The 70,379-nt window shown below is 49.7% G+C and overlaps 1 protein-coding gene and 1 pseudogene across 1 annotated transcript; one reads left to right on the forward strand and one right to left on the reverse strand.

Annotated features, from left to right (window-relative positions):
• Nucleotides 1-19,986: 19,986 nt before the first annotated feature.
• On the forward strand, nt 19,987-25,054 carry LOC134413938 (serine/threonine-protein kinase PAK 1-like). The gene is made up of 4 exons (XM_063147958.1): nt 19,987-20,082; nt 20,528-20,724; nt 23,403-23,540; nt 24,891-25,054. Exons 2-4 carry the CDS (start codon nt 20,680-20,682, stop codon nt 24,981-24,983), a joined length of 276 nt encoding a protein of 91 aa, XP_063004028.1. The 5' UTR covers nt 19,987-20,082; nt 20,528-20,679; the 3' UTR covers nt 24,984-25,054.
• Nucleotides 25,055-28,811: 3,757 nt separating this feature from the next.
• Nucleotides 28,812-45,253, reverse strand: LOC134413920 (olfactory receptor 14J1-like; annotated as a pseudogene).
• Between the last annotated feature and the right edge of the window lie 25,126 nt (nt 45,254-70,379).

Below are 70,379 nucleotides of genomic sequence, written 5' to 3' on the forward strand. Positions count from 1 at the left end.
CGTGGCCTCCACTCTCCAGTTGGAACAGAAGGAAACACAGAGTTTGCTGTTGTGGGAGAGGAGCTTCTCTTTCCTGCCTGCTTTTCCCTCTGGGACAGGTTGGTGTGTGCTCATTTGATAAAGGCAGGTTTAAACTCTGAAGCAGTTGTGTTTCAAACTGCTCCCTTCTCCAGCTCTTCTGTGGGTATCCTTGGACAAAAGGCCTCTTGGTGGGAGCTCTCTGTGGCAGGTTAAGGAAGCAGGTTGATACTTCAGGGTTGTGACTGCTGAAAGCAGCTGGTTTCTGGGGGTGTCCAGAACTGGGAGTGGCTCCTTTTGCACCTGCCTGCAGAAAAGGAAGTTGCAAAGTGGGAATTTCATTTGTGGAGATGGCCACCAGGGGTGTTTGCCAAGAGATGGGCTGGCAGAGAGGCAGGTCTCATGCTAAACTGGCTGTGTGTTTGTTTTGATGGTGGAGAGGGTCAGAGATGCAGACACAGACACCAGCTGAAGGAATAATGTGATTTACTGTAATGCAAAAAGTGCAAAAAAGAGTCAGGAAAGGATAAGCTAAGCAATGGACCTCAGCATTATTACAAAAGGGTGCCTCTGGTGATTACAGAAGATCCATCACCAGGTACCCCAATGGTTTCCCCTTCATCCAGAGCTGCACATCAGCTGGGGGAAGCTGTCCCAGCCCACCCCTGCAGAACCACGGCCGGGAACCGGGAAATCCTGCGGTGCCTCCACCTTTGGCGGCCACGAGGCTCCTGAGAGCGCTGTGAGAGTAGCCCGGCTCCGACAGTGCTGGACGAGCAATGTGCCAGAGCTTCTGCTGGGGCACAGCTGGTGTCATTCTCCTCTTGGTTTTCTCCCCGAGCCTGCCCAGGGCTCAAGGAGGAACCAAGGGCAGGTGTGGCCATGTCCATTTTCCTCATGCAGAAAGGTGAAGACATGTTTCACCAGTGAATGGATGCAACAATCCTTTTGATAATAACACTTGGTTAAGGAGCAGATACATGGAACATTGGTTTGGGAAGGTCACCTAGAGGGCAGCTTTGGCTCAGGTCCTGTTGTTGAGGCTTCAGTCAGGGTCTGTTGTTCAGGCCTTAGCCCTTCAGTATTTTGTGGTGCAAATCACACCTGTGCAGAGCTGGAAAAAAACAAGTCTGTCTTTAGCACATTTGAGACAGGGTACAGGATCAGCCCTGCAAGGCCAGGCTGGGGCCAAGAGGAGAAGGCCAGCACCCTGCTTTGCCCACAAGCAGCCCTGCAGAGCAAGCAGCCCCTCCTGCCCAGGGGCTGAGGTGCCCGAAGCTGCCTCCCCGCTGTGCAGCTCTGCAGAGCCCGCGGGGCGCAGGGTCCTGGGCAGCCAGGGCAGCCCGGCTGCCTTGGGGCACAAGGAGTGGCCCAGAGAGAAGCTGCTGCCCTTTGCTTTGGAACTGTTCCTCAGAGTCTTGTCATTAATCCACAGTGTCTGATGTGTTTTCCTTTCCTCTCCCAAATTTAACACAGCTTTTTGAGAAAATTGACTGATGTAGCTGCTGGTGCTGGTGGTGGTGCTTTTGTCTGCAGGTGAGGGCAGGTGATTTGAACCAAGGACAGAGTCCATTGTCAACACCCCAGCTTTGCCAAGTCAAGAAAACCATTCACAATTGGGCTACCAGTGCTGAGCAGTTTCCCTAGGCTTTGGAAAGCTACCACCATAAGAAACCCAAGAGATTTTTTCTCCAGGAGGATACCAGCAGTAGCACGATGCCAATGTTTTCCACCCCTTTTCTGTGTCTTTTAAGAGTTCCTCAGTGCCCAGCAGGAATGAAATAACCTGTGATAATGTGGTTTGGGAGCTCTGTGTTGTTCATTGCCACATGAGTGTTCATGACAAGCTGGACACCCCACTCGTGGCTCTGTCGAGTTAAATTGATCCCAATTGTGTGCAAACAGCAGCCCTGAGATGCTGAGAAGAGCAAGCACAGTGGGTGGGTGTGCATGCACACACCCAGAGGCTGACTGCTGAGTGGGCTGAAGGTTTTGCACTCTGGTAAATCATCACACTCCGAAGCTGGAGAAAGAAAACAAATCTATATGAAATGAAGAGATATCAATCTATATGAAATGAAAAGATATCAAAATGAATGAAATAATACATATTAATTTATCATAGATGCAATTTAACACCTATATACTATTGCCAGCTGGGGGTCTGTGTACAAATCACGAACGGGCCGGGGCTGCTGAGGAACGCGCCTCGAGCTGTTTGTTTTCCAGCATCAGTCTCATTACATGGTTATGACCATGGGAAGATGCCAGCAGCTCACATCGCTGGCAGCAGGCAGTGAACTTAATGGTACAACTTACTTTAAAAGTTTTTTGACCAATCACACAAAGCAAAAGCATATTGACAGTAGTTCTATCCAATCACTACAAGCACACGTACCTTTTGTTAAAACACTGCTTGCTTATTTTGGATACAATACCTGCTTGTAAGCCTTAAAACACAATGGACAGAGCTCCATTTTTAAGCTTAGAAGTTCCTAATATCTTGCTAGAGATACTTTTTTGAAGCTTAGGGAGTCATTCTAGCCAAGCATTAATACATAGAGCATTGTTCTATTTGTCCTTATTTTTCTACTACTTATATAACTTTTCTGCTGACAAGTCTTATGGCTGCTGCTTAGCTCTAATTGCAGTTCTGCTGTCTCTGAGGCCTGCCTTTTGCAGCTTTCCCAAAACCCTCTGAATTGAAGGATTCCCACAATTCCCTCTCACAGTACAACTAAAAAGAAACCTTTGTAACCATGTTGTTTGTTAACTACCTTGCATTTCATACTTTTACTATAGCATACCTGCTTATTACTTGCTTAAACCATCCTTTTTGCTAGCATTAAGCCTTGCTATATTCCAAGACAGCAATTTTAATGCTGTGAAAGTCCAGTCAGTTCAAAGGGCATAAGTCATGTCTGACAGCAATTACAAGTCATTGTCCAAAAAAGTTTAGCCTGTTCCAAGGTCTTAATTCAAAACCTTCCTCCATGTCTATACCTTCACCTACCATCTCTGTGAGATTTCAAGAACTCTCTGTGAGTTCTTGAATCCATTTCCTCCCTCTCTCTTTTGTATGATAAAAACTTTTTGATAGTTTTGTCCATCATTTATTACACACACCAAAGTATGCAAGGTATTACTACTACTACTATCACTACCAAAACCCCAATACATATAGAGACCTATTCTACAAAGTTCCCTTGGCCAAGGTGCAAAGCTCCATCCTTGGAACAAATCATCTAACCATGACCCACCATCTTCTTTAACAGGACCTGTCAAATCTTTCAGCTTTTGTATGCTTTTGTGGATGGATTCAGTGAGTGATCAGACAGGTTAATGCAACACAATCCTTCAAATTCCTCACAGCGATGCCCATGTGCCTGTAAAAGAAAATCAATTGCTGCTCTGTTCTGTAAGGTTGCATGTCTGACAGAACTAACATCAGTCATCATGTCACTAATTTCAATGGAAGTAGCACTGTCTTCTTTCTTCAGCCAACACCCCAATCGGTGTAATGGTTTCAATCCCTCGCCCGAGGCAAGTTGATGGAGAAATAAATTCGATGTACCTCATTTTGCAGGGCCCTAGGGTCGGAAATTGCTATTACAGTTTTCTTTATAATGGGCACATCTTTTTTCTCTGTTTTCTCTTGATGGCTTATTTAACGCTAGGTGCTATCACAGTGAGTTGTCTGATGCTACATGGGCCACATTTAATTTTTGAGGGAATGTTCTGCCAGGCTCTATCTCCACAAATGAGCCAATATTCTGTTGCTAATTGGCTTGAGGACTCATCTCGGTCATCTAATCGTCAGCAGTTTCACCCTTAGGGGGCACTGGGGTAGTACAATTGCACCACAAACTGGAGTATCTGTCCTCAGGATGATGGGGAGTAACATTCAACTGTTGATCTCCCTGGTACTGAAACTCAGCACAAAATTCCATCACCAATGAACCAAGAATTCCAATTCTTGAGGTTCAGAAGGTGCTTTAAGATGATCAGGGGCCCAGTGATGCCAGCTGTTATGGGATTGGTCTCGTTGGCAGCCTCACACCAATATTTGTCACGATTGGGTATTGGTTACTCCTTGGCTGGCACAGGCACACCGACCAAATGGGCTGCAAAGGGTTTGTCTGGGCTCAAATTGGTCAAATGCATGGTGACTGAGCCTGCTGACTTGGCTAAAGCAAGGCAAACATTCAGTTTTGGTTGATCTACAGGCGTGTATGCATGCAAAAGCAAGCAAGCAAAACCAACAAGTGCCAGTATATCCTTTGATCAAACTCCGTGTTCCTGTTCAGCTGTTTTTTGGCAAAAGTTTCCTCATCTATTTCAGTTTTCAAGCAAATCTTCTAGCATTTGTTCAGGGACTGGCCAACTATAGGGCACTAAACTGTCCCTCTAACCTTCATTTTTTACAAATCTGGATATCTTAGAATTCTTTTGAACACAATGGACACCATGCTTTTGCTGAAAGAGCTCTATGATACAAACCATGTTCACAGTCCAAAAATCAACATCAAACTCCAGAATGGAAGCTTTCACACATTGAACAGGGAACGTCTGGCATGAACCGTCGCTTCTCCGTGCGGCTCATGTCTGCATGCTCATTTCCCTGCTGGTGGAATTGTCAGTGCACTCTCGTGTATGAGACGGTTTCACGTCCTTCACGGGGACCCACTTAGGTCCGACACCTTTGCAAATACAAGCATACCCTTTGCCCCAAGTGATTAGTGGAAATGGTCCTTCAATTTGTCCTAACTCAAGGTTTCTGATCAAAACTGCAGGATTTTCTTTCAATTTTTCCTGTGTGCTGTTTGAAAAGTGCCTAAAAATTGGAGGATTAGGTCCTGCAAATGCGCTATTCAAAACATAAAGACATATAAAGCTTTGCTCAGCCTCATCTGAGGTGTTGCTTGGGCCACTCCCCCTTTTGCTGATCTAGAATGGGATTTAGAGTGTAGTGCCTCCTTTCAACACTTGCCTGACCTGTGTGGGAATAGGGAATTCCAAAAATGTGGTGAACACCCCAGTCCATCAAAAATGTCACCAATTTTTGAGCTGTGTATGTGGGGCCATTTGTTGGTTTTCATCTCGTGGGGGATCAGTTTGGCGAGCTGTGGACCCAGTGACACTGACAAGGACAAAAGCAAAAGACGAGAGGCGCTCTCTCTTCCCAGGACCAAAGTCCCACAGCTTTAATGGAGAACAGCTCCAGGAGAGAAAGGGAGTATCCAGGGGAGGAAAGAAGATGTCCAGGGAAAGAAAGAGAGTGTCCTCCTCGTGGCAGGAAACTTTAAATGCTCGGAGAGGGGGGCAGTAGAAAGGAACTACCATAGTTTAACATAATAAATCACCACACTGTAGTTTTCTGCATAAATTGCTGCAGTTGTTGCAAACAAAATCCTAAAATCTCCCCAAACACAACCGTGCAGTCCCAAATGACCACAGTGTGGGAGAAAAACCACTCAACCCCCCTGTATTCCCAAGGACCAGGTGTCACAGGGAGTACCAATCCCTGCAACTAGAAAGTCCACACACACAGGCTCACCGGGAAGGGAATATCTCTTTATGAGGGGACAGAGAGCTCACTCTTCTCAACACAACACACACCATACACCACATTGGCATCCACCCACATCATCTTCCTCAAACATTCACACACTGAAAATACAACCACAATTACAACACACAGGAAAAACAGCAGCAATAAAACAGGATTTGCTCAATTCACCCCCAGAATTGCTATCAGGCCCTTATTGACACAGCAAATCCTTTCTGCCATCAGCCAGACCCAAGCCCAAACTGCACAGGCGTACGTTGTGCACAGGACATCTCTGTGTGACTTGTGAACAGCCCTTCCCCTGCATACGCCTTACGGGTTACTTTATACACAGTTAAACATTCCTTTCTCCACAGTGCCAGCAGTCTTGTCTGTCCCCCACGAGGAGCAGCTGAGAGCGGAGGTGCCTCCAGGAAAGGAATGTCCTGGCAGCGCCCAGAGACGTCCAGAGCCCGGTTGTTCTCGCTGGAGCAGGGAAGCATTCCTGCCACAGTCACCAAATGAGGTGTGGAATAAAACTCACCACAGTTAAAGGTAGAAGGTGGTGTGTTTATTACAGCCAGGCACAGGAGGAGTTGTCTCCTAAAGACGTGTGAAGAAGCACTGTCTCTCTACTGATCTAAAAAAATCTTACATATTCATATAATTCCCAAAACAACTAATACATATTCATTAGGTAACCCTACCTACCCCCTTTGTATTCAAATGTTTTATAACTGAGTCCAAAGTTCCTTCACATTTGCGGATTCTTTCACATCACATGGGTGAGTGGGTTTTCAAGTGGGGAATGGTCTCCTTCTGATGAAGGCCAAGACGTCTTCCTCAATTTGATCTCTTTACTTATGACCTGTTGGCAGGCTTTCGCACCCCTTGGCTATAGCTGAAGTTTTGGGTCCCAGGTGCAGGCTACGGTCCTCTTCTTTGTCACAAAGAAATCCGCATCCCATCCTGCTTCTTTAAACATAGTAAAGACAGGCAAGTGATATATTACCCTAGCCTAAACTACCTTATCTGATAAAAATTAATTATCCCTTATTATTTCTACTCTTCTTGCTATACTCTTTCCCCCTAACTAAATCTTGCTAAAATTTTAACTCTTCCAGTTCTTTTAAATCCTGGATTCATTGGCCTCATCTCACATGCCAGGCATGTGTGAGCCAATGCTGTAACTGGGAAATTCCACTCCTGAGCAGGAGATACCAGGCCTGGTTCTGAGCTGGAAGGGTGAGAAGGATGAGATGCACATGGTTTTGATCCAGGGGATGTCCTGAAAGTGCACTGCCTACCTGCCCCTGCTGCCGAGCACCATGCTCCACCTCCTTCTCCTGCTCAGCAAACTTTTAGGAATCCAGGGCTTGGTATGTATTATTTGCTAGTGCAACAAATAGAATGAATTTGCTTTGCAAGCCCAGTTTTGTCCTGGGTTATTTTGTGCATGGGTCTGTCTCCTCCTGAACCTGTGTCAAAGACCGGCAGGGACCTACAGGACACTCCTATACTCATGTCAGGAAATTCGGAGAAGTGATTTAAGTGTCAATAAGTATCAATCAGTAAATCAAATAATTTAGGGGAATGTGATGATGGTCACAAGGGTTGCAGGATGAAGAGAGAGGCGAGAATGTTGACCTCATGTTCAGAAGGCTTGATTTATTATTTTACGATATATATTACATTATAACTATACTAAAAGAAATAGAAAGAAAAGTTGTCAGAAGGCTAGCTAAGCTAAGAATATAAAAGGAATGAATACCAAAGGTCTGTCTCCTGGCAGAGAGCGAGACCCAGCTCTGCCATGAGTGGTCAGTAAATCCAAACATCCACAGGAGACCAATCATGCATCCACCTGTTACATTCCACAGCAGTAGATAACCATGGTTTACACTTTGTTGCTGAAACTTCTCAGCTTCAGCAGGAAAAATCCTAACGAAAGGATTTTAATGAAAAGATGTCTGTGATAGGGGAATATTTAGCCTGTGAGTTTCAGCAAAGTATTGAATATGTCTTCGATCGATGGACACAAACTAGTAAGTGAGATTGCTGGGTGTGCATGTATTAGGGAAGTGATTCCCCACACACCCAGTGCTGAGATCAAGGATTGCCTCTCTTCTAACCCTGAGCTGGCAGCAGGGATCGAGCCCTGCTTGGTAACGTTCATTTTGAAGACTTCTGTTGAGCAGATAAGAATGGTCAAAATGAAATCTTCACCAGCTGTTTCCCTTTGGTTTACCTGTTTGAGGGTTAAAATTGTGTGCTGCAGGTGTGCTGGGTGTGTGCAGAGCAGTGCAGCCCCAGAAACCCCTTGGCTTGCCCACAGGTTGTCATGCCTTGTTGCCAGGTGTGCCCAGCTGTGGCAGGAGAAGGAGCCCGCAGCGCAGTGGGCACCGTGCCCTGCCCAGCCGGGGCTCTCTGGCACAGAGCAGCAGCAGCGCCAGCACCGTTCAACCCGCTCCTGCCTTGGCTTCCCCTGGCACACAGAAGCCTCTGGAAATCAGCACCGCCAGTGGCGTTCCCAGCTTGGAGCAGCTGCTGCTGGCGGGCAGATGCTGCCAGTTCGACTGCTGCCAAAGGGGAAGAGAGGCAGAGATGTACACGCACTGGAGCCCTGGGCATGTCCAATAAAGGTGCAAATATGTGGGGAAATTTGTTAGGAAGAATTTCAGCTGTGATGCCAACAGTAGCTTCTCTCCTGGTTCTGTGTGTTCTAGACGAGTAATGCAATGGTTGGCTCTGACAATTATGAAGTAGATGTTACATGGATGTTCAAATGTGCAGTGATGGTATTGTAATATATCCTCCCATAGTCCTCTTTCCCATCCCCCTTGTAACAGCCTTGGTAGTCAGGGCATTTGGGGAGGGCTGGCTTGTGACCAGCAGGCAGGGTGTAACAACCTCCAGTCAGCATGCAAGAAAGTAATCTCCACCAATGGACAGCAGAGAAAAAGTTGACTGACAAAACTTTTGGAGGGGCTAAGGGTATAAAAGGCAGAGCATCCTTTTTGTAGATGAGCACATGGCTGCTAGTCACAGAGACTCCCAATGCTGCAATTTTTCCTTATTCAGTCCTTTGTTAAGGTTTACTAAGCCTTTAAAATTTTAAAAGTGAGAGTCATTTCTCACATGTGCAATGCTGTGGGCCATTATCTTGGTCTGGTTTCCTTTGCTTGGGTCCCATCTGAGTGCTCAGCTGGGGTACAGGCTGTAGGTGCTTGGGGCACTCCTGGGGTTCCTCTTGGATCCCTGAACAGGGTTTGGCCCATGAGGGGGTTTTGCGCTGCTTTGTGACACAGAAAAACTTCTCAGGCTCTTTTGTGTTTGCTGTAGGGAAGGTTGGTTATTGCTTTGCATAAACTCACAGACCAACATGGAGCGTTTGCTTTGTGATGTCAGGGCATGGTTGCCACCTTGTCGTCGTGACATCAGAAGGTTGCCTTGGTGCACAGAAGGCCTGAGTGTCAGAGCAGCCCTAGGCCTTGCTCAGTTGAGGAGAACTTTTCTGGTTGGGGTATTTGTCAGTGGGTAGCTGCCCACTGACAAGAGCCTTGTTTCTTCTATTTACCTAACTTTCAAAAATGACAATGTTTCACCATCTGGCCACAGCAGCTTTTGCTGCTTATGGCATTTCTTTTTCCGCGTATTACGTTACACACTTTGCATGTAAGTAGAGTTTTCCACTCTACTTAGGTTAGGGTGTATCCTTACCTGGCTTTTGTATGTCTTCTTGCTCTTTCTTGAGGGCTGAGTTTCTGATTTTGAAAGAGAAAGAGCATTAGGATGCCAGTGGTTTGGTAAAGCTCCTGTCAAGAGGTTCAGCTAAAAAGGGGGTGTCTGTAGCCACAGGGGCAGCATTTGCAAGGGAACCTGCTGGGCTTCCATTCCCTCCACGGGAGAGTCTGTGGCAGCAGAGTCTGTCATTTCCTCAGTTTGCTGGGACAAGCAGGACAACTTCCAAAATGCAGACTGGGAGGCCTTCTCAGAAGGCCTTCTAAGGACTTTGTAGTTCTCCCCAGAACTCAGGGAAAGCTTCCTTTGTTCCAAATTTTGTAATGAAAGGATTTGACTGTCTATTTTGACCCTTGACTGAGTGCTAAAAGAGTGATTCCCTTTGCAGTGAAGTGCAAACGCCAAAGCAGTGAGTGTCTGCTCCTGAGGCCTGGAGCTGCTGCTGTGCTCTTTCACAGCAGAACTGCCACAGCTCAGGGGGATTTGGGGCAAGTTTTCTGGGTGACTGTTTTCAGCAACTTAATGGGAATTAGTGCATGCAACTTCTTTTTTTAAAAAAGTACCTGAAAGACAAGAGAACAATAGCTGCTTTATCTGCTGGACAGAACAGAAGCACTGAATGTTGAAGAACAATTTGCATTTTCTTGATCATGTTTGTATTCATTTACTGGCTAAACTGGCCAAAGTGTAGGCACAACCAAGATTATTGTCCTGATCTCTTGCTGGCTGTGTGAAGGAACTATGTCATGCGGAGGGATGTTGATAAAGAGAAATACTCTCTGTTTGGGTTGACTTCTTCTCTTCTGTGGGATTCAGCAGCCCAGGCAGTTTTCTCACAGCACTCGTTCATTTTCCGTTGCCCACTACAGGTCACCTGAAGCGTGTATTCAGTGGTGCCGATCCTGAGGTGAGTGAGAAAGGAACATTTCATGTTCCTGGTGCTTAAGAATTGTAGAGCAAGCTGTGAGCTTGGCCTGTGGCAGTAGAGTGTAGAGGGCCAGCTGGGTAGGCTGAAAGAAAATCCATTTCCATGTCTGCAGCAGCAATAACAAAGGCATCGCTGGTTATTTCCCAATTTTCCATTTCAGAACTTTCAAGGAATGAAAAGCTCATTTTGCAGAGAGAATGTTGCTTCTTGATAGTAGCCATGGCGAAATGTCTAATTCAGAACTATTAGCAATTCTGTTGAATTAGCCCATTTAAATTTAGTGTCAGTGACTTAGAATCCCATTGCTATCAAAGTTTCTGATTTGTCCTTAGCAGAGCTGGTTGTAGAAATAGAGCTGAATAGCATAAAGGGCTGAATAGAAATAAGGTTATAAATTATAGGTAACTTTGTGTCCCTCACACTGCTGTCTGTCCACAGATCACAGAACCAACAGCAGTCTCTCCCCGGGCTCCCTCTGCTCATGGAGAGGAGGCCGAAGAGGAGGCAAATGAGGTGGATGAGCGCCAGCCTCCATCAGTGCTCACAGCACAGCCTGAACATTCTGAGCCAGTAAGTGCCAGCTGTGTGTGCTGCTGTCTTTAGTGCAGGGCAGAGCTGCAAGTTTCTGACCAGCCAGCACTTGCTGTTGCTGGCTGAGGATGCTGAGTGCTGGAGTCCTGCCAGGACCCAGTGATTGCCCCCAGCCTGTGACAGATGGACAATGGGCTTTGGTCTGTCATGTTTAGCACCAGCTTCCTGGCATTTTGATAGGGGCCAGCCTGAAGCATGAAGGCTCCCTGTTCCCAGAGGAGGGAACGTGTCAAAGACACTGTGCTCAGCCTTGTTGGATACACAGGGGACACTGTGGCGTGGAGAGACCTGTCCCCCTGCACAGACTGGCCAAGTAGCTGCAGGCACAAAAAAAAAAATGTTGATCTGACCACACAAGTTCTTTCTGGTGCTTTGTCTCCACAAACTTCTTCGGTGTGCTTACTTGGGAGTATTTCAGAGACACACTGGGGATGTAGAGTTGCTGCTTGAAGTCAGGGATTTTGGTGCCTTTGTTGCCAGGTTGCTCTTTTGCCTCTTCAGGCAGAGCAGCCGGTACCAGAGCAGATAGGTGCTCTGAGTCTGCCTGTTTCTTGGTCTTTGATAAGCTGCAAGGAGATGACTGTGTTGTCCACGAAGCTGTGGGGGGGCATTCTTGTCAGGCGTGGCAAAAGAAACAAAGGGAGTAGTTCTGAAACCTTCTTCTGAGACAAAAACCAGACACTGCATGCATCTGTCGATACCTTCTATTGTGTAGTCTGCTTTGAAAACTGCATTTGAAAACTGCATTGGAGCCTAGAGTGGGAGCAAAGCTGCAAGTGCTTGACTGCTGTCTTGTAATGCTAAACCCAGGATGTACACCTTGCAATGGTGCCTGCAGTATCTGAAGTGCAATGGGCACCTTTGTGGCTGGGGAGCTGCGTGGGCCCAAAGGACGCAGGGCTGGCGGCCGTGAGCAGCTGAAGATGAGGCAGCGTGGAGCCAGGGGGCCCAGAAGGCCAAGGGCACGGTGGCTGTGCCAGCAGCAGTGGGGCAGCAGGAGCAGGGCAGGGAGCGTGGCCTGTGCTGGGCAGCGCTGCGGCCACAGCTGGAGTGCTGTGTGCAGCTGCGGGCCCTGGGAAGCAGAAAGTCATGGAGGGGCTGCAGCGTGGGCACAGAGGGACAGGGGAGCTGAGCAAGGGGTGCAGCACAAGGCCAGGGAGGAGGGGCTGAGGGAGCTTTAGCCTGGACAATGGGGGCTCATGAGGGACCTTCAGGCAGACTGCCATTGATCCCTGCCTTGGATCCATAGAGCCAATGCTCAGCACGAGGGCTGTTTCCCTGCCAAACATCCCTTCACTGCATCCAAGTGCTTTAGACACTGGAGTGGGTAAGACTTTCATATTTTGTTGATTTGTTTGTTTGCTAGAAGGAGAAGCCTTGTGCAATTTCTCCTTCTCCAGGGAGCAAGGGAGCTTTTTTCTCAATCTTTCCTGGCCTTTTACAGCACTGGCAGAAATTCTGCTAGAATTTTAGTGTTCAAGGAGGCAGTTCTGGATAATGCAGTATTTTTGCACAAGAACACATAGTTTGGGGCAGGGATGTTGGTGCAGAACAAGCTGTTCTGGTGCCAGACCAGCCAGTAGGGCTTGCCCATCCTTTTCAAGTTAACGGCTCCCGTGGCTTTTGGCAGCCCAGGGAATCAGTGTGTGATGTGTTTGGGAATTGAGCAGGAAATCAATGCCCTTGCATTCCAGCTGGTGCTCAGAGATTAGAGGAGCTGGGAGGGGCTGGGCTGCATTTCTGATTCCAGCCACTTTAGCACCATCAGTGTGGCTGAGTCCAAGAGAAGAACTTGCTCGAGCACAGATGCACAAAGAGAGCTGTTCCCAGTGCAGTGCTCTGGGTCTGGTTGCATTCCATAAGGACCTACATGCTCCAGATTCCCCAAGAGTGTGGGTTACTGAAGCAACAGGAGAGCAAATTCAGGATGGCTGCTGATCGGGGCACTGCTACCGAGTGCTGATGTGTGTAGTGACAGAAAGGACAGGATTGATTCAGGGTGACCCCCACGTGGGGAATAATGTGCTTTGGCTCTATGATTTAGAAGGTTAAACAAATGCTTTCTTAAGCTATGGTATATTACACTAGCACTATATTAAAACTATACTAAAGAGATACTTCACTAAAAAGCTACTAAAGAAAAACTCGTGACTGTCTCCAGGCAGTCTTTTATCTAATTAGCTAATCAATCTAAACAACTATCACTAAAATCCAACTAACAAATCACTTTCGGAAAACAATCACTATAACACATTCTTCATATACTAAAAAACAAGAACAGCCAGTAGAGATTAGAATTGTTTCCTCTTCTTCGCTAAGTTTCTCACTACCTTCCCTTAAAAAAAACCTAGGAGAGAGAATTATATCTCTCTCCATTCAAAGAATGTAAATACCACAGTACAGTAAAGAGAGATTATAAAAGTGAGATCTGTCTGTCTATCTATCTATCTATCTATCTATCTATTTAAATCTTCCTGACTCTGCTCCAAAGCAGTGGAAGATGCAAAGCTCACCTAAAGGCATCCCTTCAGGAGAGACAAACAGAACACGGCGGAAGCAGAGAGAGGCCCTCACCAGACCCTTGAGAAATGCCACCCCTTCCCTGTCAGCTGCCTGAGAGGCTGTTGGAGCTTCAGTCCCAGATGGCCCCTGATTGTAGGGCCAGGGTCACTGTGGAATCTGTGCCTCCCCTCGGGCAGAGAACGACCCAGGAGAGCAGCAGCACAGTGCTTTGGGAATGTGTGAGCCCAGCAGCCTTGGAGTCTTGGCCCACAAAGGGCGTATGGGAAGTTGAAACCCATCTTCTCCTGCTTTCTGTGCAGGTGCTTCGAGAGAAAGAGCAGGACCACACTGCCTCATCTGAGATGCCAGGCCAGACTCAGGGAGAGCTGTTCCCTGCCCGAGGGCAGGAAGAGCAGCTCAGGCAGCAGGTGGAAGAGCCACAGGACAATGGCCAGGTGAGCCTGACTGGCCAGGGCACAGAGGGAAGGGCAGGGAGAGGGGCATAAACCAGAGCTCCTGGGACTGAGGAGGCCAGGAGTCCCACAGGCACTGGAAGCACAGAGCCTTGGAATCTGCAGAGATCAGCACCAGCACAGGAGGGTTACAGTGGAAGCAGAGCTGGGTAGGGAAGCAGAAACAAGGGGCTGAATAAATGTGATTTTGAGGCTAAAAGAGGGAAAAGCTGAGCCTGATGGCAGCTCTCAGTCCCTTGCTCTGCTTTTGTGTGTACAGAACATCAAGGCAGAGCCACAAGCAGAGCTGCCTGAAGCTCAGAGTGCCATCATGGCGGTGAAGAGGAGGAATGAAGACATCCAAGAGGAGAAGAATCTCCCTATGCACAGGGGTAATCAACAAAAACAGGTGAATGAAGGAATGGCAGCCACTCCACTCATGAAAGAGAGTCCTTTCCATTGTTGTTTACAGAAAATTGACAAACAGATGCAGACACAGCTGCAGGAAACTGAGGCGAGGACCAAGGCAAGGAAGAAGAGGCTAGATGAAAAAATTAAAATCATCAAAGAGAAAATGAATCACCTCCTTCAGGAGCAAAAGGCTCTAGAAAAGCAAGTGAAATAGCACTAGGCACTGCAGTCACCCAAGGGGTGGTTTCTGCCTGCCCTGCCTTTCCAGTGCAGAGCAGCAGCAGGGTGTGGGTGATGCCTCTGAGTGCCATCCTGATGAGGCCTCTGTCAGAGCTGCTCTCAGGGACACTTCCTGCTCTGCTGGATCTCAGCTGATGCTCTAGGCAGTGGCATTACTCCTCTGGCCATTTAGCCAGCAGTCACCCGAATGAACTCCTGCTGGCTTCTTCCAGGTGACCTTGTTTCTTGAGGTGTTTTTGCAGGTGAACATGGTCACTCACATAGATTTGGAGCTACAAGCTGTCTGTATCCCTTGCGAATCTGCTCCTGTCCTTTACTTTCTTCCCAGTCGATGGCTCCTGGCTGACGGGGACAAGCTGTAGTCTCTGACTGCTTTGTTCTGTTTGACTTGAGGTGGAAGTGTCGCCATCCTACCTGGCAGCCTGCAGAGAGTTCCAGCAAATGACGGGCAACCAAGAGCCCCGAGGCTGGCATGAGGCCCAGGAACTGACCCATCCAGAGATGCTGCAGGATAAGCACGTCCCGAGGAAGGTGCAGAAAAAGAGAATTTCATGGCAGGCGGTAGAACATTAGAATGAGGAGCTGCAAATGTATCTACAGACCTAGGAGGGGGACAGGAGTCTTTGGGAGAAGTGGAGCAGTCATTGCTGCAGTCATCCTTCAGAACACGAAACCGGCTATGAACTCGAGTAAAACCAGCCTTTGGTTTTGACCATTTGGTTTCACAAGTGGACATCCAAAGCAATCCAGTTGAAGAGCTCTGCATGTGGCTGACAGCAGCTTCCTAAGGGCTTGCATTTCAAATGGCAATCTCTCTTGCATTTCAGGGCAATCTCTGCCACACCTTCCTGACATCAACTCATTTCTTGTCTCAGATCTACACCGACTCTGACACTGAAGCTGCTGCAGCAGCAGCAGTGCCATCTCAAGGAGCCTTTGCTCCCCAGCTGAAGAAGTGGAGCCTGAGCCCTTGGTTCATCTCCTGTGCTGACCCAGCTGCTGCTCAGCAACAGGAGATGGCGGGTGACTCCCTGGAGCAGCAGAGTACGTCTGGTATCTTTCTTATCTGAGGGACAGTGAGTTGTGTGCATGTGTCAGCACAGCTGTACCAAAGGGTTCTGCTCAGTTTAGTGTCACAGAAGTGCTGGCATTGCTCCGAGGCAGCAAGAGAGAGTTCTGGGTGTTCCTGCTGCCTCTGAGGGCAGCTTAGACTGGCTGGAGTTTGCCTGGGCTTCCCTTCTCTCTCCCGAAGGCAGAAGCAGGGATTGTTCCTGGATCAGCAGAAGGCTGTGACTGCTTGAGTCCCAGCCACTGGCAGAAGCCCTGCTGAAATCAGTCTCTAGGAAAACACATCAAGCCCTTTGTGATTCTGCAGCACAACCCAATGAATCTGCTTCTTGCCCTTAACGGCTGCCAGTGCTGTGCTCTCAGATAAGATCTGGTAGGGTTGAGAACACAGCCCAGTGGATTCTGTGTCTGCCATCACCTGTTGGGACAAAAAGGGCACTGATCTGTGCCTCGGCGTAGCTGATCTCAAAGCCCATCCTGTTGTATCCTGAATGGGGGCAACAACTTGTCCGGGGCTAAGGCTCACTCTGGCTTCTTCCCATCAGTGCCTGTCAGTGCTCATGCTGGGGCTTTGCCAGCCTTGTTGTGGTCGCTGCCCTGCCCCTGAGGGCTGGTGGGACTGCAGAGGCTGGAGCCTTCCTTAGCTGGGAGGGTCCCGCTGCTGCAGCGCGGAGCTGCCTGAGGCAGCAGCCCCTTCTCTGGGCCGGCTTCTGCCTCGCACGGCCTGGACTCACAAGAGGGTCAGCATCTCCTCTGGGCAGCTCTCTGTGTCACAGGGACGCCTGAGGAGCACTGCTGTCCTCTGTGCCCGTGCCTGCCATGCCGGGTTGGGAAGATGGGGACGTGTGCAGTGCAGAGAGGGCGAGTGCAATGGGAGCGACTGATCCGCGCTGTCAGGGTGAAGAGAAGCAGCGCGGTTCTTCACGCGGGGCACGGGCAAGGGCGTCTTTGAGCTCAGCCTGCTCATAAAGGGTGAGGGTCCTGATGCTGAAAGCCCCGTGGGGATTGGTTCTAGCATGAGCTGCTCTGGTTTACAAACGCAGAGTCATTCTTCTGGCAAACTGCTGCAAGGTGGAAAAGATGGGAACACTTGGCAATATTCCTCCTGTTCTGGACTTGACATCTGTTCAGAGGAATTGATTCTAAATGTCCAGGTGCATTTAATCTTAGCAAGTAGGAAACCTTTTCTAAATCTCACAGTGTTTATTCCCAAGAAAACAAAGGCACTGTAAGTTCCAGCTCTCCTTAATGTTTCCAGATGACAAACTAACTTGCCTAGGTAGGTATTCTCTTCTGGTCTCAGTCTCCTGTGAATGTATCTCCCTGTGCTTCCCTGTGTGTCTGCTGTCAAGAGGTTTCTCCCTTCAAAGGATGCTGGAAATCAGTCTCTGTGCCAGCCACTTGTGCTGTGGGCCTGCTGTTCTTTTCTTGGTGTTCCAGTTCCTGTTCCTGTTGTTGTTAGCCAGCTGTCCACCAAGGGAGGCTCAGAGCTCCAGACAGTGGGGCTGCCTTTTGTATCTCCTACAAGGTGGGATCTCTGCTTTAAAGTGAACATCTTGCATTTTGTTTCCCTCAGGGAGAATGGTGAAGATGGAAAGTCCTATTCTAAAATACATTGAACTGGAAAATATTGGCAGTGGGTGAGTCCAAGCAATGTTAATGGTACAAAACTATGCATCAGGTGTTTTGCTGGTGGAATAGGTATCAAGTGTGAAGTCAGACAAACTGCAAATGTGTTCAGGCACTGGGCTTAGATTGTCAGTGCTGATCAGAATTTCTAAGTGTGCTCAGAAGGCATTGTCAAAGACATCTTCATGCTTCCAGTGTCCTGCAGGCATTTACAGCAGAGATCTCCTGTGTGGGCTGGCTTTCACTGCAAGATCTAAATGGCTTCTCCTTTCTTTGCTTCTGTTTTGTTTCTAGGAGTTTTGGAGACGTTTATAGAGCACTCAACACTGCCACAGGAGGAGAGGTAAATATCAACAGCCCCTGCAGACTCTGCTGCACTCGAGGGCTTTCCCCTCTGGTATGAGCTGTGGCTGGAGCTTTGGGCAGAGCTGTGCTGAAAAGGCACAAGAAGCGCAGACTGGTGCCAGCCCACAAAACACATTTAAGACTTTGTCCTCCTCAGCTGCCGGAAGGAAGGCACGGAGGGCAGCGGTTCCTTTCAGAGAAGGATGCGCTCACTCGCTCTCCATTGCTAAAACAAAGGTGGTGCCTTCAAGCACCTCACTGCTCTTTGGGGCTACAGCTTCAGAGTCCTGAATTCTCATTTCTGGCTGCCAGCAAATCCATCTGAAAGTTACTGGCAGATCCTTAGCCACCTGCAGTGCTGCACTTGGGAACTGCACATAGGGAGAGATCTGCAAGGCGTCCCTGAAAGCCCTAAGCCCTGCCCATATCACAAGATGTATCCACAGAGTATTAAGGCATGGATTACTTCTTTTGAGTCCCAAACCAAGCAGCAGAGAGTGTGGTCAGAGGTTTGTGCGTGATAACTGAGACACCGCTGTTACCAAGTGGTCAAGGCAAAATGTCAGTGCCCCCACATGTCCTGTAACTGGCTCCCAAGGGAGCAGAGAAATGGGCTGTTGGAATGTCAGTTCCTAACTACTGCAGTGCCTAATCACAAGGCAGTTTGGCACAGCTGAGCTGTGTCATTGCAAAATCACTCGCTCCACGTGCCTTGTGGTCTCGTGCCACCAACCTCTCAAATTACTGATTTTCAATGTCATTTTAGGTGGCCATCAAGAAACTACAGCTTCAAGGACTGAGGAAGGAGGAACTAAAAGTCAACAAACTCATGGTCATGAAGGTGAATAGAAATCCCAACCTGGTCAACTGTTTAGACAGGTGAGTTGTGCTTTTATCCCATGATTGTTTGTTTACATATTGCAAACATGCAAGGTAAAATCCCACTTTGGTCACTGGCAGAAAATAGAGCTGTAATTATTGGCTAATTATTATTGCTCTTTTCATCTCCAGTGGATGGAAAGAGATTGCATTTTGTCTGCATGAGTCTTTGCTGGCACATGGTATCTGAAAATTGTTCAAAAACCCGGATGATTTGTGTCTTACTAAATAAATGATCTCTATATTCACAGCCACCACTTCGTTTTAGAGCTTGATTTTTTTCAAGTGTCTTCTTATGTCCAGGTAAACTAACAAGGATTTCCCTTGGATTGTTGCCACTGTTTTCCATTGCTATGCATGCCAGGAAGATTAGGTGCTTTTTTCCAGAAACACCATGCATGACACGTTTTTTATCTGGGCTGTTTCTAAACTGCACATTTTGCTTACTGCCCATCTAAGACATCTCCTTTTTTGCAGCTGTGCCTTTCTCCTTGAGACTGCACAGATGGCAAACAATGCACAGCCAAGAGGAAATGTCTATTCCTTTTTTTTTGTCTTTGTCTCAAAGGGATCTGAAAAGAAGAATCAACCCTTCTTTTCCAAACAGCAACCTAGCCATGTACATTCATCTCCATGCCCTTGTTTCCTTCTTTCAGCTACCTTGTGGGTGAGGAACTGTCCCTGGTTATGGAGTACATGGATGGAGGCACTCTGAGCAATGTCATCAGCCAGGTCTACCTGTCGGAAGATGAGATGGCAGCCATCAGTCGGGAGGTCAGCAATCCCATCTGTGTTTCCAGGGGCTTGGGCAGGATTGTCTGGGAAACAGGGACTCAGAGCTGGAGTGATTTCCTGTGCCAAGCTTTGTTTCTGTGTTGCTGCTATTCTATGGGCAAGTAAAAGCATCTCAAGTGAAAGGCCTGCCAGTGCCCCTTCACTCCCTGTACTCCGTGCCAGTACTCTTATCTCCTGCTGTTGTATTCTCGCTCTGTCTCTTGTATTTGTATTTGTCTTTTTATTTGCTGTTCTCTACCTTGCCTCTCTAAACATTTGCCTGGAGTCTGTCTTCACTGCATTCCTTGCCAGTAAAAGCAAAGGAGCTGGTGGCAGGATATGAAATGACCAGCAAAAAAAAAATACTCATTTCTCAGAGTCCTCAGCTGAAAAGGATAGTAGTGCAGCTAAAATGTTCTTTGCTTCCGGGAGGTGACTGGTGTGATACTTCCAAGCCTGTGCTGAGGCCAGCAAGAAAATCTATTCCATGCAGCCTCCCACCCAAAAGTGATCCACTAAACACCAAAGGGAGGGACTTTTCCTTTCCAAACCCCTCCTTTGTCCTCTGCATGGAAAAAGCACGTCCACTGCAGCAGGAGTCACCCTGGCTGGTTTGCAGGGCACAGCCTACACCAGCAGGTGCTGTTGCTCTTTCAAAAGCTGATGTGCCTTTCCTCAGAAAGGTCCTGCTCTGCAAGTGTTGGAGCAGCAAGCTCTTCCTCTCAGTGGCCATTACTGTTCTGCCATTGCTCCCCATTCCCCTGGAGAGGGAATCTTTTCGATTCTTTGTTTCCTTTCTTTTGTGATGAAATCACATCACTCATTTTTGCCCTCCTCTTTCTGTTTTCTCTCTCAGTGCCTGCAAGGACTGGATTTTCTTCATTCAAACCACATCATCCACCAAGATGTGAAGAGCAGCAACATCCTTCTCAGAACTGACGGTTCTGTCAAGCTGGGTCAGTATATTCTTGGTCAGGTGCAGTGTTCCAGGGATGTGGGTGTGGGGCTGCTTGGAGTGACTGCCAGCTCCCCAGAAATGGTGCTGGTGGCAGTGCAGGGACCCCTGCTGCGAGCTGAGGGCACAGTTGCAATGTGCACAGAGGTATAAGGAACCACAAGCAGTCAAGAGTGGCCTTGCTCTGTGTGTGTCCCTTCCAGACAGAGGGAGCTACAATCTAAAGCTTCAGGGGAAAGAAGTCCACTGCTGTGAGCAGCGTTAAGAAACCTGGGATTTTTTGGAAGTGGCCAATTCCATACTCCCTTGGCTAAAGCCCCAAGGAAATCGAGCATGGACAGTTCTCCAGGAGATCCAACAGCACATTCTTAGCCTGAGAGTGAGGAATTGTTTTGCTTGGTTTCCTAATTGGAGCTGGCTTTCATGGTTTGTTGTTTTCTCCACAGCTGACTTTGGCCTCTTTGCTCAGCTCAGCCCTGAGCAGGGCAGACGGAGCTCCGTGGCCGGCGCTGCTGGGTGGCTGGCGCCTGAAGTGGTGACAGGTCAACCATGTGGCCCCAAAGTGGACATATGGTCTTTGGGAATCGTGGGCATCGAAATGGTGGAACGAGAAGTTCCTTCCTGGAATGCAACTCCTGTCTTGGTAAGGTGCAAATACTCACTGATCCCACTGTCTTTCTCACCTGTCCCATGTTCTGGGTGCCATTGGACAAAATCCCATTGCCATCTGCTGGCACCACTTCCACAAAGGTCCCCTTCTAAAAAATGCCCCTGCAACACATCAGCATCTGCTGTAGCTTTGGTTGTATCAGAAAGGGAAGTGGCAGTTCAGAAACCTAACCAGTTCAGAAACCTGCCATTTTGGCCTCCAGCCATGCCTGACATTTCCCACTTGTTTTTTGAACAATGTTGGAACTCTGTTTCTGAGGGACAAGAATTTTTCAGTGGACAGGGTAGACATGTGATAAATATCCTGAGAAATAGAGGTTAGACCTTCCCAGTTTAAATTTCATAGAAAACATAGGAAAAAAGGAAAAAGAAAACTAAACAAAAAAGGAAAAGAGAAAAAAACCCACTACCAAAGCAATGCCCAAGCAGTTCTGCTTGCTTTTTCATTTTTTAAACACAGCTCTTCTCTTCCATTCTGTAGCATCTTTTCCAAATCCTGTGGTTGTTGAAACTTTCAGGCTTTCAAGTCATCTGGACATTGTTCAGTCATGTGTGTGGGTGGCCTGGATAAGTGTAGGATGTGTTTTTCTCTGACTGCAGTTAGAATTGTTTGCCAAACCCTTGGCTGTTTCTTGGTAATTTAACAAGTTGATGAGCTTGCAGGCAGGTGCCTGGGCTGGGATCCAGCGTGGGCAGTTGACACCGGTGCTGTGTTTCTTTACCACAGGAGCAGGGCCATCCCTGGCCTGCACAGTTCTAATGACAGGGAGGGCTCCAGCTCCCCACCATGGCCAGTGGCTGAGCTCAGCTGAGAGTCAGGATAAAACCCTCTTTGTCACCTCTGGTGATGTGGGAAAAGGACAGAAAGCATAAATTATTTGTACACAAGGGGAGTGCATTGCCATTTCTGGCTTTGAAATTCTCCTTTGGCTTAAAGAGGATAATAGCAAAGTCTCTTTGGTCACCATCTATTTCAGTGCCAAGAGCACAGAGTTATCATGACAGTGGTGGGCATTTTATGGAGACTCCAAGGCCTCTTGCCATTGTTATTTTTGTCTATTTGAGATGGATTCTGCAAGTTGAGGTTTGAATAGTTCCAAGTCGGTGTCTTATGTTTCTAAATACCATCTTGCAAAAGCAGAATGAGCTCTCTCCCTCTGACTTGTCAGCGTGTTAGAGCTTGGTTCCACATGAACCACACTGGATAATGATCAGCTGATGTCTTGTCAATCTACACTGTAATTCCTTGGCCTGAGGAGTATCACAAAGACCTGCTGAGCTCCATGGACACTGTCAGCTGCATGGAAGTGAGCATCCTTGGCCTTGCTGAAGACACTGGAGCTCAGCTTAGGTTAGATGTTCTTGAGCAGGAGAAAGGCTGGAATCGTCAGGTGTTTCCAGAGGCCTGCGTGCCCAGAGGGACTGAGTTCTGGGGAGCAGCTGGATGTTTCTGCACATCATGGAAGGGGACTGCCAGACAGCTCAAGCCTCACCACAGGCAAACACTCCCCAGCTCTTCTCAGGGAACATTTGCTTTGGGTTTCAAGTTGTTCCCACTTGTCTGTCTGTGAAGATGCCCCTAAAACCACAAGGCAAGCCTCTCAGAACTGGTGTTCCATTTCCAGAAATGAAGAAAGGAAGGCCAAACACATGAAGGTTGCTAAGGCACTGGTTTTTAGAGAGGAACTTAACCCCCTGTGCAGTTTCTTCTCACTGAGAAACGTTCCTGAAACCTGGGCATGAGGGTGTAAAGGCCGCAGAGTCTCTTCTGCTTCTTGTGCAGTGCTGCTGAAACACTCAGTGACCATGTTTCTCTCCTAGCCCAAGCTACATTCTGCCCATCGCCAAGCCAGAGCCTGGTGATGTGGAGAGCCTGCCAGAACCTCCCATTTGTTTCCTGGCACTTTCTGGGATGGGCCTACCATTCATGCATTGATTTGAGTAGCCAATTGAGCAGAGGGTGACCGTAGGGATGGAACCTCTCCTTCTGATTTGACCATGAAAAGTTTTTCTTTTCCATGTAAGGAAAGCAGAAATTTTCAGACTGCTGAGAAACAGAGCTGCAGGTGGCTCCTGTGTGTCCAAGCAGGCATTTTCATGCCAGTACATTTGTGCATGGATCTTAATGTGTCTGTGTTGAAGATGAGATTCCAAAGATTTTATTTCCTTACTTGAGGAATACCCGGTTGATTTACTTTCTTTCCTTCCAATTCCCATTCTTTTCAAGAACAAAGCAAAGAGCTTGATTCGTTTTGTTTTATGGCAGCTGTGCTTAAGAGACAAGAAGCACTGCAGAAACACTTTTCGTATACTAACCCTTGGATAGAGTAGAGTTAGTATAGCAAAGTCCTTCTCACAAAAAGCCTCTCAAGTTGGTATGAATCCTCAGGGAAGGAAAAGTGCTTGTGCTGATGTAGTTCCCACTAACTAGGTCAGTATATGAAATCAGCTGCCAAGGCAAGATCTGTGGGATGTTGGAGAGGCTGTGGCTGCATCGGGGTTTGGGGTTTTGGCTGGTAAAGGAAAGTCATCTCTGGGTCTCTGCCAGGGCAGAAACTGCCACTGCAGAGTGGAGCTTAATCAGTGGGATCTGGGAGAGCAGTGACAGATGGGAAAGAAGCAGGTGGAGCCTGGTGTCTCCTTTTTCCCCAGCCCCAACTCCTGATAGCCACAGGAGGAAGACAAAAGCTGCAGCAGCCCAACCTATTTTCATCTTGCCTGCGTGACTTCCTGAGCTGCTGCCTGCAGAGAGACGAGGCGCGGCGCTGGTCTGCCAAGGAGCTCCTGCAGGTAAAATGTGAAGGGGCTGCAGGTGAAACAGGCTCTGAGGGATGGGCTCCTCCTCCACTCAAGTCCAAGGCATCAGATGAGCCCCCTTCCTCCTCACCTCCACTCTTGCTGCTCTTCAAATGAAAATGGTGAGGAATCCTAGACTGGGCTGGGCTGGCAGGGTCCTGTAAAGGTCCTCTGGTGCCAGTGTCCTGCAATGAGCAGGGACCTATTTAAAGACATCAAGTTTCTCAGAGCCCTTTGCCACCGGAGCTGGAATGGTTGCAGGGATGGGGCACCTACAAGCTCTTGGGGCAAGCTGTGCCAGGGTCACACCATGCTCCGAGTAAACAAGTTCTGATTAGATCCTATTTGTGTTTAAAAATATTCACCCACATCCTATTGTATCTGGCCCTGTTAAAAAAGATGTTGCCCACTTTCTTCAAAGCCACTCTGAAGTCTTGGAAAGTGGCAATAAAGTCTCCCTGGGGCCTGTTCTTCACAAAACTGAATAACTCCAGCTCCCTCTGCATTTCCTGAGTCAGAGAGGTCCTCTGGCTGTTTCTGTCACCTTCTTTTGTAATTTGGTGGGGTGTTCAGTTTTATCTAATGGCAAAAGAATTGAAGTAGAGCAATGCAGGTTTCAGAGACATGAAATGATGGTGGAGAAACCCAAGGAAGCCAATCCCAGCCTAGGGGTCAGAGGTTTGGCTGTGGGCAAGAGGGGCTGTGGGGGGCTCACTGTGAGCCTCTGAGGGGCCCTGGTTTGTGCCCCCCAGCCCACCCTTAGAGGTTTCTGCCACGCAAACAGGGACAGCTGGGAGGGACTTGTCCCAGCCCCATCTGCTGCCTGGCATGCTCAAGCAGACGGGAACTGTGCCAGGGTTACTGCCAGGTTGTGTGGCAGAGAGGGAACTGCAGGGCCCAGTGCCACTGGGCTGGCCCTGCTAGGAAGGAAGGTGCCATCCAGCACACGAGGGGCAGGGCATGGAAAGGTAGACACTGCTTTCTGTCCCTGTGGGAATCAGCACAGTGCCTGTCTTTCAAAGGCAGGGACCTATGTGAGTCATTGGAGTTTCCTGAAAGGAAGATAACCCAGGGACAGAAAGCGCCATTTCTAGAGCACTGGCAGGGCAAAAATCCCAGCATGATGAAGACATCACAATGAACAGATGAGTGGGATTCTGGGCCAGGTTTGCCTGTGATGGCAAGGTCTTGCACATTGGGGATGACTGGGGAGCAGATGGTCCCATTGCTCCTCTTTCTGGGTCTTTCCAGGAACTTGATGTATCCTGATTGAGTCCCTGAAGCAATGAGCTCGGAAAGTAATGGTTCACTGTTCTTTGTTGTATTTTTTTTTCCGGTGGACAGCATCCATTTGTAACTTCAGCCAAGCCACCATTCATCCTGGCACAAGTCATCAACTCAGTGAAGAAGATGAATAACCCTAACCCTAAACTCTAAACCTAAAACCTAACCTTAACCTTAAATGCTAACCCAAACCCTAACCCTATCCCTATCTCTATCCCTTACCCTTTCCCTAACACCAACCCTAAGCCTAAACCAAAGCCTAAACCTAAGCCTAAGCCTAAGCCTAAGCCTAAGCCTAAACCTAACCCTAACCCTAGGAGACGAGAACATAGCAATCATGTCAAGATGTTATCTCTGTTACCAGTTTAGAGTAGGATTGTAGAGTAGGGTTGCTAATGAAATTTGTAGCATAGAACTATAGATTAGAATTGTAATTAATAAAGTTTCTGAAACATCAACTCACTTGGAAGATTCTCCTCCTTCTGACCCCTTCAGAAAATTCAACAATTTTTTCTGAATTACCAATTGTTTTTTATTGGTGCTAAGTCACACATATGGCTTCTTTTGTATGGTTTCATAAGTGAGGAGGGCTCTTCTTCATCCTCTCCAGACCGCACTGCCTTTGGAATATGACCCACTGGCTGGTTATGGCGCGGCTGTGGTATTTCTAGTTGAGGCAGAAAGGGCAATGGCATTTGAAGGCAAAACCAAAGGAAGAATGAGGCAGCCCAAACATCTTGTGCAGATGCAGGCCTTCAGCTGTGACTGGAGAGCAATGGGGTTCCTGCCACTTGGATTTGTATCCCTAAATGCAATAATCTCTTTGGCTGGAGGAGAGCGTTGCTCAAGTGAGAAAGCAGAAAGATCAGAGAGGGTGCTCGGGAAGGTCTCCTGTGGTGCAGAGCTGTCAGCGCCTGTGAGGTGAGAGAGGGCCCGGCCTTGCCCAGGCTGGAGCCCCAGCAGAGCCCCGGCAGAGGCCGGAGCAGCCTGAGCCACGGCAGAGGCAGGCTGGAAGGAGGCCCTTGGAGCTGCAAGAGGCAGCAGCCGGGCCCTGGGTGCCTCTTGCTGGGAGCGGGCGAATCCTCCGCTCTCAGAGCCCAGGTGGCAGCTGGCTGCTGCCAAGGGGAAGCGCAGCCGTGCTGGGCACAGCCCGGCCTGGAGGCCATGGCCGTCTGGAGTGTGCCCAGGAGCAGAGAAAGGCCAAGGGCAGCCACGGGCCGCTGGGCTGGCTCAGGATTCCTCCTCTTCTGCCGGCTGCCCTGCAACTCCTGGCAAAGGCCAGCAGTGTGTGCAGCACTCTGGGCACCGGGGCAGGAAGCCGGGCTGCTCGGCAGGCTGGAGCACAGGGCAGCTCCTTCAGGCCCGGCATTTGAGCCAGGGGAAGCGAGGCCAGCGTGAGGCAGGGACAGCTTGGCAGGGCCCATCTGCAGGAGCCAGCGCCTCACGCAGCTCTGGGAGGAAGCGCCTGCAACCCTGCAGTTCTGCACTGAGCCAAAGCAAAGGTGTGAGATGCAGAGTGTTTGGCAGAAATATTCAGGCCCACCAGGCCAGCCTGCTTTGTGCTCTGTGGTGCACAGCAAGCGCTGTGCAATGCAGCTCTGAGCTGCTGGGAGAGAGGCAGTCGGGGATGTGCCTGAGGTGAGTCAAGGGCTTAGCTGAAAGTGTAATGAGGACAATTGAAAAGTGCAGATGGGTCGAGGGCCCAGCTGGGAATAGAATTGGGATAGTAGAAGATTGCATATTTTAGTTAAGATTTTAAAATGAGGTAAGAAGCTAAGTTAGTAATACAGCTAGCAGAAATCATGTGCCTTAGTTAAAGAGTACCAAATATATTAGGAACATAAAGCTAGGAGTGACAGGGATAGAGGAAGCAATTGTGAAGAAGCAGAGACCATAGAAAGACCTTGCCTTAAGAATAATTGAACAGTTAGGAGAGGCTTGGACCATGAGCAGCAGGTCAAAAGGCCTTGCCAACTGGCCATGGGAGGAGAGTTCACCATGAGGAAGACTGCTTTCTTCCTCCCATACAACCACTCCCTCATTTCAAAATCCCACCAATCCAGTTAAGGGAATACAATTGCGCAGCTGTAATATATATTCAGCTGATAAAAATGCGAAGCAGGCAGGTAATAATTATGTATTATGGGTCCTTAGAAACCTAATGTAAAACCTTTTCTGTAGAAATAGAGAGCAGGAGTCTGCAACTCCTTGCACATGTCTTTGGAAACTAGTTCACATGTGACCAGGGCTGCAATAAATACCCTTCTTTTCTACTATAATTTGTTGAAGAGTTGTCTGTCCATGCTTCAAGGGTTATGCTGGAGTAGTGAACTGATTTGGATGGGAGAAAAAGAGTTTCAGCAGGCAATTTTTGGAAGAGATGGAAGGCTCTTGTGACTGAAGGGAAAGCCATTTGGAATGGAGAAATGATCCCAAAGTCCATCCAATTATATCTTTGTGTCTGAATTTAAATCAGAATGATTATAGATAGCTTCATGCAATTTGTCTAAAAATTTATCAAAGTCTTCATTCTTCTTTGGTGAATTTGTGTAAAAGACATGGGGTGTAACTTATCTGGAAGTGCAAGGATAGCATTATATGCTAGTTGTTGGCTCATCTGTAAGACTTGATCAATGCTCCTAGCCTGGGCAGGGGCAGTAGCCCAGGGTCACTTGACAAGTAACTGTTGTGCTGTTAAACCATACAGAGGATCACCCTGCACTCCAGGTCTTGCTGCTTCTTGAGCACACTTTTCCTCCCAGCTTTTATGAAACATCACCTGCTGATGGGGTGGCATTCTAAGTCTTATTAGGGTATGCACATCAGCTGGAATTAATGTGATAGTTGTAAAAATATACTGCAGAAGTGACTGTGCACATTGGGATTTTCAAGCAAATTGTGAAATTGCAGCTCTCAATTTTTCTAAAATCTTCCAGTTGAAAGGTTCTCAAACTCTACTTGCAGCATTAGTTACTACAGGAAAAGCCTCTACATCATTGGAGAGAAAAGTCCCTTCTACAATAGCTTCTGTAATAACTCCCTTTCACTTTTGTTTATGAGCTGCTTCAATTTCAGGGTCACATTCCAACTCTAATTCCACATTCTTTACAGCATGACAAGGAGGATTTCATTTAACCGGCAAGAACGCTGGCTCAGAGACAAACTGAGAGGGTGGTAACCGCTTTCCTGGTTGTCTATCCGAACCCACTGTCATTGATAAGTCCATTTTCTCAAAAGAATAGTCTCTTTTGGAGACAACTGAATCCTTTTGTTGAATTACCATTTTTTGCAAATTGTCCACTAAAGATTTTAAATCCTCTTCAATAGAAGCACTATTCATAATAACATCTCCTTCCTTATCCTTTTCCCTTACAGCATGTTTCGTTTCTGTGGTCAACAGCTGTTAAACTCTAAATACAACTGTCCTTTGGTCTGCAGGCTAACCCCCCCAAAGAGGCAGCAGCTTCCTTATTCCTGCTCTGAGCTGGAGGCGCAGTCAGTGTAATGCTCGATGCTGAGCTGAGGGGTTGTGGGCTGTGTGAGGGAATATCTAAGGTGGTAGAAAACAGTTGCTGAACTGAAGTTATGGAAATGTCTGAGGCTGTTCTGGCTCGGAGGCAAGGGCTCCGCAAGCCACAGCAGCAGCTTTCCTCTCTGCCTTTAAGGCTTGCAACACCTCTATGATAATTTTCCCCAAAATAGCATATTTAGACCTCTCTTTTGCCTCACTCCTGCCAGATGCAATGCTATCCCACAACATCCGCCCCACAGCTTCCCATGTCGAAATCTCAAAAGAAACTTGTGCTCCTGCTATGAGATTATGGTCCCAATCCCAGTGCAGTAGTCCCTTCAAATTGGAAGCATCATACTTTTGTTCTCTCTTAGAGAGGATATGTTGAAGGAGTTTCTGAACACCTTCCCTTTCATTTTCAGACCCCATCTCCTCCCCGGCCGCTCACCTTGATCAGAGTGAGATTCAAGTCATCTACGACCGGAGCTCCAGTAACCTTTCCCTCTCCCTGGGACAGTGAGGATACTTTCGACCAGCTTCTCCACTCCTCGAGCGTTGGCTCCGATCCTCTGCACATCAGCAAAATTGCCGACCTTGAGTCCCTTTAGTGCTGTGACATTGGGCCTGCCTGCATTCTCACTAGAAATGTGCGGTGTGGAGGTTCAGGGACATCACACCATAACCAATATGATCCAGTGAAGCCAAATTTATTATCCCTAAAAAGACTATATTTATAATAAATCTCTACTGTCCATGCGTCTCTAGCTAATGCATGATTGGTTAATCCTAGCTGCTCACGCGTCTAAATTAGAATGCTGTTTGGATCACCTAATTTTTCATGTGTCTTGCTGTGGTCATCTGGCCCAACCATGGCTCACTTTCTTCTTTCTTTCCCAAGCTCACTGACAAACCTTCTGAGTCTTAACAACTCTTCTTCTTGTATCTTCTTCAAGAATGTACCGGCCCCATTTCTGAATATGTCCATTATTCATTGTTTGTGGATGTGTCCATTGTCCATTAGTACAAGCCGGCTGGATTGTGCATCGGCTGAATATGGCCATTGTCTAGCAAGAACTCCTCAATCTGCAAAAAACTCTCAACAGTCCCCCATACTCAGTCTGATGCTGCACATGGAGCCACTGCCCACAAGTGCCCGGCTGCGTCCATCTGGCCAATCGCTCGTGCCCACTCTGCCAAGGCAGGGCTCTGAGGGTGCAGGTCAGGCTGTCAAGTAAGACCATGACACAGTGGGTGCACAGTGGGACTGTGGGAAGGGCCTGGGCACAGCAAGGGCTGCAAGTGCCCAAGGCCAGGGGCTTCTCCATGCAGCTTCCAGTGGGCTCAGCTGCTGAAGGGTTGCTGGGTGTGGCCCTTTGTCACACAGGGCCCTTGATGATGTAGGACATGGTAGGGCCCAGAGACCATTGTGACATCAGAGAGCCCCACCGTGACTGAGGGTGTATATAAGGGGCGCAGAGCCCTGGGGTGCCTAGTCCCGTGACAGCTGCTCTCTTGGAAGGAAGCAGCTCCCGGGATCTGTCCGTGCTACAGGAGCTCCGAGATGGAAGAGAGCAAGACAAAGCTCAACTCTTTCCAGTCACCCAGCCCCCTGCCCAGCTGGGGGCAAGACCAGGCCCTCAGCGGGCACTTGGTGGGGGCAGTGGGTGCCTCAGCGTGGCCACGGTCAGACACGGAGGAGGAAGAGAAGAAACCTGAGAGAGATAACAAGTGGGGAGATGTTGGGGCCCGAGAGCTTGGCCTGAGGGAAGAGGCCACAAGCTATGAATTCTCCCAGTCGGTGCCAGCAATGGCAGCCAAGGAAGCGTCCCCATGCAGAGCAATGAGTGCCCATTAGTTGCAGCAGGGGAAGGTGGCTGTGAGGGTGCTGTGGGGAGATCGGGCACAGCAACAGCCCCGCCAGTGGCAACAAAGGGCAACAGTCCAGGAGCTGCCCCCAATGGAAAAGGAGGTGACTGAGCCAAAGCTGAGCCAGTGAGGAGAAGGAAGTGTGAACAGCCAGGAGAACCAGGCACATTCTCCTGCCCCCAGGGAGGAGGTGCCATCAGCAGGGACACAGAGCCCAGTTGCTCCTCCAGACAGCCCCTGCTGCGCCCCAGCCCCTCACCCAGCCCACTGGGAGTCCAAACCCCCAGTGAGAAGCTGGAAGAGGCAGAGCAGAGCTCAGTGCTGGCAGAGAAGGAGAGTGAGGAGGGCACCTCAGCTGGCAATGATGAAGACTAGGAATCCCACAGCCAGACTGAGCTGTCCCAAGACTGCCAAGGTGAGGCAGAGCCAGAGCTGTCCCAAGGAGAGTTCAGCAGCTCCCAAGACCTCTCCAGCTGGGAAGACTGCAGTGAACCAGAGCTCAGAGAACTCCGAGATGATTCCATGGAGGAAGAAAGCAGCAGCACAGACCTGCCACAGGACTGCTGTGAAGGTAACAGCATCTTCAGCTTCGGGCCCACTCCCTTGCTGTAGGAGGAGGAGGACAGTGACTGGGATGAAGTCAGCATCCACGAACTGTCCAAAGGAGAAGGCAGGGCCCAAAGGCTGGCAGATCTTGTGGCAGATGGGCTACCACTTCCCATCCCTCAGGAGGTCTGGGTTGGGGAGCAGGCAGCGGAGTCCCTGTGTGCCTCACTTCCCTCCCTGTGCAGCGAAGGCTCCGTGGGCCAGCAGGGGCCCAAGGCAGGGCCACAGAGCCAGGGACCTGCCCTGCAGAGCCCTGGCGGCGCCTCAGCTGGCCAGCCGGGAGCGCAGGCCCACAGGCAGCAGCGCTGCCCCGAGCAAACGGCCCGGCCGCCTCAGGCGGGCACTGTGGGCGCTGCTCTGCTGGGCCTGCCTGGCGCGGCAGCTGCAGGAGCAGTGCCCATGGCCCTGCCCAGCCCAGGCCGGCCGATGGCGGCTACTCCCTGCGCGGGGCCCCAGGGAGCCACACGGGCAGCCTCGTCCTGGACATGGCCCTGCAGCCTCAGCTGCCCCGGCCAGCCTGGAGCATCTCCCCAGCACCCACAGTCACTGCTGGGGCTGGCCCTAAACAGCACGCGTGGGACAAGATTGGTGACAGAGCGCTCAGCAGGGAATCCCAGAGTCATCGAGGTGGGAAGAGACCCTGATGCTCACCTAGTGCCACGGCACCCTGGCAGCACCATCATCACCGCAAAACCACGTCCCCAAGGGCCACCTGGAAGCAAGGGACCGTTGGGACACTGTGGGGCCCCATGGAACCCAGGGAACATGGAACAGGTCTGGCTGGCTTGGCCTCCCAGGGGCCATGTGATGACAGCTCTGGCTGATCTTGGGAAGTCAAGGGCTGCCTCTCATCAGCTCCTGGAGCACTGGGGCTCGTGCTTTCCTTGCTATGGAAAAGAACTATCTCACTTTTCAGATGCCCATTGCCAAAATTGGTACTCTCCCTAAAAAATTTCCTCTATGCAAGGGTATCTTGCAAAACAAAACCTGCCAGCCCTGGCTGGCCTTGGCCTCTGGTGGTCACTTCTCATCTGCCCCTGAAACAGAGGGTCTCTGTTCCTTCATTCCTCTGGAAAAGAACCAGCCTTCTTGTCCAGGGACCATGGCCAAAATTAGAATTTGGCCTCCCAAATTCCATATATCCAAGGATTGCTCCCAGACAAAAGTAGCCAGGACAGACAGGTCAGGCTGGCCCTGTCCTCTGGTGATTTTTTTAGACTATGAACTGAATGTCTTCATTTGGAAACACCTTGGAGAGGGCCCAGAGGTGTCCCAAGGAGGGGTTTGGAGGCCTTGGGCACATGAGCACTGTATAGGGACAATGGGGCTCTGTGCTCAGTGGGTTGGAGACAGAGGACAGTGGAGCAGAGCCATGAGAGTGTTTAAAGAGCAACTTCAGGGATGGTGGATCCTTTTGATATAATGGAAAACACCCAGAGAGACGAAGAATTAATGCTAAGGGCAGCTGGGAAGGCCCAGACTGGCACCAGGAAAAAGGAATTTCCCTGACAGGGCAGGGCTGTGGTGCAGCACGTCCCCAGCAGGAGCCTGGAGCAGCCCAAGGCTCTGTGTGGGCAGGCAGGGGCAGGCAGGAGGCAGAGCTGTCAGCAAAGGAAGGGCCCAGCCAGGTGGGGCAGCCGGGGGATGCCGACAGCCTGCAGGGACAGAGGCGCAGGGCAGGGACACCGTGGGACAGCCTGGGCTGCACAGGGCACAGGGATGGGCAGCAGCTGCAAGACAGCCCTGCCAGAGCCAACTTGGGCAGCACTTTGGCCATGGCTGCTGGGCCTGGGCCTGAGGCCACGAGGGGACAAGTGACCCTTGCAGGGCTGGGGCCTCATTGCCTCCTTGTCCCTGCTCAGCAGCCTGGCAGGGGCCGCCCCATGCTCCTGCCCTTGCCATTGCACATCCCCACATGCCAGTGCCCATCCCGGGAAGAGCCCTGAGCAAGGAGGGAGGGACAGGATCTGCCTGGCCAGGGGCTGGGGCTCAGGCCTTGGCCCTTTGCATTCCTGAAAAACATCCAGGTGTGCTCAGAACAGAGACACGTTTCCCTTGCTTGTCCCCAGCTGTCATCACTGCCTCCAGTGTTCTGCTCTCCCTGGAACCTGGGAACACTTTCTCAGTCCTGTCCCTCAAAGGGATCTCTTTAAAGTACAAGAAACTTCAGTGCTTCAGTCTCACTTTGAGCTCTTGAGAAGTTCTTTGAGCACACTCTGAGGGACTGTGTCTGATGCAAAGAGCACCAAAGCCCCAGAGGGTCATTAGAGTCCCTGTGCTGTGTCTGTGCTGCTGAGCTGGGCCAGGCTCCTGGCCCAGAGGCAGCTCCTGGCAAGGGCAGCGCTGCAGAGAGACAGCTCTGGCCAGGAGCAGCTCCTGTGCACAGCCCAGCAGGGCTGGGGCACTGCCAGGGCCCCTCAGGGACACCAGCAGGGCACAGACAGAGCTCACAGGGGCTCAGCACTGGCAGGGGCTGTGGCATGTCCCAGAGGGGGCTGTCTCACAGCAGCACCTCTGGGACTATGTCATGGGGCAACAGAGCAGCTGGGATGTCAGCAAGGGGCTGAGGGAGGTGTGACATCACAGAGCTAGCTGTGACATCATAGAAGGCGGCTCTGTGACATCACAGTGTGGGTTGTGACATGGAGTATGATATCACAGAGCAGCTGTGTGATGTTACAGAGAAGGCTGTGACATCACAGGGTGACTGACATCACAAAGCTGCTCTCTGACATCACACAGCAGCTGAATGCCATCATATGGAGACTGTGTGTGACATAACAGAGTGGTTGTGTGACATCACAGGTAGCAGTGTGACATCACAGGAGGCTGTGTGATATCACAGGGGCTGTGTGAGGTCACTGGGGAGGTCGGTCTGCCCCAGCCCCCCTCACAGCTCCCCCCAGAGCAGTCCAACCCTGCTCGTGCACAGCGGGGTCCCCTGTCCCCACGGGTTCCCCCGGCCCCGCAGCCTCCCCCAGAGGATGTTCCACGAGATCGACCCCAGAGCCTGACACGGGGACGGGGGGCCGGGGCCCTGGGAGTGGCACAGGGGGACAGGGACCCCCCAGCAGCGTCCCCGTGTCCCCCAGGGCCAGAGCCTGGGCCAGGGCTCCTTCACCCTGTTACCAACGAGGGGCTGAGAGTGCTGAAAATATCCCCAGCAAGGGATCATCAAAAAGCAGATTGAATATTAAGGGACAGCACCACAGAGTTCCTTGGCAAGAGTCACTCTGCTCCTGACTGGACACTTCAGGCACACCAAGGAAACAAAGCAACTACAAAACCAAACAAAATTCAGGCAATCAAACCAGAAATGAACCATGAAATGTCCATGTGTGTGTGCATGCATGTGTGTGTGGCTAAAGGACAGTGTGGGCAAGGAAAAAAGGAATGCAGCCAAAAAGCTAAACAGAGCCCAAACTTAACAGATCTTGACTGATACCTTAGACTTCAGCATTTAGCAAAAGAACAGCACTTGACAGTATTTAACCTTACTTATAACCTAGGACTTAATGATTTCACAGTTGAATAACACTTAACAATATTCAGCTTAGCTTATAACTTATACTAAACTTCATTACTTAGTAAAAGAACAACCCTTAGGAGCATTTAACATACCTTACAGCTTGTGACTCACCCTTACAGGCCTGAGTGGCTCAGCTATCCAAGCCACTCAAACCCCTCAGGGAGCAGCATTTCTGCCACATTTCCCCAGCACAGGCACTCCTGTGTGCACACAGACACAAAGAGTCAGTGCAAGGCACCTGTGAGCAATTCCCTTGAGGGCAGAGAATGCTCACTGGGGATCCTTTGGCATCTCTCCAGTGGGTCAAGGATTGAGCCTGGAGGAGTGGGGGAAGCAGCCCAGGCTCTGTGGTTGTTCAGGACCCCTGAGTGCAGCAAACGGGAGAGTTCCCAGCTGGGAGAGGCCCCACTCAGAGGGAGTCGCTGGCCCAGGAGAGCTCCAAGGGCTCCTTTTGGAGCGCTGTTTGCAGGGCCCCAAGAGAGGGGCTTCAGTCCCAGCAATGGTTCATCCTGGCCACACTTGACATCAACAGCTTTCTTTGGCAGTGTGAGAACAGGGATGTTGTGCCACTGAGGGAACACAAACACTTCCCAGGGCTGCTGTTAAGGAACCAGGAGCTGGTTGGGCAGCGGCAGTGCCTGGAGCAGACAGTGTTTGTGATGAGCTGCAGAGGAGCTGAGCCCAGGGGCTGTTGGCCAAGGCCCAGACCCAAGGAGCATTTCTCAGCTGGCAGGGCAGCCTGAGAAGGGGAGGGGGGAATGCAGCAGCACAGGGCAAATAGAACCAAGGGACCATTGTGACACTGTGGGGCCTGTGAGACCAAGGGACCACTGTGACACTGTGGGGCCTCATGGAATCATGGAGAGCACCGTGACATTGCTGGTCCTCATGGATCCAAGGGGATCGTGCTGACTCTGTGTGGCTCCATGGAATGTAGGGATCATTGTGATACAGCAAGACCCCATGGAGCCAAAGGTTCATTGAGACATTGCAAGTCCTTATGTAATCATGGAGAGGCCATTGTGACACTTCACAGTGTCATGGAACCCAGGGGCCATTGTGACACTGTGGGGCACCATGGAGCCAAGAAGATCATTGTTACACTGAGGGGACTCATGGAATCATGGAGATCATTGTGACACTATGAGGATCCATAAGCAAAGCATTGTGACACTGTGAGGCCTCATGGAACCAGTGAGACCATTGTGACCCTGGGGGTCACCACAAAACCAAGAGGACTATTTTGATACTATGGGGCCTGGTGAAACCAAGAGGCCTTTGTGACACTGCACGGCTGCATGGAGCCAAAGGTCTATTGTGACATTGCAGGACCTCCTGTCATCAATGGACCATTGTGAGACTGTGGAACCAAAATGAGACCATTGTGACACTGCAAAACTCCAGGGTCTAAAGCTCCATTGTGACATTGCAGGGCTCATGGAACAGAGGAGTCCTGAGACATTGTGGGGCCTGGGGAACCATGGAGACCATTGTGACACTGCAAGGCCTCATGGAATCATTGGGACAATTTTGAAACCTGGGAGCCACTGTGACACTGTGGGATCCCATCAAACAAGGGGTCCATTGTGACATTTCAGATCTTCTTGTAATCAAGGAGCCATTGTGGCAGTGTGGAGCCCCACAGAACCAAGGCACCATTGTGGCACTTCAGGGCCCCATAAAAACAAAGGAATACAGTGCAGGTCTGGCTGGTTTGACCTCCCAAGAGGTCAGGCTGACCTTGGCATGTTGAGGGTCTCATCCACTATTGAAACAGTGGTGCTCCGTGCTTTCCTTCCTATGGAAAAGATCTGACATGCTGCTCCAGGCACCTCCAAATTTCCTTATATCCAGGGATTGTTCCCATAGGAATGTTGCCAAGAAAAGTCTGGCTGGCAGTGGTTTCATGAGGGTCACCTCTCATCTTGCAAAACACTTGGCAAGATTCTGTGCTTTCCTTCCTATGGAAAGAACTGTCCTTCTCGGCCAGGTGCCCATGACCAGAATACGGATTTCACGTCCAACATTGCCTTACTGTGGCAGGCTGGAGAAGATTTTTTGGCTTGAAACTTTTAGTGTGTGGGGGAGGAAGGGGCAGGTCCAGCCTTGCCCTGCCCTGGAACCCCAGCCCTGCCCTGCCCTGGAACCCCAATCCCCCCAGAGCCTCTATCCCAGCCCAGCAGTGTCTGCCAGTCCCTGGCACAGCACAGGCAATGCTCCACAGCCACCTCTGCAGCCCCCAGCCCAGCTCCTGAGGGACCAAATGAGCCCAAGACCCACCTGGGGGAAGGGCCCAGCAAGATCAAGGGGTATTTTAGGCTGATGACAAGGCAAGCACACATCTTGATCCCACCTCCTCTTGGAATTTCCATTTGAACAGTGCTGGAATCCAGGAGGTGGCAGCTGTCTGTGTGCTTCTCAGTATCTTTTTGGTCTTTCTCATTCTATGTCTTCTTCTTCTGTTTCTGTGCTCATGCAAATTTTGATTAACATTAAGTTAATCAGGCTTAGAGTGTGAAGTTGAATGGGCCAAGTCAATGCTTTTGAGAAGTGTTTTTTGTTGATCAAATATCTGCCATAGTTTGACATAGAAGAGTTTTAAAAAGTAATAAAAGTAAATTGATAAATAATTAACTGAAACTAAAACCCAGAGCGCTCATCAATAAATTAATTAAAAAATCTCAAGGTTAGAAAAATCTTAAATTAACAAACTAAAAACCACTACACTGTCATAATAAATCTTTTGGCAAAGCTTGTCTGATTTTCTAAAGTTGCCAGTAAAGGCTGATTTGTTGTTTTAAGCTCCTGAGAATATCTTGTTGGTATTTCTCACGAGAGTCCATCTCAGAGTACACAAACAATTGTAATTTCTTTTAAATATCTCATTGAGAGAGTTGTTTTTTAGTGGATGGGAGCAGGGCTTGTCTGTCCTGCTTGGCACAGCTCAGGCAGGGCTTCCCCAGCCACATTCCACACTCCATTTTCCAGCTGGAGCCGCTGGTGCCTCTGAGTTGTGCTGCCCCAGCCCCAGGGACACTCTCCTTGTCTGCCCATTCCCCCACGGTCTCTGGGCAGGGATGGCCTCAGTGGGGGCTGCTGACATCCTCAGCACCTTGGAGGCTGCTGTTGAATTTTCCTGATGCAGATGCTTGTTCAGCCTTCAGCTCTTCAGTGCAGGAATTCAGTGTCCCAGGGCTCATTAACATTCAGAACACCTTAAGAACCCAAGCCTCTGGAGTTTGATTTAAGTGTTGATTTGATTTAAGTGTTCAAATGTTTGTGGTTAATTTGATAGATTTCAGTAGTGTGTTCTAAGTGAATGCCTTATATTTAAAAAGACAGTGAGAAAAGATTTTTAAGGTCCTGTTTGGGACATTTCCTGTTCACAAATCAGTCTGTGCAGTCTCTTATTGACAGTGAATCCAAGTAGTTCCTCATTCAGTTTGAATAGATATGAAAATCAAGACCCTTCATGGCTGACAATCAATCAGACTCTGTCCATACCCCCACCCCACCATTTCCCCCATCCAAGCCCTGGCACTCAGAGCAGCCTTGTGAAAATCTGAGCTCCCTCCAGCCCAGGCTGCACCTGCAGCTTTCAGCTCCTTGGCTCCAGCTCCCACCTGCTTTCCTTGGAGAAGGAGCTGCCTGAGACACAGAGGGATGTTCATTTCTTGTCAGCCAATAAAGCCAAGGCAAGCCACAGCTCCATCAAATGCAAAAGTCATTCCTTGGCTGGGTATTAAATCCACATTCTACAGCAGGCAGCCTCAGAGCAATGGAAAACACCTTCTGTGCCCAGCACAGATCCCAAGGTCCCCCCAAACCCTTCCTGCCCTGATTTTGCCCAGATTTGCTCTTTGCACACACGAGTCACAGGCTGAAGTCAGGAGCTCCCTCCATGCCCAGGGGGAGGAAATGAGAGAAAGGAGATGAAGAGCTCTCCTGTGCAGAGCCAAGGTCCAAGTGCCCCTGCAGTGGGAACCACAACTCAGCAGGTTTGTGTCCTTTGGTGTCAGGGACTGGTGACACTCAGAGGCACAGAAAGGTTTCTTGCAAACAAACACAAATTAAGTATTTGAACAGTTTAATAACCATCACAGCTCTTTCCTCAGCTCTCTGTGATGTCCCAGCGGTATCTGACATGTCCACCATCCCCAAGAGATTTCTGTACAGGAACAGTTTTAGACAAAGGCATAAGGTAATTCTGTGATAGATAAAAACACAATTAAGATGATATTTATTATATATTTATTTGAACTTCAGAAATATTGAGCAATTTCATCCAGCTCAAAGCATGAAGCCAGTCATTGAGAGGCACTTGAATGACCAGAGAGCATCTAGAGGAGGAAAACAGAGAGCAGTAGAAGTACATAGATCCACCTGCTGTAAAGGAAGAGATGTGCTTAGACATGGCCATTTCAACAGAAGAGCTGAAAACACCTGAAGAAAAATGGAGAAGAAGTAATAAACAAAATATTGGTCACACCAGTAGAAGGCAAGATCAGTATTTTTCCTCCTGCCATCTGTACACCTCCAGGAAATTCCTGTTCCAGATGGGAAAACTGTGCCATTTCTTAACAGTACTTAAATGACCCAGATAATCAAGATTTGCTTGTATATTATGAAACTAACAGGTAATAAAAGCTGTGCCCCTATCCAGGCTGACATCAGTTATGTGCCCATGAACAGCCAGTGCCACTTGTGCCCTGAGATGTCCAGCTGGGATTGGATCTCTCAGAGAGCACTTGAGGAAGAACAGAGCACCTTGTAAGTTGCAGGTCCCTGATGGCCCTGCAGGGCTCTTGACTCATCATCATCTGCTCTGCTCCAGTCTGAAACAGGGCCCAGCATGGTGTCGGGATCATCAGAGAGCTGAGCTGTGTGCTGGAATTCAATGCCCTCCCCATCCTGCAGCAGCCCTGCATTTCCCTCCTGCAGCCTTGGTCTCCAGCACAGCCATGGAGGCTCTTTGGGCTCAGGACTGTTCCTGCAGCCCCCAAGGGCAGCTGAGCTCTGCCTTTGGCACAGTCAGGCCTGGCCAGCGCAGGCCATGCTCAGCAATTCCCTGTGTGTGCCTGGCCTTGCTGTCAGCCCCAGCAGCGGCTGTGTGGCCCCTTTGTGGCCCTGTGCTGGCCCAGCCATGGTGGCCCAGCCCCTGTGCAGGCCCACGCCAGGCCAGGAGCATTGCGGCTGGGAACAGCCCCTGCGCCGTGGTGCCCACAGCAGCCTTGGGGCTCTGTGCCCCATGGCCTCCCTGCTGGGCAGCCTCTGCCAGCTCCTGCAGAGCCCCTGGAACCTGTGGGGCTGCACAGACAGCCCTGACCTGGGCTCTTTTAGCCTCTGGGCCAGCAGAGAGGCCGGCCAGGGCTGGCCATGGCCGGGAACATGCCCTGAGCCCCACAGGAGAATGGATTTGGGCCACAGACAAACTCAGCCCAGGCCAAAGCTGGGCTCAGCAGCCAGGGCTGCCAAGGGCTGGGCACAGAGGCTGGCTGTGACAAATGCTCTGGGCATTGCCCCACGGCCCCAGCCCCTGGCAAGAGCACAGCAGCAGCTGCAGCTGCTACAGGACTCAGCCCCAGCCATGGGGGAAGGTGCTTGGCCAAGGCCAAAGGAGGCTCCCTGGCTGCCCTGCTCCCCACTGGCTGCGGTGCTGAGAGCTCTGCAGCCCCTGCTGCCATCCCATCTGCCCAGGGCAGCACAAGAGCCCCGGCCTTGGGGCCCTCAAGAGCTGCTCCTGCTCCAGGCCCAGGGCCCATGCCAAAGGTGGGGCAGCCACAAAGCTGTGCCCATTTCTGTTCATTGCTGCTCTGATGTGGATGGATCCTCAGCCGCTTGGAGGTTGCTGATGAATTTTACTCCTCCAGAGGCCTTCTCTTTCCTGAGCTACTCAGTTGAGAAATTCAGTGAAAAGGGCTATTAAACATTTGTTTAAAACATTTAAACAAGAAAACCCCCTGGGAAAATTTGAAGTTTTCAATTGTTCTGTGGTTACTTAGTCATATTTCAGAGGTGTATTTAAAATGAATATGGTATATTGAAAACTAAGCAGAGAGAACTGGTTTTGTCCAGTTTTCTTTTTTTGTTTATAGATTGGTATCAGCAATGTCCAGTTGATATTGGTCCCCAGTACCTCTTGACTTCAGGAGTTAAGTGAGAAATGCTCATAAACATTTGTTCAAAACACCCCAAACAAGAAAATCCCATGGGAATAATCTAAGTTTTCAGATCTTCTGTGGTTAATTAGACAGATTTCAGAAGTCTATTCAAAGTGAATACACCATATTGAAAACACTGCAGAGAGAACTGTTTTGTCCTGTTTTATTTTCTTCTTTATAGATTGATATCAGCAATCCCCAGTTGATATTGATCCCCAGCACCTCCTAATGCAGTCTGAGCCGATATGAAAATCAAGACCCTTCATGGCTGACAGTCAATCACAGTTTGTTCCTACCCCCACCCCACCATTTCCCTCACCCAACTCCTGGCACTCAGAGCAGCTGAGGAATGGAGTCACATCCAGGGTTGTCCCCAGGGCTCAGGATTTTGGCCAGGTCAGTTCAATCTCTTTATTGCTGATCTGGATGAGGCCATCGAGGGCACCCTCAGTCAGTTCCCAGGTGAGCCCAAGCTAGGTGGCAGTGTGGCTGTGCTGGAGGGCAGGAAGCTCTGCAGAGGGATCTGGCCAGGCTGGAGCCATGGGCCCAGAACAATTGGCCGAGGTTCACCAAGGCCAAGGGCCGGGTCCTGCCCTGGGCTCACAGCCACCCCAAATCCCTGGCTGTGCCCTGCCCCTGATCCCCCAGCCTGTTCCTTCAGCCATGCATTGCCAGGGACTCTCAGGGACAAGGGAGCTCTGCTCTGGGGATGGAGGGAGGTGCAAGTTCAGCCACTGGAGTGGGAACCACAACTCATCAGGTTTGTGTCCTTTGCGGGTCAGGAACTGGTGAGACTCAGAGACACAGAAAGTTTCTCTTCATGGCCAACAGACCACAGTTGAACAGGAAACAATTTAATAACAATCACGCTCTTCCCTGAGCTATGTGCAATGTCCCAGCAGCATCTGATGTTCAATATCCACAAGTGATTTCCATACTAAAATTAATTTCAGACAAACGGCGTTTTGTGATGGGTATAAACACAATTAAGTTCTTGTATCAGGATGCTCCTTCTGGAGTGTGGGGAAAACGGCTCCAACAATTCCTGATTTGCAAAGCTGTCAGTGGCGGATGGAGAAGGGAGGTCAAGCTGCTCTTGGTGTTGAGGAAATGCTGAAACCAGCCTGACTCATTTCATCTGCTCATGCCCTGGCTGATCTCCCCTCCTTCCCCTCCCACCCATTGGCTTTTGTCTCCCACCAGGCTCCCTGTGAAGAGCCTGGCTCTGTGTTCTCCATCCCCTCCTCGCTGGCACTGCCAGGCTGGGATGAGGAGCCCCTCAGCCTTCCCTGCTCCAGGCTGGACCAGCCCAGCTCCCTCAGCCTCTGCTCACAGCACAAGGGCTCCAGCCCCACTTTGGAGGCCCTTCCCAGGCCCTGCTCCAGCTGCCAGACATCTTTCCTGCCCTGGGGAACCCAACCCAGGCCCCAGTGACCTGGATAATCCCTGTCCCTAAAGCCCTGGTCACACAGCCCTGGCCCCTTGTCCCCTGTCAGGCTCTGGGGAGGATCCTGTGGAACATCCTTTGGTGGAGGCTGTGGCTCCAGGTGGGCCAGGGGGATCCCAGGGGACAGGGACCCTGCTGGGCATGAACAACATTGGAGTTGTTGGGAGAAACTCTGAGGGGGAGCTGGGGCAGAGTGACCAACCCAATGACCTGACACAGCCCTGCTGGGATGTCACACAGCCCCTCTGGGATGTCACAGCCTGCTCTGTGATGTGACAGCCCGTTGTCTAATGTCACACAGCTGGTCTCTGATGTCACAGGCAACTCTGTGATGTCATTGTCTACTCTGTGATGTGAGACCTCTGCCCTGTGATGTCACAGCTGGCCCTGTTATGTCACAGAGGCAGTCTATGATGTCATAGCTCTAGATGACCTCACATAACCCACTCTGTGACCTCATGTTCCCAGATGATCAATTGTCTCCACGGCGTGAGCTGATACCTGGAGCTTGTTCTCCACAAGGCCGATGGACACCACACAATGCCCATTGTGTGAGAAGGGGAACTGGAAGTTCACCAGCCTCAGTGTCCTGCCAGCTCAGCCAGGCTCACTGGAACATTGGGGTCCACGAGCACCAGGGACCAGCAGAGAGATGCCCAGGAGAGAAGAACACACGGGTTAAGAGGAGTGGAAATATTGTAATGATTTTGGGGAAATGATTATCACATATGTGAAAAAGAATAGAAAATCACCAAATTAGCAGATGACACAGAGTGTGAGTGTGGATCTGCTGGAGGGTAGGAAGGCTCTGCACAGGGCCCTGGACAGGCTGGATCCAGGGCCCAAATCCAATAAGGCAAGGTTTAACAAGTCCAAGTGCCAGGTCCTGCACTTTGGCCACAACAACCCCTGCAGCACTACAGGCTGGGGACAGAGGGGCTGGACAGCAGCCAGGAAGAAAGGGACTTGCAGGGACTGAAGGACAGGAGGCTGGACATGAGTCAGCAGTGTGCCCAGCTGGCCAAGAAGGCCAATGGCTCCTGGCCTGGATCAGGAATGGTGTGGCCAGCAGGAGCAGGACAAAGATTCTTCTCTGCTCAGCACTGCTTGGGCAGCACCTCGAATGCTGTCGGCGGTTCTGGGCCCCTGGGGTGTGAAAGAGGAAAAAAGTTGTATCAGGAAGAGTGATACAACTTCAAGAGTGATACAAAGGTGAAGCAAAGGAAATGCTCAGGGCAGTTTGGGGGTGGCTGCCAGACAGCATTGGCTCTGAGCAACAGCGTCTGCAGTGGAACAGGAAACTCCCAGCTGATGGGAACAAACTTTCTGGCTGACTGCAGAGGCCAGGACAAAGCTGAGTGGATTCTCTGGTGTCCCCAGCCCTTGCTGGCCCCAGGTGCTGATGGCATTTGTGCTCCCTCAGGTTCATGTCCCCACAGCAACAGCATGGGGGTGCTCCCCCTGCTGTGTGCAATGCAAACAGGGGCTGCTGAGCCAGTGCTGCCATGTCTGTGCCTGCAAGGATGGGGCACCTGTGTGAGCTGGGGGAGAGGCAAGGGCTGCAGAGGGGGGATGTTGTTGGCAGCTCCATCAGGACGCTCTGGGATGCTGCCCTGGGCTTTCTAGCGCACTAGGGATGGATCAGCCCCTGCTCTGCTGCTCCTTCCCATCTGCCCCAGGGCCCTTGCAGAGCCCCAGCCATGCTGTTTGCCCCCAGCCTGCCCACGGCCAGCCTGGGGCTGCTCACGGGGGTTTTCTGTGCTGAGCATTGGCCTGGGCGTGTTCTTGAGAGAGCCTGGGCAAGGAGCCTGGAGCCCCCAGGGCCTGGGCTGAGGCGTCAGCGCTGCCCCTGCAGTGCCCATGGCCTGTCCCTGCTGCAGCCCCTGCACTGCCACCCCCAGGGCTGTGCCCGGCCCCAAGAGCACTCAGGCCCTGCAGTAACACTTGGGCCACCAGGGCAGCGTGGCAGGGCCACAGCAGCAGCACTGGCAACACCAAGTGCTGCTGCTGTTGGGCACAGCTGCTGTGCCAGCACTGATCTGCCCCCAGCTCTGCACACAGACATTGCTGCTGCAGCTCCAGAGAAGGAACAAAAGGGGGATCTCCCGTGAAAACTCTGCTGGGAGAGCCTTTATTTTTTTCTAAAGCCACTGAGAGAACAGCTCCTTGTTGACACAGTCTGAGGCCACAATAAATGTTGAGAGAAAAAAATGCAAAATGGCACAAACACTGACCTTCCTTTGTAGTAAATAATAAAAAAAAAAAAAACCAAACAAAAAAAAACCCAAATGAAAGACAAAAACAAATCGACCACTAAACCCACATAGTATCAAAGATCACTTTTATTACAAGTCATTTACAGAATTTGGCAACCAGTTAAATGTTTCTGAAACCATCCAGTCATCAGTCTCCACACTGCAGCCTTGAGCTCCTGGTTCCTCAGGCTGTAGATGAGGGGATTCAGGGCTGGAGGCATCACCGAGTACAGAACTGACAGGGCCAGATCCAGGGATGGGGAAGAGATGGAGGGGGGCTTCAGGTAGGCAAAAATGACAGTGCTAATAAACAGTGAGACCACGACCAGGTGAGGGAGGCAGGTGGAAAAGGCTTTGTGCCGTCCCTGCTCAGAGGGGATCCTCAGCACAGCCCTGAAGATCTGCACATAGGAGAAAACAATGAACAAAAAACAACCAAATACTAAACAGGAACTAAAAGCAAGAAGCCCAACTTCCTTGAAGTGGGAGTGTGAGGAGGAGAGCTTGAGGATCTGTGGGACCTCACAGAAGAAGAACTGGCCAAGGGCATTGCCATGGCACAGGGGCAGGGAAAATGTATTGGCTGTGTGCAGCAGAGCATTGAGAAAGCCACTGGCCCAGGCAGCTGCTGCCATGTGGGCACAAGCTCTGCTGCCCAGCAGGGTCTCGTAGTGCAGGGGTTTGCAGATGGACACGTAGCGGTCATAGCACATGATGGTCAGCAGGGAAAACTCTGCTCCCATAAAGAAAAGAAAGAAGAAAACCTGTGCAGCACATCCTGAGAAGGAGATGTTCCTGGTGTCCCAGAGGGAATTGTGCATGGCTTTGGGGACAGTGGTGCAGATGGAGCGAGGGCCAGGTTGAGCAGGAAGAAGAACATGGGCGTGTGCAGGTGGTGGCTGCAGGCTACGGCGTTGATGATGAGGCCGTTCCCCAGGAGGGCAACCAGGGAGATGCCCAGAAAGAGGCAGAAGTGCAGGAGCTGCAGCTGCCGCGTGTCTGCCAATGCCAGCAGGAGGAAGTGGCTGATGGAGCTGCTGTTGCACATTTCTTCATTCTGGACATTTTGAGCTGTTCAAAGAAAACTATTTGGACAAAGTACCTTGAGTCAATCTTATGCTATTTTCTTGCACAACAACTCAAAATTGCTTCTCTTTCTTTGGGGAAATTTCATTTACCTTTTCTTTTTCCAGTGTAGGTTTGGGTTGCTAAGTAAGTCTGTGTTTTTTAGAAGGGACAGAAGTCCTGTTCTTAGCATTGCTCTCACGCTAATCACTGGGGAGCCCCGATGGAAAGAAGGGCTCCCTGTGCCCCAGTGCACTCAGACCTGTTTCTCCAACACAGGTGCCCTTTGCTCGTTTTACCTCTCTCTAGTAACGGATGTAAAAATTTGAAATTGCATGTAACAATAACATGTCCTTTTAAATCACTCCAGTTTCAAAATCAATCTCTGCAACTCTTCTCTCTTTCCCTATGCAGCTAGATATGGAGGGATGCAAAGGGTTGGTCTGGCTCTCTGCTGCATGGAGTTGTGCCTACTGGGAGCTGATTCTCTCTGTCCAAGCCTTGTACCTGCCAGTGCTGCCAGAGCCCAGCCCAGCCCTGGGGGCTCAGCTCTGCCCTGCAGACCCCTCCCAGCACTGGGCACTGCTCAGGGGCATCTCCCTGGAAGAAGGGCCTTAAGGACAGGGCGGACAAACAGAGATGCTGCAAGCCAAGGTGCTGCTGCTGCTGTCTGTAGGGACAGGAGGCTGAGGAAGCACTTTCTGAGGGAGATCTGAGGCACATCTGCTGATGCCCAGGGTGACAATGCAGGAGTCTCAGTGACACAGCCAAAGCTGACAGCCCCTTTCCCTTCCTTTTAAGAGAAAGCTGAGAGCATCCCTGGCCATGCAGCACCATCTCCACAGCAGGAGGAATCTGCCCTGATGGGGGTGGCTCCTTCCACCTCTAACTTCTCCCCTGCAGCATCCATGGGGAGCTGCCACGCAGGCTGAGAGCTGCCTCTGGCAGGTGGCACATGCCCTGGGCTAGCCAAGAGCCCTGAGGGCTGCAGGAGCTGCTCTGCAGGACAGCTCTGGGCAGTCCTGGCTGTAGCCCCAGCTTCACCCCCTGCAGCCATCCCTGGCAGCAGGAGCCATCCTGCCCTGTCCCTCTGACGGTGCCCAGGGCAGCCCCGCACTGCAGCACATCCTCCTCCTGCTCCTGTGCCACAGAGAAACTGGGAGAGTCCTTCTGGCACATCCCCCAGGCTGTGGGGTGTGCTGGATTCAAGAGATGCCTCCCGGAGCACAGGGGACATTGCCCTGCACCCACACACTCACCATGCACAGGGCTGTGAAGATGCTTCCCCAAGTTAAGTCTCAGCTCACTGTCTTCCCAATCCTGATTGCCTTCAGCCTGTCTCTGCCTGGCTTCTGTCCCCTCAGTGTCTGCAGGCAGAGCCCTCAGCCCTGCTGGACTGGGAGAGGGGCTGATCCTGAGAAGAGCTGTTCCTTTAAAGCTCAGCAGCACAGACACAGCAGAAGGATTTTAATGAGCCTCTTGGGGCTTTGGTGTTGTTTACATCCAACTCAGTCCCTGAGAGTATCTTCAAAAACTTCTCAAGAACTTAAAGTTAAATTTACACTGCAAAGTTTATCAAGTTTTAATGGGTCCCACTGAGGGACACGACTGGGAATGTGTCCCCAGGTTCCAGTTAGAGCAGAACACTGGAGGCAGTGATGTGATTTATTAAAAATATATGGATATTGATCTAGTACCAATATCCAACAGTGATGGACAAAGACTCTCCAACACTTTAAATTTAGAAAGTGTATGTTTTTTGTGACGCTGTGCAGCGTGTGGGATAGCTGGGACAAAGAGGCAATGAGGTCCGGCGCCTGCAAGCATCACTTGTCTCCTGCTCCTGCCTCAGGCCCAGGCCCAGGAGCCATGGCCAAAGTGCTGCCCAAGTTGGCTCTGGCAGGGCTGTCTTGCAGCTGTTGCACATGCCTGTGCCCTGTGCAGCCCAGGCTGTGCTACGGTGTCCCTGCCCTGCACCTCTCTCCCTGCAGGCTGTCGGTATCCCCCAGCTGCCCCACCTGGCTGGGCCCTTCCTTTGCTGACAGCTCTGTCTCCTGCCTGCCTCTGCCTGCCCACACAAAGCCTTGGGCTGACCCAGACTTCTTCTGGGGGATGTGCTGCACTACAGTCCTGCCCCGAGACAGAAATTCCTATCTCCTCATGTCCAATCTGGGCCTCCCCTTCAGTATTTGTGGTATAATTTCTCTATCTGGCTCTTTTCCATTATGGAGAAAAAGCTTCACCATTTCTGAATCCACCCTTCCAGCCCTTCCTGGTCACTTCTGTTTTGTCCTCAGTCACTACACAACTGAGCTCTGGGCCATCAGTCTACATGGGTTATGTTCTTGAGGCCTGCAAACCCCAGCCTGGTAGATCTTTGGGCTCTCTCAAAGGTTTTTTCAGGTGAAAACATTCTGTTCATAGTCTAAGAATATCACTAGAGGCCAAGGCCAGGCTAACGTGTCCGCCCTGGCAGCTTTTGTCTTGCAGCACTCCTGGGATAGATGGAATTTTAGCTGCCAAATTCCAATTTTTGCCATGGCCCCTGGACAAGAAGGCCATTTTTTTTCCACAGGAGGGAAGGCACTCAGCCCTACTACTTCTGAGGCAGATTAGATGTGGCGGCTAGAGGCCAAGACCAGGCAGAGGTGGCAGTTTTTTTTCTGGGTATCTTTCCCTTGCATACAGGAAATTTTTAGTGGAGAGTACCAATTTTGTCCATGGGTGTCTGAAAAGAGAGACAGTTCTTTCCATGGGAAGGAAAGCATGGAACCCCAGTGTTTCATGGGGAGATTAGAGGCAGCCCTTGACATTCCAAGATCTGCCAGACCTGTCAGGTAACCCCTGGAAGGCCAAATCAGCCAGAGCTGTTCCATATTCCTCTCATTCCATGGGCCCCACAATGTCCCAGTGGTCCCTTGATCCTATGAGTCCCTGAGGTGTCACAGCGGCTCCTTGGTTACACTAGGCCCTGAAGGGTCCTAATGGTCTCCATGGTCCCACGAGGCCCCACAGTGTCATGGTGGCCTCTTGGTTCCATGAAGCCCCACGGTGTCACCATTGTATCCCGAAGTGTCACAATGGTCCCCATGGTTCTACCATGTCCTCACAGTGTCACCGTGCTCTCCATAGGAAGGAAACAGCCGAGATCCAGTGTTCCAGGGGCAGACCAAGGACAGCCAGATTAGATGGTGCTGGCAGATTTTGTCTGGGAGCAATTTCTGGATATAAGGAATGTTAGAGGCCGAATACCAGTTTTGGACATGGACGCCTGGAGAAGAAGGACGGTTCTTTTCCATAGGAATGAAAGCACAGAACAAATGGTGTTTCAGGACCAGAAGAAAGGCGGCCATGAGAGGCCCAGGCCAGCCCAAGCTCTCTGTCCTGGCAGCTTTTGTCTGAAAGCAGCCCTTGGATATAGGAAATTTTGCAGGTGGAATCACAATTTTGGCCATTTCTGCATATATCTATGGTATCTAGGTAGGTTTTTTCCACAGGAAGGAAAGCACAGACCCCAAGTGTTTCAGGGGCTGCAGTAGAGAGAGAAGGCTCCTGAGAGGCCAAGCTAGCCAGACCTGTTTGTCCTGGCAGCTTTCATCATGGAGGAATCCTTGGATATAGGGAATTCTGGAGGAGGATTCCCAACTTTGGCCATGGGTACTTGATCAAAATGGACGGTTTTTTCCATAGGAAAGAAAAGAGTGAAGTCCAAGTTTCTTGGAAGAACACAAGAGATGACCACCCATGGGCCAAGAGAGCCCAATCTGTCTGTCCTGACACCTCTCGTCCGGGGGAAATCCTTGGATATAGGGAATCTTGGAGGTGGAATCTCAGATTTGGCTGTGGGCACCAGGACAGGAAGAAGAGTTCTTTTCATTAGGATGGAAAGCACAGAGCCCCAGTGTTTCAAAGGCAGATGAGAGCCAGCTCTTCAGAAACCAAGGCCAGCCAGACCTGTCTCTCCTAGAAGCTTTTGTCTGGGAGAAACCCCTGGATATAGGGAATCCTGGAGGTGGATTCCCAACTTTGGTCATGGGTGCCTGGTGTGAAAGGTGCTTTTTTCCCACAAGAAAGAGAAGCACATGGTCCCAGTGTTTCAAAGGCAGATGAGAGGTGGCCTTTTGGTGGCAGGCATAGGAGGGGTGTGAATAGTGCGTGAGTGAGACTAGGGGCTGCAGCTCGGACCCTCAAATGGTGAGGGCCCCCCAGTACCATGGTTCTGGACCCCCATGAGGGGGTTGGCCGGGAACGGGGGGAAGCGAGGGGAGCTGCTGAGTGAGGCATCTCCTAGGGATAGTGAGGGCCCCCCCTGGGCATGCAGGGGATAGCCAGGTGTGAGTGGCACGTGTCAGGGCTGGGTCTCCCTTGGTAAGACCATTGCGGTCTAGGTAGGTCTGGGCGTGTGGAGTACTCAGACATTGAGTGGGTCACACGCATCACAGAGTACCCCCAGGCACTGCTGGTGCCAAGCGCCCACAAGGGTCCTCACTGCCCAGGACTGGGGCGGACGTAGCACAGGTGGTGCTGCCGTGATCTTGGGGAGGAGATCATGAACCCACGGCCCAAGAGCACCGGGGTGGGGAGTCTTTAGTTTAAGGCAAGGATAGGCACCATAAATTCTTGCGCACACCCCTTTTGCCTAGGCTATTCCGCTGGGGAGGGGTAGCCAAGCTGGATGGTGGACGGCAAAGGAGTCGTGCTCCGCTTGGGTTGATCCCAGTTTCTGGGAAGGGATCAAGGGTAACCCCACTGAGTCTCCTTGAACCTTCCTACATCCATTCAAAAAAGTGAGGAAGGAGGATAGGGTATTAGAACAGAACAGTCTAGCCTAGGGTTTGGACTCATGGTCCAGCCTGGTGGGTGGCTAAATGAGCCTTAATTGGTCTTATCCTATGCAAGCTATGACAGCTCCAGAGCTCAGTCCCCAAGGGGGACTGAGTGCCAGAGGCCAACTCGCTCTCAGACCAAGGCTGCAGGTCACCCCTAGCAAGCAGGGAATATTCAGCTCTTAGTGATTAGGCAGCTCTTATGATTTCAGCTTTGCTTGCTAGGTAGCTTTTTCCCTTGGCTTAAGGCTCCAGCAGACGGTAGAGAGAGGAGAAGGAGAAGATGCCGGCTGTTCCACGTGTATGGCTTTATTGGGGGGTTCCGTGAAGGGTCTCAGTTCTTCTTCTTCCAAGTTAATAGGGGTACAGTAGGCTACTTTTATACCCTTGGCCCGGATCCTATCCTGACCAATGGCCAGAGGTTAGAGTGACCATAAGTGACCAATAGTAGGGTTAACAAGATATTGCCTTACATGGCTATAGGGATAGGGTGTAGGGCGGATGTCCCTGGAGTCAGGAAGCTTCTTTGCTCTGTGTCAGCATTCTATTCTCCAAGGGGCCCTGGCTGAAGTTGAGGGGTTTACTACAGGTGGCTAGACAAGGGAAGGTCCTGGTGCCCAGGGAGAGGATTCTAATACTGGGGACCGTGGCGTGCATCGAAAAGGGTAGAGATGAGGTGCAGGGGTACACTCAGGGGGTCGGATCACTAGGATAGGCCCTAAGGTCCAAGGCTGAGCTTGGAACTGTAAAGGTGTGAGTATAGTGAGTTTACTCGGGTTAAAGAGAGTGAGTGAACCCTGTCCTTTCCACCAATAAAATTTACTCCTTAGTAGGCGAGTGGAAGTGTGAGAGTGATCAAGAAGGGTTTAAGTTAAATTAAGAGGGGGGAGAAGGCTTGGGTTAAATTATATATATTTAGTTGAGCTGAGAAACACTTTATTTACTTGTAGATTTGTGTTGTGTTGCAGACATCTTTTCATTAAAAATCCTTTCTTCGGATTTTTCTTCCTGAGAAGCTGAGAGGCTTCGGGAGCAAAATGTAAACAATGATTGTCTGCTGCTGTGGAATGCAACAGGTGCATCTGTGATTGGCCCATCTTGGATGTTTATAATTAATGGCCAATCCCAGCCCAGTTACCTTGGACTCTCTGTCTGAGACACAAACCTTTATTATTCATTCCTTTCTATTCTTAGCTTAGCTAGCTGTCTGAGATGAAACTTTTCCTTCTATTCTTTTTAGTATAGTATAGTTTTAATGTAATATATATCATAAAATAATAAATCAAGCCTTCTGAACATGGAGTCAACATTCTCATCTCTTCCCTCACCTAAAAACCCCTGTGAACACCATCACAGTGTTGCCCGTCTGTAGATTTCCATTTGGGATTTTAGTTTACTCATTTAAGGATGCGTCAGTGTGTAAGTAAAGAAGGAAGCCCCCTTAAAGGAAAAAGGAAGGCAAAAAGTATTCCCTTAGACAGTCCACTTGGACGGTTATTAGACCACTGGGACTCTCAAGAATCCACTAAAACCTTTGACCAAGTTAAAATGATTTATTATTGTACTGAAATTTGGCCAAAGTTGAAATTACAAGGGAAGTGGCCTTGGTATTTGTAGGAAAGACATTCTGTGCTGTCCTTGTGAGCTAGCAAGGGCCTCCTGAAGATAAGGAGAAGCCCCATATCTCTCCTGAAGGAAGACCAAGGTTGTTACCATGGAGACAGGATGAAGGAGAGAAAGTTAAGTGATATGGACTCTGGCTGGCTCACAGAGTGATGTGGCTCCCTGATCACCTACTGGGAACTTTGTTTCTCTCTTATGACCAATGGGCACTGAATGTGTATGTTGGATGGGTGTAAATATCTTGAAGACGTAAAAGCAATGTTGCTCTAATAAATCTCTCTCTTGCACGCTTCTGATGGAGTCGTGTATTTTTGCGCTGTGTCGTACTCTATAACGACATCTGGTGGCCCCACCATGATTGCAACTGGACTGTAAAAAGAGAAAAAAAAAAAAGCCAAAGGGTACCCTAAAAAATGAGTGAAGGCAGCAGGGAAGCTGTGGAGGTCTGGACCTAATTCAGATATCTGATTTGAGGTGAGCAATTGGGAAAAAAATGGGAAATTATTTATCAAATGAGGAAAAGACTGTTTTGTCCACATGGAAATGTTACTGAAAAGAAAATATGTTCAAACTTCTGATTATGGCCTTTGTAGCTTACTGACATAGTGTAAATCACAGGAATTTGAAGCTGATGCCAACACTGCCTTCAGTGTCAGGGCATGGAAAAAGGTTGGGAAGAGACTATGGGAAGTGATATCTAAGGGGGATAAGACGGTTGTTGATTTGGCTGCTACCTGGAGACTGTTGTATGAGGCACTGAAGGAATGGAAAGCAGAACAAGATAGAGGGGAGGAATTGGAGGAACGGGAATTAGATCAAGAAACTGAAGTAGAGGAACAGGAGGAAGATGAGGCTGAGCCTGTTGATGTATCTCCCACTGAGGAGCCTGCTGCAGTTGCTGTGGAGGTTCCCCCAGGGTTTGCTATTGTGAGAATCAAATGGCAGGCTAAGACTGTTCCTTGGTATTCATCTCCAAAAGACTTTTTGAAACCTGTGTATACTTCACCTGCTCAGCAGTTAGCTGAACTGAGTGCTAAACCAAAGTATCTTACACCTGCACAGCAATTAGCCAAAATGAAGTCACAGAAGAAGCAAAGTGAAAAACAGTCTGGGTCATTGGTCCTTCTGTCTCTCCCTGGGCCGTTTGCTCCCCCCTCACCCTCCTGTGGTTTTTCTGCTCCCCCCTCACCCTCCTGCAGATCGCCTGCTCCTCCCTTACCCATCCCTTGGTCGGCTCCTCCCCCCTCTCCCGCTTTCCCTTGTGCCGTCCATTCCTCCTCTGCCCCCCTTTGAGTCATCTGCCTCCTCTCCATGTTCCCTTAAACCATCCACCCCTCCTCTGCCCCCCTTCAAGTCTTCTGCCTCCACTCCACCCCCCGTTGAGGCATCTGGCCTCCCCCTCCCTCCTGAACTAGTTGAACAAAAGCAATTTTTAAAATTGTGTCCCTCTTTGTCTAGTGATAGTTCTGACAATGAACTGCCAGTTATAAGTACACCTAAAAAGATGCAGGAATCTGTTTCTGTTAGAGCTCGGAGCAGATCCAGGCCTGCTGTTTCCTGGACTCTGCCTCCCTGCCAGGTGGCTGTGACTCCTCAACACCCTTTCAATTTTGGAAGCATGTGAGAATGAAAGCAGCTGAAGTGGGAGATTGGAATTTCTTAGAGGAAATAGGTCCACCTAAAAGGATGGAGATGGCTGCTGCTGCTTCTGGTGGGCCTGTGGCTTTTCCTTTTAAAGCTGTTCCTAATTCCGGACAACAAGATAGCCATTAGGTTTTTGCATGGAGGGTTTTGCAGCATTTCCAGTCAAAAGTATATCAGTACGGTGTTAACTCTTCACAGGTGATGCAAGTGATTCATGTTCTAAATGCTGATGTACTTGCACTATATGATATTGTTCACCTTGCTATGATTCTGTTTCTGCCACGGCAGTATGGTGTGTTTCAAGCTACCTGGAAGCAAATGGCTGAAAGAGTAGCATTGGCCAATATGCAGTTACCTCAGCACAATCCACATCACGCTGTGGGAGCTGATGCCTTGCTGGGCAATGGAACATTCTCTAACCTGGGTTTGCAGGCAAGAAGGGACCCCCTGGTTCTGGCAGAGGCCCAGCAGCTGGATATGAGTGTCACCAAGATATTTTCTGAAAAATCCTCTTTGCCCAGGACTTTCTCCTGGGAAGCTGAGAAGCCTCAGAGAGGAATGAAAACAATCATTATCTGATTGCTGCTCCTGTCTTTGCTGCTTTGGAATGTGGCTTGAACATTGTTTACCAATAGGCGAATGTTTGATTGGTTCCATGTGAATTGTTTTAATTTAATGATCAATCCTGGTCCAGCTGTGTCGAGGCTCTGAGGAGTCATGGGGTTTTATCATCATTCTTTTCTAGCCTTCTGATGTATCCTTTCTCTATAGTTTAGTATAGTTTTAGTATATAATTTCTTTTAATAAAATATAATATCATAAAATAATAAATCAGCCTTCTAAGAACATGGAGTAAAATTCTCATCTCTCACCTCATCCTGGGAACCTCACAAACACCATACATGAGTGCTTTACTCAAAACAATGGAAATGGCAACTCCTAAACCAGGGTATATTACCATCCAGCAAGGGGTGAAGGAACGTTTTCTTCAGTTTGTGCAGAGGGTTGCTGCAGCCCTTGAAAAGCAAGAAGAAGAGGATAAGTTGAGGCAAATTTTATGCACTCAGCCTGGGACAATGCAAATGAAGACTGAAGGTGAATTATTGATTCTTTACCAGGAGATCCCTCACTGTCTGATATTGTGGTTGCTTGCTCAAAGGTTGCTTGGGTTGAGCATAAAATGGCTTCTTTGGCAAAAGTCATGAAGTTTTCACCCAGATGTTCTGCTTGTGAAGAATCAAGTCACGTGAAGACCCACTGCCCTCAAACTGCTGGACAACATGTACACTCTAGTTGGTTTGGTTATCACCCCAGGGAAAGTTCAAAGGCAGATGCCTTGGAAATATTTGGGGTTGATAATCACCAATACACAAATTGTGCCTTAACCTGTAAAATTGGACATTGAAATTAAAACCACTGTTGATGTAGAGAAATTGGTTGGTGCAATAGCTTGGCTTAGGCAATACTTAGGGATAACTAATCATCAACTGCAACCTTTGTTTGAAATATTATCAGGGATTACTTCCTTTGCTGATGAGAGACATTTGACTGCTTCAGCATAAAAGGCTGTAGAAGAAGTTGAATTGGCCTTGAAATCTAAATTTGTTACCAGAATAGATGTTTCTGTTTGTGTGCAATTATTTATTTTGAGACACGATGAAATACCATGCGGATTGTTGTGTCAATGGAATGATAAATGGGAAGACTAATTGCATATTTTGGAGTGGATATTTTTGTCTTTCAGGCCCAAAAAACAGCTCCAGATGTGGATGAGCTTTTTGAAGACATCATTATCAAAGGTCCCAGATGCTGCCATGAAATCTCAGGCTGTGATCCTCTAACTATTGTCATACCGGTACAACAATGGTATTTTGAGTGGGGTTTTCAAAACAATCGTGAGCTGCAATCTGCTTTATCTTCCTTTTGAAGTAAAATAGCATATCATTTACCTTCTCATCCTATTTTAAATTTCACTAAGAGGATTTCCTTGGGAAATCCTAAGAGATTTTCCCTTCCTAAGGAAAACAACTTTGTTCTTCTGTTCTAGTGGAAGGTGCGACAGTTTTTACAGATGGATCAGGGAAAACTGGAAAAGTTCCTGTAGCCTGGAAGAAGGATGACCACTGGGAATATGAAGTAATGTTTCAACAAGGGTCTCCTCAGTTAATTATGCCTCATGTTTTGCAATACTACAGTACTAATCCTAGAGGCTTACTCTCTTTGCAAGAATGGCAAACAGATGTTACAAAAATGTCGCAGACATTTCTCCACAGAAATCCTTTCTTTCGGATTTCTGTGTCTTCGGGAGGCCAGAGGCCTCCGAAGAGAAGGTAAACAATTATTATCAGCTGCTGTGGAATGCAACAGGGACACCTTGATTGGCTCATTTCCTATGTTTATAATTAAGGGCCAATCACCAGGGCAAGTGAGGGGACTGAGTCCCTGGACACAACTTTGTTTGGGATTCTTTTCTATCTATTCTTAGCTTAGCTAGCAGCTCTGCAAACCTCTCTCTATGTTCTATTTAGTATAGTCATAATGTATTATATATCATATCTTAATAAATAAGCCTTCTGATCAAGATACAAGAGTCACCGTCTCTCTATCACCAGCCGCGCCCACTCAGGTCACTGTAATATCTGGTGACCCCTCGTGTCAGAGCAAAAATTAATCTGATAAGACCAGAGGAGCAAATTGCTGCACTGGGTAAAATCCTGTATGTGTAGCATTTGATGGTTGCTCTGAAGTGATCAAAAAAGTGGATTCAAGCCAGGAGCTGAAGAACTGAAGATCCTGATATGGACAGAGTTCACAGCCAAGGCTGACCACAACAGAACCACCTTCTTCTGAAAAACCTTCAGGAAACATGGTAGACGAGAGCAGCATACCTGCAGAGCTGGCCAGAGCAAGCTGGACTCTTTCAAAAGGTACTGTTCATTTTTCTATCCCTGAGGGTTCAGCCGCAAGAAAATTATGGCTGTTTGTATGGGGGAGATTCCCTTTGAAGTACGTGGTTCATTTTACTCCTTCAGAGGAAAAAATCATGGCCCTCTGGGAACATTGGTGCAGGGAAGACGGTTTCCTTTTGTCAAAACCAGATATCTATGAATTCTTTCGATGGGCAAAGCTTTTTGGGTTCTTTACTGAAGTTCTGTATGCTTTAGATGCTTTTGTCTGGGAGTGCATGGACTCCATTTTCCAGTTCGTGTGGAACAAGGGACGTGTCCTGCCTTCTATCTACCCAGCATTTATAAAGCTTTTCCCAGTCCTGAAACGCTGAGCAGCTTGTTTTCAATGGATCTCTAATTGTTATGGCCAGGCTCCGTTTCCACCGCCTTTGGCAGAAGACCCGGTGGGGGAGGACATTTTTCTTCCCAGCCCCCCCTGCTTCACGGCGCGGGGGGGCGAAACTTCGCAGGGTGAAGAAGTTTTTTTTACTCTTGCTCCGGAGCATGCTCAGATGGAGTCGTCTCCTTCCCCCCCTTCTCTCTCTCCGGGGGGATGGGAGTGGCCGCTCAAGCCAGCGCCGGCCTCTCAGACTCCGCCTTCAGACATGGGGGCGGCACCGGTCTCTGAGGCTTCCTCCAAGGCCCTGCCAGAGCCGTCACTCCAGGAGATCCCGCCCGCGGTTTCACCGGCATCCCCGCCCCTGCCAGCGCCTGTGTCGGAGAAGGCGGAAGAGACAACACCTTCGGCGATTGACCTGTTGCTAAGCAACGGCGACGCTCCGCCGCTTCTCCAGGCTCCGCTGATGCCCGTGCCGTGCCTGCCGCAGCTCTCAGAGCCAAGGGACGCAGCAACAGCGTGTTTCCGCGCATCCCCGCCTCCCCAAGCCGGGACAGTTCTTGTTCAGGATGGGGCTGGAAACGGCGTTGAGCCCGCGGGACCCTCGGAGCAGCCCGCGGCTGATCCCACACTCAGCGCGATCCCCCCCCCAGTTCCGGCTCCCTCCCCGCTGCTTCCACCGGACGTCCCAGCAGTCGCCCCGGCGGGGGGTCTCTCCTTCCGTGGAGCGGGGGCTTCCCGCCAGCTCACTGTTGCGGCAGTCCAGCTGCCTGTTTTTAAGATCAGCATTCTCGGTGGTTTGGGGGGTGGATTTTCGGGGATTGTCCCATGGAGGCCGCCGCCTCTCTTGTGCCCTAGTGGCATGGGGGGGCAGGTGCATCCAGAGAGTTCTGCCTCTGATCCCCAGCCCGGAGGGGATGGGGATGAAGCCAGGGGGCGGATGAGAGACAAACCCGATGCATTGCCGAGGGAGAGGGCACAGCTGGAGGAGACCATAGCTGGTTTGCTGTGGGGAGCAAACATCTCCAGACCCCAGATGGGATTTCTGGGGAAGGCTTCTATTTCCCTGCTGCTGGCATGCCTCAGTGGTTTAGGGGAAAGGAAGCATCTCACTACCCGTGCTGCCATTGTGCTTGCAGCAAGGTTCAGGCCTGCGGGAATGCAGAGCCTTCCTTATGAGTTTGGCCTGGGCCGTTGGGCTCAGGAGGTTCCTGGGCCAGGGCCATCATTTGGCCTCTTGATGATTTTGGGAATTCTGGTTTGTCCTACCGGTCCAGGTCCACCTGTGAGAGCCAGTTTTGGGGTTCCTGGTCCAGCATGGGCCAGGGCCCCCAGGGCCTTTCCTTCTCTGGCACTGCTCTGCCCCTGGCTGCTGCTCTTTTGCTTTTCGGTTAAAAAAAAAAAAAAAAAAAAAAAAAAAATTTAAAAATTAAATAAAAAGATTGAAAATACTGGGCAGCAGCTCTGAAGCGCTGAAGCATTGAAGGGCCAGAAAGGACATTCCAAAATTGTTCAAGTTGTTTCAAATCGTTTCAAATTGTATTAAGACTGTCAATGGTTTTTGATAACTATTGATGGAACTCTTATGCAGAAGTCTGTTTCAGGACCAAAAGGACTCTCAGATATTCCAAGGGAAACAACTTCAGCCCTTGGACTGTTCCTGAAATTCATCTGCATGGACTCAAATTCTCTTTACATTGTATTTTGCATTTTTCTTATATTATAGCATTGTTTTAGTGATTTGTTAGTTATTGTATATTCTATAGGTGAAGAAATTTCCTGTTCATTCCACATCAGAATTTTTCTTTTATTTTATACAATTTAGAAAGGTGAGATGTCGCAGACATTTCTCCACAGAAATCCTTTCTTTCGGATTTCTGTGTCTTCGGGAGGCCAGAGGCCTCCGAAGAGAAGGTAAACAATTGTTATCAGCTGCTGTGGAATGCAACAGGGACACCTTGATTGGCTCATTTCCTATGTTTATAATTAAGGGCCAATCACCAGGGCAAGTGAGGGGACTGAGTCCCTGGACACAACTTTGTTTGGGATTCTTTTCTATCTATTCTTAGCTTAGCTAGCAGCTCTGCAAACCTCTCTCTATGTTCTATTTAGTATAGTCATAATGTATTATATATCATATCTTAATAAATAAGCCTTCTGATCAAGATACAAGAGTCACCGTCTCTCTATCACCAGCCGCGCCCACTCAGGTCACTGTAACACAAAAATGCCTGAATTTGGCCATCTAAAGTATGTTCCTGTTACAATTGACACTTTTTCTCATGCCATGGTTGCCTCAGCATTGGCAGGTGAAACAGCTGCCAATAACAGGGGTGTTATTCGTCATTTTTGCCGCGCCTTTTCCATCTTAGGTGTTCCATCACATGTTAAAGACAGATAATGGCCCAGTGTATGTCTCAAAGAAATTGCAAGTGTGTTTTTCATGCCTGGGGTGTTGATCATTCCACTGGTATTCCTCATGCTTCTACAGGCCAAGCAATTATTGAACGTGCTCATGGTGTATTGAAGTGCCAGGTACAAAAACAAAAAGGGGAAATGCAGAGGGAGTCATCTCAAGTGAGATTAGACAAAGCCATTTATGTGTTAAACTTTCTGCATCCTCCACCTGACTTATACTTGTCTCCTATATTCTATCATTTTCTGTCTTTGAATTCAAAACAGCCAAACTTTTAGAAAGGTATTGAGGTATGGGTAAAAGATTTAATCACGGGAAAGTGGACTGGCCCAGTAGAATTAGTAACATGGGGAAGAGGATATGTATGTGTTTTAACAGAAAATGGCCCTTGTTGGATCTCTACCTTATTTGGAGCACACAGGAAAGGACCGGATGGGTGGTTCTACAGCAGAAGCAAAATGAGTAGGTAATTGCCTTGGTTATTAAGTGGATGGGAGCATGGGCCCTCATGGAATGTGTGGTAAGGATGGCAATTCGAGACAGAGTAAAGGGAATTATAGGCTTAACCTGAAAATCCAAAATTTAAGTTAGTGGGTGTTACTTTTGCTTCTTCTGCTTGAATTCTCTTACAGAGAGAATTCTCAGTGGGTAGTACTGAGAAATGTGTCTTGTACCATTTCCTTTTGCAGAGCACCAACAGTCCCAAAAATAGGGGAATTTGATGTACCTAAGGGAGAAGTGTTGTCTTTGCAGTGGGGTTGAATTAGTAGCTGAACTCCACACCTTGAGCAACTAGGTTGGTTGCCCATTATGATAGCAGCAACCAGTTGTAAAGTTGAATGGATGCTACTTGGTTCTAAGTGGTGACTAGGCAGATGACTTGGTCTCTGTCTCTGTGTGGGAGAAAGTTATTTGACTAGAGGTGAAGGTGTCATTCTGCTACAAATGTGTCACTTGGAAATTGCGAGGTCTGTAACGGTATTTGAAGATCTAGTTTTTATGTGCCTTGTCTGTATATGAATGTTAAGATTGTGAGAGTGTGTGTTGTGGATTGGGTAGAAGTTGGTTTGTTGTAAGTGTGTTGCGGTGTGTTGTAATGTCCTGTTTTAGACTTCCGGGTCCCTTCCCAGGTGTGCCTATATGCCTCTCCCTTCCCCCTCGCCCCCTTGCTGAGTGAGTCTTGTCAATCAGGCTTAACATTCCAGCAAGGCGTCGTGTAGTCGGTCAAGTTCAAAAGATGCCCCTATGCCCAGAGGTCATTGGCCTGTCTAGGTGTCATCCTCCCCTGAGACCCTGCCCCTTCCCTCCCCCTCCCCGGGGAGCTTAAAAGGGTAATCAGACCATGTAGTCGCGATTCTGTTGGAGCTGTAACCAAGATTCAGACCTCTGTGACCATTGAATAAAGCTCTGGATATTAACCCTCCAGCAGAATCCATCTCCTTTTCCTCCTCACCATTAGCTTGATGCCTTCCTCCTGAGGTAAACAGAGTTCCTACCAAGCCTGGACTTGTTCAGCTGCCCAGCTGCAACCACCAGCAAGCTAAAGGTGTCTCTGGGGTGATACACCACAGTTGCCACCTTTGGCCTAGCAGCAAGGGTCAGACTGGCCCAGGCACAATCTACCTGGTAATATTGGGATTAGTATTCCAATATAAGTGAATAAAGAATGGATCCTCTGTCTCCTTGGATTTTTGCACGGGCCTTGCAGAAGTCCTTAGCAGTTGTGTTTGTGGGTCAAATACAAAAAGGGGGAATTGTAGAAAAGACATTTTTGTGCTGTTTTTGTGAGCCAGTGAAGGCTTCCTGAAGATAAGGAAAGCCCTGTATCTCTCTCAAGGAAGGTACCAAGGCTATCACCACGAAAAGGTGAAGAAAAAAAGAAAGTTACGAGATATGGACTTTAGCTGGCTCACAGAGTGACATGGCTCCTTTTTGCCTATTGACAATCTTGTTTCTTTTTTATGACCAATGGGCAGTGCGTGTGTTTGTTAAGTAAATGTAAATATCTTTTAAAGCTATAAAGGCAACGCGTTGGTATAATAAATCTCTCTTAGCAGCCTTCTGATCTGAGTCTTGGTGCTTGCGCTGTGTTGCGCTCTATAGCAACACTTCATCTCCTCTTTAGGTCCTTGATCACAGCAGAGATATGAGCCTGCATGGGAGCATTGATCACACTCTCACAATTTCTAAGCTTGTTGGCCAAAGAACCCACTGTTTCTTGGTTGTTATCAGCATTAATCGTTGCAATGAAGGTGGTGTATTGGGATGGCCCCAGATTTGCCAGCCTCCACAACATTTGCCCTGTGCACCTGACCTTGTCGGGGTCATTATCATGCTGTCCATCCCTCCCAAAGAGTACCTCCAATACTGCCACTTCTTTCAGCTGTTGGATCCCTTCCTTGAAGGTCTTCCAGCACATTCTATGGTGGTGCTCCTGCATTCTCTCCCTGTGGACAAACCTCTCTCTGACACTCATTAAAAGCTGTTCCCAGAGGGAAAGGGACCCTTACTCCCTTACAAAAATCTGATTCCCACCTGAATCCTGGGTCAAGGTCCCAAATTCCTTGCCTCACCACCATCCAGTTGCACGCCTGTACCCATAAGGTCCCAGACCCAGAGTAACCAGGTAGTATAAGCTTCATGTCCCTGTCGTACAATGTTTTTGTGCAGATTACAGGACTTTTGTACATCAGGGACTCAGTGATGATCTCAACCATTGTCTTCCCTGTGGGTTGTGAGGACCCTCTTTTCTTATCCTTGTCTGGGTGCTCTGATTTCATCATAGACCTCCTTCTTTCCACAGGAGCAACCGCTGCTGGCTGTGTCTGCCCTTGCAGTTCAGCTGGAACCTGGACAGTTGTAACATCTGTGGGTTCCACCGCAGCACCATCAGACTTTCCCTCTTTGGGGCAGGGGGAGGGTTTCTCACCAGCTGGGGAAATGTGCTCCTTCAGCATCTGGCCCATCTCCTTCACCAGGACCCCCACCCAGTCAGGATGGCTCATTTCTGAGGTGGGCTGTGGGGCAGAGTCAGCCTCTGGGGCAGCAGCATCCCTTGTCTCTGGGGTTGGTGTTAGTGTGGTTATCCAGGTTAATCTTCCCTTATCTCTGAATGCTAAATAGAACAGGCCTATCAGCAACACCAACCATTGTATGATATCATTAGCATTTAGAGTGGATCTGAACCCTTCGAAAACTGGTGGGGCAGACCCAAAGATCTTGCTGAAGGGTTGGGAGAAAAGTTCCCCAGTGTCATTTCCTCACAGCAAGTACCATTATTAAAGTAAGCCCAAAACCACACAGGTAGTGTGTGATAGCTCTGAATCCATGTCTGCCTTCCAACAGAAGCTAAAGATCCATTAATTCCTCACCTTATTGTGATATGTTATGGAATAATTCGTGCCTGTGTAAAATATACATGAAATAAGTTGTGCTTGTACAAAAAAATTCTTAAAGATTTAAAGCCACAAGCTGCAGCACAAGATTGCTTCACAAATTGAGAAATCACAGACAGCAGTGGAGAGAAAAAACTAATTAGCAAACAAAAAGACGTGGCTCTGTGCAGAGATGGGCCCTTTCCCAGGACAGTCCAGAGACACCCAAGCGATGAATAGTCAGTATCTATGATCAAGTGTCAGGGTCCGTCCTAGTGGACAGATGACCTGATGGTTCGTAGGAATGATCTCAGAGTGCAAAACACCAACATGGTACAAGGGAGTTTGCAGTGATAATCAAATCAAATGGAATTTTATTGAAATAACCACAGCAAAAAATGTGATAGAGGGATTAAGGGAGAGGAAAAGATAGAGAAAGAGACAGAAGAGAGAGAGAGCAGGAGGGAGAGGGGATATAGCTACCAATGCAGAGACGAAGTCCTTTGGTCCAATTCAGCCAAGGGTCCGCCTGCTATGCTGGGGAGATTTCAAAGGCTGTAGCTAACTCAGAGGTTTTTATTACTGAAAATTGTGAGGAGGGGGAAACAGATACAATAGAGAACAGATGTAACAGGTAGTCTATGTTCTCAGCAGTAAATGAGAGCCATTGTATTCTCGGTCCGGTGGTCACAATCTGCAGGCAAACATCTTGCTTTGGTCAGCTTGCCTCCCCACACACCTCCCCCGGGCTGGGGGTTTCAGTCCCAGTCCTTGGAAGGAGCAGATGGGCCTGTTAGGAGTTTCATGTCTCAGTCCTTAGTGGAGAAGCTTCTTACATCTCAGTCTGTCTGTCATGGTGGTTGTAAAACAGGTGAGGGTCTTCTGTGGGAGACCACCTGAAACTCAGGAGAAGTCCAGCCAGGCCGAGAGGTGGGACAGCTTCCAGAGCTGCTATTGTTGCAAACGGGGCATGGTGCCCTCTTCTTAGCATACAGCAAACACACCTGTGAAAACAATAGCTTAACACGGAGCTTTCAGGTCTCAGGGCCCGTGGCGTGTGACTTTTCTCCTTCAGAGCCAGATATAGACGGGGGGGGTCTTCTCTTCAGTGGTCTCCCAAGGATGATCGTGAGGCAGATGAGGGAAAATTAGGACAGACTCTTACATCAAGATAGTCAGAGTCTTCAAGGGTGTGAATCCCAATGCTCGGTTCCCGTAACTCGACAATCAGCATTCATCACTTCCCAGAAACAGTTCTGTCCAGCCCAGCACAGAGAAAAGGAAACTACATAAATATGTGAAGCGACAAGAAGAATAGGAGAAACTCTGCCCCAGGTGGAAAAAGCTGTATAAAACCAACCCGAAGGAGACAACATTTGTGAGCAGAGGGGATCCAAAGCGATAGAGTTTAGATCAGTGTTCACCCAGCGCCGATCCCGGGCACGAAGCTGTCCCTTTGATTGTGGCTATTGGAGACTGTATCTTGGTTGCAAGAAAAAAAAAAAAACAACAACCTTTTAATTGATTATTCATTGGCTTTATCATTTATTACTTATAACATTATTAAGCCATAAAACAAACTGGATTGCTCGGGAAGATGAAACAGGAAAGCCTTATAAGTATGATTGCCTTTCAAAAGATTTTGAGGATACAGAAACTATAAGCAAGATTGAAATGAAAGCAAGCTTTGAGATACCTCAGTTACTGAACAACTGGAAAACAATGGTATGGCCAACTGAAGGTAATCCCCTTTTGATAAAACAATTCCCTCTGCTTGCAGACAGCTCCAAAGGTCAGAGCAGACCCCACTAGCTTGGCAGAAGGGGTCCAAAGAGGAGTTTTTGGGGTTTAAAATGTAACACAGCATGGTAATGTAATGGTTCTTATAGGCTGTATGTAAATGCTATAGGATTTGTATCTTGTACTAGATTGGTTAGTGAGAATTAGAATATTCAACACAGAAGATGATTTATTGTATTGTAATGAGAACCTCGCTCTCTAATCTTCTCTCTCTCTCTCTCTCTCATCTCTTTACCACACTCTTGCCTTCTCTCTCTTAACCACTCTCTTCACTTCCCTCAGGCCTGCTCCAGCTGCATCTGGCAGCTCTGAGCAGGGCCCGGCACCCACACCCTTTGCAATAGACTGCAAGTTCCACAGCCTGGCTTCAGAGATCTCTCCAGATCCCTTGGAAGGTGAGACCACCTGGAGACCAGAGGAAAACAGCTGGAGCTCCAGGGACAGCTGATGATTGGCACAGCTGAGTCTGTGGGAAGCTCCCATAGCTCCTGCCTTCTCCCTCCCTGTTGACAGCTCCCTCCCTCCAGCCCTCAGACCCTGCCTGTGGTAGTTGGTGTTTTACAGGTGTTTTACATAAAAGTTAGATTTCCTATGTTAGTCAGTTATAATGGCTTCTCCCGTGTACCCCAATGGTTTCTCCCATATACCCCATTTTGTTCCCTCTAATGGTTCAGTCCTAAATTGTTTACCACAAAGTTTTCCCACCACTTGTCTGCCCATCAGTGTGTCAGTCTCCCTGCTACTCCCCTCATTCCCTTATAAGCCTTGTCAATCTCACTTGTACTACCCCTTACTCTTGTCAGTCTCTGTAGTCACTCCCCTTGTATTCTCAAATGTTCTGTGTTAGTCAGCTATGTCTCGATGGTTGATTGCTTTGTGAGGCTTCTTCCCTCCCCTGAATGATCCTGATTGGAGTTGCTAAGTGATGTGTTCCTCCCCTAAGATCCCCTCATTGGGTGAGAGTTGTATCCACCCCTTGCACCATCCCCTCTTTAAAAATGCTAGTCAGACCCATTTTCTTTGTGACTTGCGCCTGACCCCTTTCAGTAGTAAAGCCTCCTTGGAAACTCAGACAAAGCCTCCTTGGAAACTCAGACGAGTGATCCTTCCTTGTTTCCTTGGCCTCTAATTTCTCGTGCCATGCTCCTGCTGTGTCACCCATGCCGTAGTGATTACTGCCACCCTAGACGGTCTCGGCAGAGATCAGGGAGTGGCCACTCTCGTGTGTGCCCTCAGCCACCAAGGGTGTGCTAGCCAGAGAACCTCCATCCCGTGGCTGCAGAGCATTTCCACACCTGCCCATCCCCTTTCTTCCCTTCCAGCTCATCCCTTTGCTTTGCCTTCCATTAATAAACAGTTTGATTTCTTTGCTTTACCTGCCTCTCTGTGAAGCTGGAGCGATGCAAATCTGGGGCCCTGGGACACTCAGGCTTCTCCTGCCATTCTCTTCCAGGCCATGTTTTGTGCACAGACACAGAGGAATGAGGGCAAATCAGGCTGGAAAGGTCCCTGTGCTGAAGGTCCAGTTCCACAACACTGTGGAGTTACACATCTTGCTGAGCACTCTGGAGCCCCTGGACTTTGGAAGAGCCAACCTGAGGATGCTCTGAACCCATCTGTGAGGGATTCCATGGCAAGCATCCATGGAGGGCAAAGGAGCTTGGAATGCTGGAAGGTTTGAAGAACAGCTTCCTGAAAGCACAGCAGTGCTCCATCCCTGCACAGGATCAGGAAGAGGGTAGAACCAGAGACCATCCAGGCTTAACAGAGAGCTCTGGGTGTGCCTAAGAGCAAATGAAGCAGCAGCACGGTGCCCAAGATGTGGACACGCGACCGTGCCAGAGCGCTGTCAGGCAGTGCCAGGATCTCGGGTGTGCTTCTGGTCCCAACAAGTGAGGAATGGCAGCCCCAGGCTCAGACCCAGTCAGAATGCCAACCAAGGGAGACCAGAGGGAGGGCACCCTTCCAGTTTCTCTTGGGTATGGCCGCAAAACAGCCCCTGCTGCTTCTTCCTCTGCCTGTGTTTGGTCTGTGCTGGTGGCAGAGCCAGCCAGGTTGGGCTCTGCATTCCAAAGCCTGTTGGGAGTGGGAATGAAAAGCACTGTGTGCACAGCAGAGAGTCCTGGAAGGCGCTGGCAAGAGCGTCCTGTGGGGACAGGGCTCTGGGCTCTGGCTGGGAACAGCCTGGTTTTGGTGCCATGAGCACAGGCAGGAGTTGTGGCAGGTGAAGAGGCAGCGGGCAGCTTGTGTTTGTAGAGGGCCTGGGGCTGCACCTCTGAACCTCCACCTGGAAACACACTTGGGGGAATACGAGCTAGAGCTGGAGGGCCTCTCCTGAAAGGACCTGAAGTCATTCAGCCTTGCCAGCATTTCTTAAGAGTGTCTTGGTGTTTCCCAGGAAAGCTGCACATTTGGGGAAATGCCTTTGGAGGAAAGAGGCTTGCTTCTCAAGGAACGTGCTTCCCAGGGAGCTCCCAGTGAGGTAGGTGCAAGTGTCCCCCTTTGGCTCTCTCTGCTCCTTTCAGACCTTGAGGCCTGTTGCACTTGGCAGAGGGGCAGGGCAAGGGAGAAGGCTGTGAAGAGCAGGTTTGGCATCCACCTGGACCTGCAGAGACCAACCCAAACACCTGCAGTAGGGTCTGTTCCCCCCTTTGGACAGAGGTGTGAGCAGAAGCATCTCTGTCCAGCCACAAGCCCCAAAGCTCTCCTTGAGAGCTGTGAATTAAAAGGCTTCTACACACACACTTTTCTTATCTTCCCTGCCTGTTGTGTTTCAACTCTTGGCAATATGCATTTTCCTGCTGCTTGGTGGAAGCTGCTGTGGCCCAGGACCAGCACAGAGCTGGGCTGTCTGGGCCAGGCAGCGTGGAGAGACTTGGCTGATCTGGGTGTGTCCCTGGCCTCAGAAAAGGCTTGGAAGGTTTGCCTCCCAAGGCATCCTGCTCATTGGCTCTCCCTGTGCATCTTGGAGAGAACAAGGTGGGCATTTCTGGCAGCTGGGCATCAGCAGGCCTTAAATTTGGGGCATGTTGTGGAGCGAGCCCAGCTGAGATACCCTGACAGGAGCCCAGTGCTCCTTGCTCCCCTCTGCTGACACGTGAGCATTTGTCTGGTTTTGGGATGGCCCTGGCTGTGTCAGGGGTGCTACTGGACACGAGACAGCCAGTCCTGTCCTGCTGGGTCCCAGCAGTGCCTCGCAGCAGCCCTGCATCCACGTCAGGATGCTGGCCAAGAGAAGTCCTGGAAGCTGAGGCAGCTGATTTTAAGCTTGTGCAGGTGCCTACAGGTCAAGGTCAAGGGTGTTCCCTCAGGATATAGCAGTCCTGAGGGGTCTCCCTCATTGAAAGAAATCAGCAGACAAATGCATTTTCTGTCAAAAGCCCTTTTATTGACCTGGCGGGAGGGCAGGAGTCTGCACTCCACTAAAATGTTTCTCCACCATGTATAAATTTCAGTGGGTTGATGTGGGAATTGTATCAAAAATACCATCCATCTTTACACTGCTGAGGCGATTCAATAGGCAGGGATTTAGAAATACATTGTGTCAGATTCCTAGACTTGAAGTTGAAATCCAGGTGCTGGCCAGGAGTGGTCTCGATGCCCTAAAGCAGCACAAAGTCTTCCTCAGGGCTTCCCTGCACTGGGCTGATTCCCTGCTTGCCCTTAGTTCTTCTGGCAGACTATGTCTAAAGCTTTTTGTCAAGTCACTCTCATGTCAAGTTAGGACAGCCAGGTTTTTCTTATGCTAACTTGTGCTAAGCACTTATGTCTGTCTGTGCTAAGTACTTGTTTACTAACATGAATTGCTTGTGCTTACTTATGTCAAAAAAAGACCTTGTTCTATTGCCAAAGGTGCCTGAGGCCCTCTGCTCCTTGTGGCACCAGTTGCTTTCCTGTGGGATGTTCTACCTGCCCGGAGAGTAAAGAGGGAGCTGGAGAAAGAGCTGGCCAGGCTGCTCTGGATCCTTTACCAGCAGCCCTGGCTGAGTGGAGCAGTCCTAGCTGAGCGCAGAGGTGCCAATGGAACAGCCGTGCCCAGGAAGGCTCGGTGGGAAAGGTGATCCAGGAACCACAGGCCTGGCAGCCTGAGCTGCCCCCGGGGAAGGCCTTGGAGCAGATCCTCCTGAGTGCCATCCCACGGCACGTGCAGGGAACCAGGGCGTCTGCTGGAGGGGGGAAAGCTCTGTGGAGGGACAGGGACAGCTGGGGGTCCTGGTGGGGTGTTGAGGGATTCTGTGTGGGAGTTTGGGGAGGTTGGTGTTGGTGGGGTGTTGGAGGAGGAGTTGTCTGGAAGGTGAGAGGTCTAGGCTGGAATTTGAGTCAGTTTGAAGGCAGCATCTGTGGTTTGGCACAGCTTTGGTTACGGAGGGCAGAAAGAATATATGTGATTTTTCCTGTTCATGGTCCTGATTCTCCTGAAGGGAACAAGAGGGGAGAGCTGTACTTGACTGGCCACTTAAATGTCTGTACCAGGGGAGGATTAGCCCCTTTGCCATCTACTCATTTGTTTGGGCTACTTTTGTAACACTGAGTGGACTTTCATTTCTTGAGAGCTTTTATTCCTTAAGAGAATTAGGATATTATCATCCCTTCACAGAAAACCATTTGCAAACCAAATAATAGCCTTTTTTTGCCTCTGTGCAGTGTTATGTTCTGTAAAGTGACTCTCAGTGGATGACATTAAGGAAATGTTGCTTTGAGTTGCTGCTTTGAGAAGGAAAGCAAAATTCCAACTCTTCACCTTCACCATCCCAATGAATTTGGGAAGTTTGCAACTTTTTGGAACTACGTGAGTTGACCAATGGGAAGTAAAACTTTCCTGAATTGAGAAGTGTTAAATGACAGGTTCTTCTGTGCCTTCGCCACTAAGGTGTTTTTGTGCTGAAGGAAATTACTTCAATGAGAAAATAATTTCAGCATGGAGTAAGAGCTTCTGACAGAGACCAAGTGTGTCAGCAGTTGCTCCAGGTGCTCCTGCCAACAGCCCCTGCAGGAAGGAGCACAGCCCCTAATGCACGTGGGCTTTGGCTCCCTGTGGCACAGAAGCCCCCCGGGGGCACAGGTCTCTGGGGCAGGAGACAGGCACCAGCGCTGCCAGGGCTCAGGGGGTGGCAGCTCTGCTTGGGCAGGGACTCTGCCACACCTGCTGATGTCAGCGCTGCCTGGGCCCCGGGGGTCAGAGCAGCGATGGTGCCCGGGCCCACACGTTCCTTGTGCGTGTCACACCCGTGGGTTTAGGATGGCCACCAGCTGGGACATGTCCCAAGGAGGCCATGCCAGCTTCTGAGGCTGAGAAGGCTAGGAGGATGAATAGTTGGGCAAGGATTAGGGCCTGTGCCCTTCCCAGCATGGCTGCGTTGGCAGCCCTGGGGCTCCTTCTGCTGCACTGAGCCCACAGAGCCGGGCAGCATTTGCTGATGGACTGAGCCATTCCTAAAGATCCTGTTTGGCTGTCTTAGACACGTGGGATGAGAGATTCCTTCCAACCTGGGCCACTTTGGGTTGGCTGGGGGCAGCCCCAGGGCAGGGGGGGTGTGTGTGCAGGGGCCCTTTGTGACATGGTGCAGCATGGTCACCCTGGCATAGAACGGGTTTCCAAGGGCCCTTTGTGACACGTGGTGACATAGAAGCTGGCAGTGACAAGACCATGCCACAGTGCTCGGAGCACGTGATGGGAAAGGACGGGACAGAGCGGTGTCGTGAGGAGCCCCCGCACAGCTCACTCATTCCTGTCTGACCCGGAGCCTTTCCAAGGCGTTATTCCTGCAGCTGAGCTTGAGGCCAGACCACAGGACTTGGTGCCCTAGAGGCATCTCCCATCCCTGCCACCAGTGCCCTCTAGGACAAACCACAATCCTTGACAGGAGTCTCCTGTCCTTGTGGCAGGAGCCCTCGAGACCACAGTGCAGGACTTTCTGTCCTGCAGCCTTCCCGGGGCCTCTGTCTTGAAGGTGCCTTCCAGGCAGGACTGCAGGACTTGCTAACTCAGAGCTTTTCTGAAGCATCTCTCTTGCAAGTAGCCACAAATCCAGTCATTAACATGGAGCAGAGATCCCCAAGAGTGCCCAAGCTGGGCTGGCTGGAAGAGGAGGAAGAAGGCCCTGGAGCTGCCCCAGCACAGGAGACAAAAGAGGCGGTGCC

Source organism: Melospiza melodia, unplaced genomic scaffold (assembly GCF_035770615.1).
Source record: "Melospiza melodia melodia isolate bMelMel2 unplaced genomic scaffold, bMelMel2.pri scaffold_61, whole genome shotgun sequence".
In the NCBI taxonomy this organism is placed as follows: Eukaryota; Metazoa; Chordata; class Aves; order Passeriformes; family Passerellidae; genus Melospiza; species Melospiza melodia.

What these genes read in the sequence shown, in the direction of transcription:
- LOC134413938 (XM_063147958.1), top strand. Translation starts at nt 20,680, where the DNA reads ATGGTGGAACGAGAAGTTCCTTCCTGGAATGCAACTCCTGTCTTG. An exon ending in GGAATGCAACTCCTGTCTTG is followed by an intron (nt 20,725 to 23,402) that starts GTAAGGTGCAAA and finishes CTTTTTCCCCAG; the next exon opens with CCCCAACTCCTGATAGCCAC. An exon ending in CTGCCAAGGAGCTCCTGCAG is followed by an intron (nt 23,541 to 24,890) that starts GTAAAATGTGAA and finishes TCCGGTGGACAG; the next exon opens with CATCCATTTGTAACTTCAGC.